General features: G+C 46.9%; 1 protein-coding gene and 1 pseudogene across 1 annotated transcript; one reads left to right on the top strand and one right to left on the bottom strand.

The window, feature by feature from the left end:
* Nucleotides 1-5,478: 5,478 nt before the first annotated feature.
* On the bottom strand, nucleotides 5,479-7,808 carry LOC125939807 (uncharacterized; annotated as a pseudogene).
* Nucleotides 7,809-32,008: 24,200 nt separating this feature from the next.
* Nucleotides 32,009-70,176, top strand: LOC119463515 (lipase member M-like). Its single transcript, XM_049655253.1, has 7 exons — nucleotides 32,009-32,127; nucleotides 34,088-34,238; nucleotides 36,467-36,559; nucleotides 43,552-43,704; nucleotides 57,628-57,699; nucleotides 69,073-69,141; nucleotides 70,162-70,176. Exons 1-7 carry the CDS (start codon nucleotides 32,051-32,053, stop codon nucleotides 70,174-70,176), a joined length of 630 nt encoding a protein of 209 aa, XP_049511210.1. The 5' UTR covers nucleotides 32,009-32,050.
* The last annotated feature ends 1,913 nt before the right edge of the window (nucleotides 70,177-72,089 follow it).

Here is a 72,089-nt window from a genome sequence, read left to right as displayed (position 1 = left end):
ATAGTTGTGCGCGTTGTTTATGTGACCGCACACAACCGCTGTCAAAACGCTGGCATTGGGAGCGATCGCACGGCTGGCACGGGGAGCGAACGCACGGCTCTCCGCCGTGCGTTCGCTCCCCGTAAAAGCGCCTCCCTCACCCTCGCGCACTTTCACTCGCACATAAGTCGCGTTTGCTCTCCACCGTGCGTTCGCTTCCCGTGAAAGCACGCGTCCCTCGCTCTCGCATGCTTTCACTCGCACATAACGCTTACGGCCAATGAGAGTTTTTTTTATTGCGATAGCAATTATATGGACACTCCAAAGCAGATTTCTGCCGTCGGCGTCGCCGTCGTCGTCGCCGTCGCCGTGAGGTTCCGTATGACGTCAATGGAGATGAAATCGGCGCCGCGCGCCGCCGAACGCTGTATGTGCGAGTGAAAGGGCGCGAGGGAAGCGCGCTTTCACGGGGAGTGAACGCACGGCGGAGAACAAACGCGCGTTCTGTGCCGTGCTCCCTTAAGGGCTGAAAAAGTAGGCGTCTCTTTCCTCCTTTACAATCACCATATATGTAGAGCAAACGCGCCTTCTTCCGACGCGCGAGAGGCCGTGGGGGGGGAGGGGGAGGGAAGGGAGGCGACGTTTAGCTGCGGCACCAAGTGCCTATATATATCAGAGGCTCCGGCAACAGTCACCAACGCCGCACGCATTTTGTGCGAACGCGGGCAAAACGCTGACGGCGTCGACAACAGTTCTGCGTGTTGCCGGTGCTGCTGCATGTCCAAGTTTATACAGCTGATAAAGCTACTATCATTACTCCGTATAGCTCTCTACAAATTTGCTATCGCAATTGATGCTTCGCCTTTCAGGTGAAACTGCGACTTTTTTTTTTCTATTGCCGGACACGACCATCGAAGAGTGAGCCCATAACAGCTTCGCTGTAAAAATAAATGTAACGTCAATGTAACGACACGTTCCAAATGTTCGAAGCGTAACTGCAACGCATTCTTTTCGCATTAAACGCACTTATAACGGGAACTCGTCTCAAAATTGAGAAGGAACGAGGAACGAACGTGTACAACGCTGGTATCACGGCGCGTGGACAGGAATTGCCGCATGCGTTCCCAGGGGGGTACCGTCAGCGGCCTACGTCCATATCCGAGCGCGTGGTCAGGAATGGAGACGGGTAGGGGAGAGGGAAAAGAGGCTTGCGACAGCGCTGCAGCAATGGAGACAGGTAGGGGAAGAGAGGTATAAGAGTGTGGCGACGGCGCCTGCGCTTCTGTAATTATAACGTCTCGCGTGCCGGAGAGATATTCACTAACTCCAGGGCTGCCGTCCTGGCCTTCGCCTTGGGGGTGGTCTCCAGGGAGGCTGCCACTATCCTCAGTTCGAGGGGTGCGGTAAGCTTTCACACAATTACCTGGATCCCGGCCCACATGGGCTTAGGGGTTCATCCGTCAGTTTCCAACGTCAACGAACTTGCCCGTAACCGTGCGCGAGAAATCACATGCCGCGGAGGTCCAGGCGGGTCCGCAGGCGGGTTCGCGGAGAGCTTCAAGGATCCACTTGGCACCTCTCACCAAGTTACGTCTCACTATCAGTTGTCAAGGCGGAGGTACCCCCCCCCCCCCCGCATTCCAAGCTCACTAGACCACAGTCGTCGGCTCTCCGGATGCTGCAGGCAGGTTCGTTCCCGTCACGTAGCACGTTTAGTCACTTTGCTGAAGGCATATTTCCAGGATGCCCTAGCTGCAGGGAGAATAAGTGCACACTCGCTCACATGCTCTGGCAGTGCCTGGCGTTACGTGGCGCCAAGTTAAGCACACAGCAGGACTGGGAGAGGGCCCTTAAAAGCGGCGAACTCTCAGTCCTGCTCTCGGCAGTCCAGGAGGCCTGCGAACGGGCGGAGGGCGACGGTCTTCCAGTACCGGCGTGGGCGCGGCCAGCAACCGCGGAGGACCCCCCTTCGGGGGGTGTCTGATCAGGGTTCTTCAGGACCAAATAAAGTTAATTTCACCTCACCTCATCGCGCGCCGGAGGTGCCGGCGCAGCTGCAGCAGCGGCTGTGGCAAGTGCATGGTAGGTGCGGTGACCGCAGCGGCGCTAATGTCGGCGTAGTGCGGTACCATATGAAAAAAAATGTATGATTTCATAAGGTATGCAGCCAATGTATGCATTCTATGTTTATTTGTCATTTGCAATAGCGACATTCAAAAGGCCGATACATGAAACCTCAGTCCGCACATTTGCAGCCGACCACATCGATGCGACAAAAAAAAAGTGGTGACAGACGCTGAGCGCGTTGGACTGTTGGAAGAAGAAACGCGGTTTAAATGGGCAGCACCACTGGCTGCACAAGACGCCATATGCATGGTAGCCATTTCATGCTTACATCTACTCTCGATTACGGAAGAGCCAGCAATTTCTTTCTTCTCACGCTTTCGCCACACCGTTCTTCTCCGCTTTTTTCTTAGAGTTCTCTTTGCTATCGGCGTCTTTCACGTCTGGCTAAGCTCCGCGTTCGCTTTCATCCTTCGCTGTGCTCGTTCTCTCGGTTACGACAGACAACGCCGACGCTCACCAAAGGAACGTATGCGTACTGTGCTCTAATTTGACGTCAATCCGAGAATTTTTATGTGTTTTTTACTCTGTGCGCCATCGGCCATTTGTGTTGCGATCGCACAGTGCGACGCCGAGGTAATTTCGCGTAATGGGGCATATAATGCTTTCGCATTATTAAGGCCAAAACTTATTCCTATTGTTCAGTCGACCTTGAACTTCCTTGAGCAAGAACAATGTCACCGACGCGAAATCGTACACGATGCTGAATTGGTGTATGAAATCTTACTACACCAACCCGGCATCGTGTCTTACCTATATGCAAATGGTCCCGCAACAATTTTGACGGTGTGCGGGTCACCGTCGTCATCGTGTTAATTAAGATAGAGTTAATTCGTGGACTCGAACCAACCACCTTCGGTGGGAGTCGAACCCTCGAGCTTATGAGGGAGTCGAACCCACGACCTTTGGCGTTAAGACGAAGTTAATTAAAGCACAGTTAATTATTATAGAGGTGAACACTCCAACCCACGTCCTTTATTGTTAATATGGCGAAGTTAATTAAGGCGCATGTAACTAGGGACCGTCAATTAAGGCACTCTAACCCACGACCTTTGGTTGGAAAAACGAGTAATAAGTAACAACGCATTCGAATAAGAATGCCAGGTAATTAAATGAATGTCTCTTGAGCGCACAGGCTTTCGCCTTCACCTTCTTTGGCGTATGGAACATGACTGTCAATTTTTAAAATGAAACAGTCATATTGCAAAAAATATCTGAGCATAAAGAATTTTAAAAATTCGAGGACGCCTAAGCAATTCTAAGAGTTAGGAATGCGAAGTCATTAATATCCAGTTGAACACCACTCAGAGGAGTTACGTCTCAAAATGGAAAGGGCATTCCTTAAGTGCTTCCGACGAGGCAGCCCCTTCATAAGCGGCAGCCCAGGCGGCGACGGGCATTGGCGCCGACTGTTGACGGGCCAAAAAAGAAGCTCCCCTCAAGGGGACAACGACCACCGGATTCTGTAAATGCGGTAACAACCATGAATGGAAAGTATTTAACGTGAAGGAAACGCTTCCCGGGTTCCTGGAAGCTGAGCGTCATGGACATCACACTAATTGATGCAAGGAACCAACGTCGAGCACTTCCATAGGAACTTCGTATAATTCAGGTTCCCAAATTTCCACGTGGCTGCCTCGCATTTGGTGGCGATCGCGCAACTTTGGAGGTGGCGTCCGGAGGAATGGTGAGATGGCATGAGTGGGGTTCCGCGAACGGTCTGACGTTTATGATTGACCGAGACCCAGTCATCAGATCCCCTGGTCTAGTCACCTAGGGATAGGATAGGATATGAATAAACTTTATTTGTCCAACGGTTATGGCTGTTGGTGCCAGGGGCTAGGCTGCCAGGGGTCCATCGCCGGAGAACAATCTTTCGAGATCCTCGGCAATGGCCCTGGCCCGCTGGGCGGCCACTCCTGGTCCTCGGGTGCCTCGCTGTGGAGGGCGGCTTGCCATCTCTCAGCGAGGCGCCCCGCTTCAGAGGGTCCTGCTGTTGTCTTCCCCCTTCCTCTTGGTCCTTCTTCCTCATGGCGTTACCATTCCCAAAGTATGTGCGCCATATCAGCCCGTTCGACAACTCCTTTAAAAGCGGACACCTTTGGTGAATTGAGTGGTGTCCTGACGTGTGCTGACACGTGTGTGCTCAGCAGAAGCGCACCCAGGATCTCTGCCAAGGGGGGGTTGAATTCTTGTGGTGGTGGTGGGAGGAGGGGAAGCAAGCACTTTGCAAATTATACAATTTCCTTGCTTTAGCCAGATGAATCCAACAGCAAATAAAATGCCTAATAATTATAACAATAAGGAGACCAAGGATGATGACGATGGGTATTTATTCAGCGTTTGACTCCAAGTATTTTAGGAGTGAATGAATAAATACGGGACAGCGATAGAGCGTTTTTGTTAATCAGCAAAGTTCGACCTCAAGCCACCTCCTGAAGTGTAATGACGATTTGAACCGAGCACTGAAGGTACACGTTAGACTGGTGGGGCTGGACGCGTGGGGGGGGGGGGGGGGGTTAACTCGGCCTCAGGGGGGAGGTTACAACACCCGAAACCTCCCCCCCCCCCCCCCGGTCGGTGCGCCATTGGTGCTCAGACCATAGCCGCCGCGATAACTCTTCCTGTCAAGACGCCGAGACAATAGGGAGGCGCCGTCGGCAGAGTTCCAAACTGTCGCTGCGCATTTCCCTGAGAGCGCCACCGACGTAGAGTGCCGCCGCGACTCCCATCTGCGCGGCGGCCGCGACGCCGGCTGTTTTGAATAACGTTCCACTGGGTGACCAGAGTCTTGTTTATAACGCTGTAGAGCACAATAGTAATGTCTGGAATGCAGTTTGTTAAAGTTCGAGCGCGCTTGCAGCAACTGTAGCGTCAATGCGGATTGCGCTTCACACATAGCAGGAAAAAAAAACGCGAGCTTGTTCATTGCTGTTGCAGCGCTTAGTACGCCATTGGTTACCGTAGTAAAGTGCAGAAAATACGTAAGTCGTCAAGCGTTCTTGCAGATATATCTTGCCAAGAACTGCTTGCGAGGCTGCTCTATTGAAGCTGGAATATTCTTATAGTGAGCCGTTCTTCGGGCCTCGGCGCACGTTAGTAGGATACTATTTTTTATTACTTTCAGACAAGTTTTCCCCAGTTGTTTTGCATCATATGAGCGCTGTAGCCGACGCGAATATTCATTCACACGCCTTTGCACCTTCTGTACCACGTCCGTGTGCCTTAGCGGCCAGGAAAAATAGAAACGAATATTTTAGGACCAAGAAAAAGCGCCGCATGCCTTGATTAAACAAGATGTGAGTAAATATTTCATTGCAAATGCTTTGTTGAACAATGCATACAGTTCAGATATACAAAATCCCGAGGGCTGTTTTATAATTGAAAATATTTTCTATTCAGTGGTTTCGAAGAAAAACCCTTGTAGACGGTGGCTGCACTATCATAGTTCACAAGCAGTGGTTTGATAAATTTAAAACACACAAACTCGACTAAGTCTTTGTGGTGCTGGCTGTCAGTTGTCCTGCACTGTAGAAGGCCTTACTTAATTACTGCCGGTAGCTGCCACAGAGTCTTGAATGTTGGATGTTCCCGCAAGGCAATATGCACGAACATTCTCAGCCCCTCGAGAACATATAATGCTTCATCAGACGGCTACAAAAGCCCACCTCTGTCCTGATGTCTTGCGAATTGCTGGAGAGGCTGGCCAGTGAGAGGCTTTGTCATCAGAGAGCAACAGTCCTGGCACTCCACGTGCTCTCTGACCACCAGGGCTATGTAGCCACCAACGTAGACAGTCGCAGACACTTGTAGGTTTGTATAGGTGGGCATTGCATTTCGCTTCAAGCGGTCCAGCTCTTTTACAGCAACAGCTGATAACACCGAACAGTGCATGGGTAGTGCGGCTACTGAAGCTGACAGCGCGTCGGCATGACCAGGCTCCTGCTTGTGCAAAACATTGCTGTTCGCTGAAAGAGTAGCATTTCCAGTCTTGAGGAGTTTTTCTAGCCCTGAAATGGCTGAACGTACATCCAACTGGTCATTGCAACCAAGTGATCTTCTCAATGTCCCAAACAATGACTTAATAGGGTCACTGCTGAACTTTCGTGTTAGCACAAAGCCGAAATCCTCTGATTTAAGCAATTAGCCTATGCATGCTACAGTGGAGTATGTGGTGAGGAGCAATCCTTCGCAAGTTTTTTTTTTGTTAGGAACCCACGGGGCGAAGCAGAATTTTTCTTGAGCTCCTCGATGTGCAATGGTAAAGTCACCCCCAACCATTCAACACGACTATCATCGGCATCATCATAGTGCCTAACATCAGGGCAGTTCTGGTTAATGTACTGCTGTCTGTTTCTGGTGCCGTGTAGAAGAAACCATCGCTAAATGTTCTTCATGAAGAAAACTGATGGCCCTGCAGCAGCGAAGTAAGGGTGGCAGCTGTGACCTGCTTGCTCCTTCAGGAACTCAAGTGCCGACGTCACATATGGAGCCAGCACTTCAACAGCTTGCTTCCCATTGACCTTTTCAATATTGCTAGGAAACACGTGTTTCCTGCTCAAATTTCTCACAGGCTTTACTATCCATACCTTCTGCATCTTGAAGAGCTTCTTTAAATAAAATGATGAAATTTCACCATTCTTCCAAAAATATCTTGTCAAAAACTGGGACCTTATGTTACTTCAATACGTGCAATAATCAAAGCTTAAAAACAGAAGCCTGTCGCTATCATTTGTATGTTCAATCCTGTATGTTAAAAAAACCACCACACAAGTCTCTCATTGCACTCACATTAACCTTGTGGTTGTCAGTGACCAAACGGACAACTTTGAAACCTGTTTCTTCAACCTTCTTCATAACATAGCGAACCAATTCTGACAGCTGGAGGCCATTCAATCTTTTGGTAAAAAAATAAGAAACTGTAATTCTGTATGCCGTGGAGAGTCCGCTGATCAAAAAAACAAAGCAAGAACTTTGCCAGCACGGGCTCACTTGGTCTCACATCATTTACTATTCCCATATCTACTTCGCCAACAAAGCAGTCTCGCTGCTTATTATACTGCAGCACTGGCTTAATCCTCATCTCATCAACTATAAGAGAGCAAACCCTGGACTGTGGTGCTTCGAGCTTGTCACTCTCTGCCTTCAGTCGCGCTTTTATCAAGTCATTGAAGCCGGCTTCTCCACAACTGCTCCCAACAAAATTTTGCAGTGTGTTTCTGCTGGGTAATTTAAGTAGATGTTCCTGTCTAGCATGCTCGTAAGCTTTGCTTGACAGATGTTGAAGCACTCTGCAATGTCTCACGACATCTTGTGTCCACGTTGGATTCTTCCGCTGAAAATGTGTCATTTGGTCCCAAAAGAAGACAGCCGCAGATCTTTTTGTTATGCTTGCTCTCTGATGAAGGTGATATCACCGAAATTGCAATCTTTCGTACCCTTTTTGAGTTACTTTTTATGGGAGTCCACTGTCTTTTGCCTTCTATTCGCCTCTTCAAGTCCCTTTCTTTTCGTCGCCATTTTGCCCTCTCTGTTGTAAGGAAACTAATACGAGCCACATAATTTTGTGTATCCTGGTTTGCAACTGTTGCACGGTGACAAAATGCTTCGAAGTGGGGAGTGTGAGGGATCTGCAATGCACATCCTTGTTCATCCTCAAGAGGTGGGCTGCCTTCATTTTCGCTTGGTAGCTCTTTTGCTGACATCCGCTTCTCGAGATTCAATAGTTGGAAATGTGCCCTTTCTACGTTTTTTGGGAGGTTCGTTCTGGCTGCCCTGACTGGGTACACACGACCTTTTCCTTATGCTTACCGAGTTTCTTTCCTTGAGTACTGGCGGCTGCAGATAAGCCGGGTACTCAGGAAATACTGTCGGTACAGAACCATTCTTGAGGCAACGCCACTTGCCCTCTGTGAAGTCAGCCTCTTTGAAATGGTGACTGCACACCCTTTTATAATTCGACGTAGTGTTCGGTATCCAGTAATCCCTCTGGATTGCCTTAATCCACTGGTCTCGGAGAGCTTCATCCGCAAGGATTTCATGAAAAGGATACGCCAGTTTCCTTGTTTTTTGAAGCTGACCGCAGCATGGCACGCAGCAGTAGGCCATTGAGTCCTGTAGGTAGAATATAGTCACAACCTTTCGCCAACACACGCCATAAAGTATTAATGCCTACTGATAAAGATTAGCACTCAACTTATATTCGATGAAGAAAAGCTTGTGCACGCGCTGCTACAGACTATTTTAACTAGAATCAACATTCAAAGACTAGTATTTACCCAACGTTAGCTAAGTAAACAGAACGACTGAAGTTGGGAGCACGTGTGACGCGATTCGCATTCAACAGCAAAAGCGATAAAGAAAGAAATGAAAGCCTTGTCAAGCGAAGTCCTGTCAATTTTGAGCGGGATCAATTTGAATCTCTTTGAATCTTTTTTTTTTCACTTAACTGCTTGCTGGAGGACGCTCTTAAAAAGCATCGTGCAATCACGGTCACTCAACGTTCAGCTCAGGTCGACGATCACAGCACCAAGCAGGCTTAAAATACATGGGCCGTGCTGCACGACAAAAACCGACAAAAGCAACGCACACGATGACGTGCGATCCCAGCGAAGGCAACGGAGAGACAGAAAAGCGTGCGAGCGGTAGGAGCCGGATGGATGGATGGATGGATGAGGCTGAACCCTTTAAATCGGGCGGTGGCACACGCCACCTAGCCGTGACTATTAACATATTTGGTACTTTGTGGAGGGTGAAATTTCACCCCTACCTTTATTTTAGCCACCAATCAAATAACCTCCGTTTGGCTATTTCTACCCGCTTATAGTCTATTTTGCCTCCACTGTCCCTAAACCCCAATGCTTTGAAAAAATCAGCCCCGTTGCTTTGCACTGTATATAGGGTTAAGCCCTTTAGAGAAAAGTATGAGATGTTCAGCCGTTTCCTCTTCCTCTCCACACGCACCGCACAATGTGTATATACCTTGGTACTTGACTCGGTACATCTTAGACCGCAATACTCCCGTCCTGGCTTGAAACAACAAAGAGCTTCCCCAAGAATTATCATAGATATTTTCTTTGGCAATTTCTTGCTTGAAAGTTCTGTATGTTCCCAGTGCTGGTTTCGTCTGCATCCCTGTTTGCCATTGACACCTCTCTGTTTCTTTAACGTTTTTCTTACCCGCTGTTTCTTGGTTTGCACTTCTCCTGAAGTCCAAATATTTGATTGACAATTTTCTGGTCAGCTTCCTCCATTTTGTATCAACATTCCTCAAAGCTCTCCTTGCCCACCGATTTTCTGCCACTTCTCTCAATCGCTCCTCAACTTCTAGCTTGCGGCTAGCTTCCCTGCTATCGAATGACATCCACCCCATGTCACCCTGTACCCCTTGAGTTGGTGTATTTCCGTGTGTTCCCAAAGCAAGCCTACCTCCCCATCGCTGCTTAACTTCCAACCTTGATCGAACCTCTGATCTCATGCACAGGACCGCATTGCCGAAATTTAAACTAGGGACCATCACCCCTTTTCACCTTCATCACACGGTCACACGGAGAGGGACCATCATCCCTCTCACCACTTCGTATCTATTGTAATTCCACAGTGACCTAACTTTCATCACAGCTGCATTCCTGCTACCTTTAGTCGTTACATATTTTTCATGTTCTCTTAGGTACTCAGCCCCATTGTTTATCCACACACCAAGATATTTGTACTTATCCAATACCTCCAGCGTAACCTCCTGTATCCTATGCTCGCTGCCCTGATTATCATTAAAAATAATGACTGCCGATTTTTCTTTACTAAACTTCAAACCTAAGCTATGTCAGTCTTTACCACAGATATCCTGTAACCCTTGCAAGTCTTCCTTGTTGTCAGCCATAAGTACAATGTCATCTGCGTACAGCAGTCCTGGCAATGACTGTTTAATCCTTTCTCCTTGCTTTAAAAACGGAAAGGTTGAAGCTCAGTCCGCTCCTCTCAAATTTTTTCTCTAATCCTTGCAAATACAGCATGAACAACAAAGGTGACAGAGGGCACCCCTGCCTCAGCCCCTGCTGTATCTCCATTGGCTCCGATACCTTGTTTTCCCATTTTATAAGCACCTCGTTATTTTTATAGATATCTTTTAAAAGATTACTTACTTCGCCTTCCAGATCTAGAGTGCCCAGTATGTCCCACAAATCCTTTTGGATTATGTGGTGAAAGACGACGACGATGGCAGCTATATATGCGACATGACGCGGCGAATAAGAGAGCACGAGGGTTGGTGGCGGATGAAAAAGAAGACACGAGCGATGTGGCTGAATTTCTAGCTGTAGTTCTAGCCCTACGCAAACTGAATTCATCAATATCGGCGGTAGTAATAATAACAGAATCTTTATCTTTATGTTCCTCGCTCACAGCAAATAGTATCACTAACCTTTTACGTACATTTCATTTTCTAGTGCCTTCCCACATAAGTTTCATTAGATTGCTTTGGGTGCCTGGACATAAATGATTAGTCAGTCATGAACGAAATGGCTGACAGTCTCGAGAGAGAGGCCCTCAGTGGCCCTGTATTACGATTACTTCCTACAATAGCTTACCTAACGACTACTAGATTCAGTAGATATTCAATTATTCAAGACTTCTTGAACCCAGCTGTAGGTAATTTCTCAGAATATCGACACCTCCTATTCCCGTGGCCCAAAAATTCCTTTCACACCAGAAAAACTGAAGTCATATTTACCCGATTACGTTGTCAAGTACCAACATTAAACTTCTATCGTCACAGGGCTGGTCTGGTGCCCTCCCCTCTGACCCCATTCTGTGGAGAAGATGAAACAATAGATCATTTTTTTCATATTCTGCCACCGTTTTTCTTCTTTAAGGAAAAATATTATAGAATCAAGATTTACACAGCTTGGTTTAAGTTTTTCTATTCTAAATATCCTTTCTTTAGGAGCCTCCTCTCTTGGAAAGTGCCACAGGGATATTTGCTCAGCCGTGGAAGAATTTATAAGTGCTTCAAATAGATTTTCTTGAATTCTTAAATATTTTATTTTTGCTCATTTTCTTCAGTTAGCTTTACTAATTTCCGTATTAAAAAAACATTGCCTAATTCCATCCAAACCTTGGCCAATCCCCCGTAGTGGGTATGCGCCATCAGATAAGGCATACCATACCATACCATACGGGCAGCTGCGGCCACGAGGGCCGATCGAACCAGGGCCGAGGAAGCTTCATGGAAGCAGTCCCGAGCGGGCTACCCGGGTGCATCGCTGGGTAGCCTCGTGGCGGGTCACAAGCCACCCAACCGAGGTCCTGCCCGTGTCCCGTGCCTGGCCGGTTCCTGAGATCTGGCAGTTCCTGTGTTCTCGGGAGTCTGGTGCGTTCGCACTACCGGCGTCAGAATCCTGAGCCACCAACCCAGCGGCTGTCGCCGCGTCACCGCCACTGCCTACCCAAGCCGCCTCCAACGCATTCGGCGTGTCAACGAAGGTTACGAACACACGTGAGCGACCACTGTGGTGCCGTATACCGCGAAGCCCAGACTTGGCGCGTTAGTGGGCTAGTGCCTGAAACTTTGTAGTCTGCCGCGTCGTAAGACTTGATACGATATCAGATCATCTTACTTGTGTCTGTGTAAAAGAATAGTGTGAATTACATGTCTGTCTGTGCAACCCGTCCCAATATCGCCTTCGAGTCTTTCCTCGCCGCACCGCACGTCAACAAACGTGACGGTCCACGTTATTCCTGTACATTATCTGGCGTACGCGAACAGGACTAAACTCTCCTAACACCTTTGAGAGTCTCACTTTGTTCGTGTGCGGTGGTTGAGGATAGATGCCGAAAAACTCATAGCTCTCGGTAAAGAGTTGGGACTCACAGGCAAGGCACTCCAGCAGTGGATGGATGAGGAGCGTAGCAGAGAAAGAGAACGCCGTTCACAAGAGCGTGAGGATGCCAAAGAGGACCATGCACGAGAGTTGGAGCGGCAAGCTGTAAAGCCCCAGTTGTTGGTACTACGGCTGCGCGTGCAAGAATTGCAACAGCCAAGTCAAGCAGTCACAGCCGACTCAAGTGATTGGGAAGCGAGTAATCAAGGCTTCCGAAGCACGCACAAGTTGATTCCAGCGTTCAATGAAGCTCGGGATGATCTTGACGCGTACATTCAGAGGTTCGAGCCAGTGGCCAGAGACCAAGTGTAGCCTAGCGACAAGTGGGCCCTATCTTTGAGTTTTTGTTTAACAGGGGAAGCACTCACTGTCGTCGGGCACATGTCCGCTGAAGACGTGACTGATTTTGCTAAGCTTAAGGCAACATTGCTCCAGAGGTTTCGATTCACGGAAGAGGGCTATCGAATCAAGTTTCGAGAGGCCAAGCCCGACAATGGCGAAACAGGTCGCCAATTTTCAGGCAGGTTGCTTGCGTATTTTGATCACTGGCAAGAGTTGGCCAAAACTGAAAAGACGTATGACGCCTTGAGAAACAAGGTTGTCTCCGAACAATTCTTGCGACGATGTGATCAGAAGCTTGCCATCTTTCTGAAGGAGCGAGGTTGCAAAGGTCTGGACAGTTTAGCAGAAACAGCGGATCACTATCTCGAAGCGCAAGGCCCGACATCTGGCTAGAGGTCGAGAAGAAAAGGTGTGTGTGAAGAGTGGAACGCAAACTAATGAGCCATCAAGCGGTCAAGCGAAGCCCCATTGCTTCATATGCAACAAGCGAGGACACAAACCGTCGGACTGCTGGTCTAGGACTAGTGGATCTAAAGCTGCGACGGTTGGAAAGGGACGAAATCTGGCCATGGATCGGAAGGCTTTACCAAAAACCCGAAGGACCGCAACGAGGCTTCGTGCTCTCTTTCCGAACGCGGCCAACCAACCGAAGAAGATGGGTGGCAAGAACAGAGCACACATGCTGTAAACACTGAAGACCGCAGTTCTGAAAAGATTGGTTCAGGTGTGCAAAGCGCCTTTGGGCCAAAACTAAGAACAGAAGGAATGCCGACAACAAAAGGGCGTCTAGAACGACAACCCGTAACTGTTTTGAGAGATACCGGTTGCGACACTGTCGTAGTAAAGCGCTCTCTTGTGCCAGCAAACAAGTTTACTGGGGAAACGCGCACTGTCTATTTATTAGATAGTTCCGCACATTACCTTCCCGAAGCTGAAGTCCAAGTTGACTGTCCGGTCTTTAAACGCACTGTGCGTGCCATATGCATGGAGCGTCCATTGTATGATGTTGTTCTGGGCAATGTTAACGGTGCTTGCCCCTCTCTCGAGTTAGCTGGAGGCACATATGCGAAGATGGAGCCTACCGCACTGTATTGTCAAGAAAGTACTGAAGGTGGGCCGCACCACAACGAGAAAACCTACCCAGTTCAAGATACTACTATGGTTGCTGCGTCACATTCCCTTTCAGCAAGGCTGCCGTTAGCCCTTGTAAACCCGCTAGACGTCACTCCTGATGCTTCGGCAAAGTTACAGAAGGAAGATAGAAGTCTCAGTGGTTGCTTCACGGGCGTAGGCAAGACCAAAACCACGCGATCGCCACTGTTACATTTATACTACTGAATGATATTCTCTTCCGGCGTTATAAATCTGCGACAAAAAGAGAAATCGAACAGCTTGTTCCGAGAGATCTTCGGGGTTCCGTCCTGAAAATAGCGCATGAAGGGATCCTCTCTGGTCATCAAGGGACAAAAAGAACGGCCGACAGAGTCTCAGAAGAATTCTACTGGCCTGGCGTCCAAGGAGATGTCACCCGGTTCGTGAAATCATGCGACATTTGTCAGAGGATCGTCCTAAAACACCTGGTAGGACGTACCCCTTGGAAACATGCCGATAATCAATACTCCTTTCCAGCGAGTCACTATTGATATTATCGGACCACTTTCCGCTACTTCCGCTAATGGTAACAGATTTGTTCTTGACATGGTGGACTTCACAACGCGTTACCCAGACGCAGTTGCTTTACCAAGCATTGACACAGAAAGAATTGCCGAGGCATTGCTTGCGATGTTTTGCCGCGTTGGAATCCCACGGGAAATAGTTAGCGACCGAGGTGCACAATTCACCTCACAACTCATGAAAGAGCTAAGCCGGCTGCTTTCCTTTAAATGGCTACCCACTACGCCATACCATCCAATGGCAAACGGCTTAGTGGAACGTTTTAACGGTACGTTGAAGCAGATGATTCGGCGAATGTTTCAAGAAATCCCCAAAAATTGGGATCGATACTTGGTGCCACTGCTTTTCGCTTACAGAGAAGTCCCACAGACAAGCTTGGGTTTCTAACCTTTTGATCTCCTTTATGGCCGTTACGTACGAGGACCGATGACTATCCTGAAGGAGCTTTGGTCAAGGAAACATTTGGACGAAGAGACCAAAACGACTTACGGCTACGTAGTAGAGCTGCAGGAACGACTCCAGAAGACATGTCAACTAGCCCACGAGGAGCTTCGAAAAGCGAAAACTACACAAAAACAATATTATGATCGCAAGGCAAAGGCGCGACATATCGCCGTGGGAGACAAAGTATTATTCTTGCTACCATCTGAGAACAACAAATTGATCCTAACGTGGAAGGGACCATTCACCGTCATTGAAAAGAGAAGCGACCTTGATTACGTCGTTACTTGGGCACGCGAAGGGGTCCATTTCATATAAACTTACTCAAAAAGTATGAGGAAAGATGTTCCTTACCATCGGCTGAACACCAAGCTGCTGTAGCGGTCAACACCCGTAAAGATGAAAGGAACGACCCGCCATTTATTGAACTGAACAGGAAAGAACCCCTTACCAAGACGTCAAAATTCCCACAGAATTACTTGATGAGCAAGCCGGTGAAGCAAAGGAAACGTTGTCTACGTTCCAAGACATATTCTCGGATGTACCTGGAAAAACCCATCTCGTAGAATGCCAGTTAAAAACGACAACGGACACGCCCGTGCACATCCGGCAATGCCCGGTACCTTTTGCAATTGAAAAGGCTGTAGAAGATGAAGTTCAGGAAATGCTAAAGCAAGGAATTATAGAACCATCGAACTCGGCATAGCAATCCCCGATAGTGGTCGTGAAGAAAAAGACGGCAGCATTGTGCATTGATTTTAGACAGCTAAATCATGTGGTCATCATGGATAACGAACCAATACCACGAGCAGACATGATGTTCGCCAAGCTGGGCAAGAGTCGGTACTTTTCAAAGTTTGACTTTAAAAATGGGTATTGGCAAGCCCCCATGCATCTCGACTGCAAGCACATGACAGCCTTCCAATCTTCGTCGGGTCTCTATCAGTTCCGCTTTATGCCTTTTGGTATTAAGACAGCTCCAGCTGTTTTCACAAGGCTCATGAGAAACGTAGTGGACGGTATCCCCAACATATACCACTACTTCGACGACGTCTTAATTGCCACCGAAACATGGGAACAACATGTTCACACCCTTCGGCGTTTCTTCCAGCAAGTCAAAAACGCCTGTCTAACTATCAAGCCTTCCAAAATTGAAGTTGGCTTTACCTCCGTGAAATTTTTAGGGCATATTGTAGGCCACGGTGCCCTACGCCCGCAGATCGAGACCCTTGAGAAAATTGAAACCGCTAAGAAGCCAACTACTAAAAAAGAAGTCCGGTCATCAATGCAATCAATGTGTGCATACCTTTGTGTAAAATTCTGTGCCACGACTGTGTCGTGTACTAAACAGCTTCACTGGTCGCCCAACTTCACAGAAAGGAATGGCTCATGAGTTTTTTTCAGCTCCTACTCCCGGACCTACTCATCCCTGTGATAGAGTACGTGGCACACGGAACAGCCGACAAAAAACTCGAGACAACAGAGAGGCGTTTATTAGCGTCCGCCTCAGCCCAGAACGTCCAAGATGGCAGGCTAGTTCTTTCGAACGCGCTCACGCGCTCCCTTGAATCCATCCGAACTTTGAGTTCATAGCGATGAGTGTTTCCGCGTTTCCCGGTCTGGAGAGTTCACCTGTCATCACCGCCCACATCTCGTCTGAGCCAATAAGTACACTTACTCCGTTTTCTCTTTCAATGGACGGGTGGATCAGTTCATCGGCGATATCGTGGCCGGTTTCTTTGAATGATGTGACGAACGAAGTAGTCATCGTGTTGGCTGATATGTCTCGGCAAATGTGGGGTATCTCGATGGCTCTCAATGTAACTTCAACGTCGGAATGCTGACTTCGGAGGTGAAGCTCGACGATGCGAAATCTTTTCGGTGTGCAACTGCTGACACTGGCGAAAGTGTTTATTGCTATGGTATCAAAGCCAAGACACCTCAACTTTAACCGCCTTGAAAGAGCTTCTGTTACGAACGTACGTTCACTTCCTCCGTCGAACACGCCTCTGATGTAACGGCATGAATAATCTGTCACTGCCCATGCTCGAAAAGTCTGTAGGAGCACGCACGTCAAAGTGTCACTTCTTTCGTTGCTCTTAGTGGTAGCTGCGCATACAGTCGTACTGCTGCCTTTCACGTCTTCATGGGCCTTTCGGTTTAGTTTATCTGGGTCGCAAATACTAGACGCATGGCGACCTCTGCAGCCGCAGCACACAATTCTCCGTCTGCAATCCCTTGCACGGTGGCCTTTAATGGTGCATCGAAAGCACAGCATGTCGGCGGCGAGAAGTTTCTTCTTCTCTGACAGCGATAAGTCTGTACGGCAAGACTCCGTCAAATGCTGCGTTGACTTGCAGAAAATGCAGCCCGTATCCGGAGGTGGTTTTGAAGCTTGGTTATGAAGCACTGATGACGTTGGGATCGCACTGTCAAACTGGCGGTTCTTATTGTCTCTAGGATGAGTCGCCTCGTCGTATACTTTTTTCTCCCCAAAGTCACTCTTTTCAAGGCTTTCCAGTTCAATGGAGACGAACTGCAGCAGTCGCTCTAGCTCCGTGGCTTGCTGAACGTTGTCATTGGCGGAACTTGCAGCTTGTGTAGCGCAAGATCTGTGATACGCTACGACAATGTCACGTGGCAGTGCCCTGAGCAGAATGTCGCATAGCATCGACGAGAAAGACGACTTGCTCACGCCAAGCGCCTCCAGTCCCCGCGTGTTAATGAGCACCTGGTCGTACAACTTGCGAAGTTTCGTTACTTCATTAGAAGAACGCACAGGAGTGAGCCTTCGAAGTCTTGAGAAATACTCCTGCTCCAATCGCTTCTTGTCCCCGAAACGTCTTTTTAGCATGTCCAAGGCGTCAACGTAACACGCTTCGGTGGTAGGCAGCCCCGCTATAGCTGTCGCCGCGTCTCCTTTCAAAAATAACCTCAGGTAGTTGAATTTGTCGGTAGCTGTAAGAGTTCCGTTCTGGTTGATGATCTGGTCGAATTGCTCCCAGAACGCGTTCCATTTGCTCAGATCACCGTCGAAAGCATTAATTACCAGCTTCGGCAACTTGACTCCTGGCCTTTCAGAATGCCCCGTGGCCACCGGCATGTCGCGAACCTCGACTGGCGATGACAATGAAGTGGTTTCGGACTGCTGGCGGCGTTTGCTCTGGAGCTCAGCTAAGATGCGGGTCGCGTTGTCCTCATACTCAATTACGGTTGCGTAATCCGCCTCGAATGCCTCTTCACTTATGTGGCTTTCTAATTCATCATTGATCTTCTTCAATTCATCGTTATTGGTCTTGAGCCGCTCGTAAATACAGTCGATCTGTCGTAATGTCGCGGCATTGTTTTCTAGCACTGCACTTGCCTCTTGAATGATCCTGGTGTTTTGGGCCCTCCTTGTGGCTCGCTTCAACTTGAGCTTATCCATGGCGGTCCGCTGATCCATGTACCTCCGTGGTTCGTGGCAGTGGTTCCAGTCGGTAGCCACCAGCGAAGTCCCGTGACGGTAGCTCCCGGCTGTTGCCTCCCGGGTTTTTCGGCACCAAATGTTAGAGTACGTGGCACACGGAACAGCCGACAAAAACTCGAGACGCCGAGAAGCGTTTATTAGCGTCCACCTCAGCCCAGAACGTCCAAGATGGCAGGCTAGTTCTTTCGAACGCGCTCACGCGCTCCCTGGCCCGATCCTCGTCCTCTTCTTTCTTCTAGGAAGAACGCGGGAAATTCAACACCTGTGCCTGGAGGATTCCTTGCCTAAACGCAACCCCGAGTCGCAACAGTGGTTCTTCAAGCTATAAAGTCCTGCGGGCAAGCGAGTGCATTGAGACGCTTGGCAAGTTTTGATTTGGCCTTACCGAAGCACAGTTAGAACGCAGGCGAGAGCTTGCGCGGATAACACAGGTTTCCGAGAGCCTGAACGATAGTGACGTGACGTCGCGGCCATGCCTTCACTACTCATGCAACACCTGCAGCGCTATTGCAGCAGCAGGATTTATATTTTGCCTGCTCTGCTTCGTCGAGACGCGCTCGTGCCGTGGCATCGCAGCCAATGGGAAATCCGTCGAGGCTCGGTCATGAAATGGCGTCGCAGCCAATAGCAATGGGTGCTTAGGTGCCATTTCGCGATTAAAGAAGACAGACGCGAGGCTTTTTCGCTAAATGGGCCTTTTGACGCTTTCGCATCAATCAGTTCCATGTTGAAGCATTGACAATTTGTAAATTCATCTTTCGTACAAATTCCGGTACACGTTAAAAGTGTCCATTGTCAAATGTTTATTATCCTTATGTTTATTTTTTTCCAGTAGGTGGAGTCGTGCAGCTTCTTATCTAAAAATGGTGAGACCGCTCAAGGTTCTTGATTGTAGACGCCGTACACGCCAAGTCAACAGTGTGGCTTGTTCTTCATTTTATTAGGCCTGCAATAGAAATGGACTTGCTGAGACACATGTAAAAAACTGACGGCAACGTATCTATATATATATTTTAAACATAGAAAGGACCAACTCGTGGACACGAAAAGCAGACTGGTCTAATAATTCTGGTCACTTGTTGCAGAGCTTTTGCCACAAGGACCGTCCGTGAAGATATTGACCACTTTTCAGCGGCTCACGCACGCTAAGCGCTATGCTTGGAGCAAGACGCGCCTGCATGTATCACAACATTCTCGATTAATGCAGCCCGTTCTATCTGTGACTTGTGCTATCGCCAAACTTGTAATCAGACTGTACGCACGACGTGAATAGTGTTGTACTTTCTGGATGGCATGTGAGCAACAGTGATAACGATGGAACCTTGGAGGAGTCATGTATAAATGCCGACGTGCTTGAACCGTTGATCATATTTAAAAATTAAACAAATGGGTTTCACGTGTCAAAATAGTGATAAGATTATGAGGCACGCCGTAGTGGGGGACTCCGGGTTAGTTTTGACCACCTGGCGTTCTTTAACGTGCACCTAAATACAAGTACATGGGTGCTTTCGCATTTCGAAAGCGGGATTCGATCGCGCAACCGGGGACACCAAAACCAGTACGCCACCACGGCGGGTGATCATATTTCGACAGTCGACGAGTGTGCTCGCCACTATTCTTGTGCTGAGTGTTACTTCTTTTGCTGGGCACAGTCCATAGGCGTAACGTTTTCATTTTTCCAGGGGGGGGGGGGCTGGGGCCTGACTAGCTTTCCGAACCCCATCCATGTATGCATACATCATCATCATCATCATCATCATCATCATCATCATCATCATCATCATCATCATCATCAGCAGCAGCAGCAGCAGCAGCAGCAGCAGCAGCAGCAGCAGCAGCAGCAGCAGCAGCAAGCAGCAGCAGCAGCAGCAGCAGCAGCAGCAGCGCAGCAGCAGCAGCAGCAGCAGCAGCAGCAGCAGCAGCAGCAGCAGCGCAGCAGCAGCAGCAGCAGCAGCAGCAGCAGCAGCAGCAGCAGCAGCAGCAGCAGCAGCAGCAGCAGCAGCAGCAGCAGCAGCAGCAGCAGCAGCAGCAGCAAGCAGCAGCAGCAGCAGCAGCAGCAGCAGCAGCAGCAGCAGCAGCAGCAGCAGCAGCAGCAGCAGCAGCAGCAGCAGCAGCAGCAGCAGCACAGCAGCAGCAGCAGCAGCAGCAGCAGCAAGCAGCAGCAGCAGCAGCAGCAGCAGCAGCAGCAGCAGCAGCAGCAGCAGCAGCCCAGCAGCAGCAGCAGCAGCAGCAGCAGCAGCAGCAGCAGCAGCAGCAGCAGCAGCAGCAGCAGCAGCAGCAGCAGCAGCAGCAGCAGCAGCAGCAGCAGCAGCAGCAGCAGCAGCAGCAGCAGCAGCAGCAGCAGCAGCAGCAGCAGCAGCGCAGCAGCAGCAGCAGCAGCAGCAGCAGCAGCAGCAGCAGCAGCAGCAGCAGCAGCAGGCAGGCAGCAGCAGCAGCAGCATCAGCAGCAGCAGCAGCAGCAGCAGCAGCAGCAGCAGCAGCAGCAGCAGCAGCAGCAGCAGCAGCAAGCAGCAGCAGCAGCAGCAGCAGCAGCGCAGCAGCAGCAGCAGCAGCAGCAGCAGCAGCAGCAGCAGCAGCAGCAGCAGCAGCAGCAGCAGCAGCAGCAGCAGCAGCAGCAGCAGCAGCAGCAGCAGCAGCAGCAGCAGCAGCAGCAGCAGCAGCAGCAGCAGCAGCAGCAGCCGCCGCCGCCGCCGCCGCCGCCGCCGCCGCCGCCGCCGCCGCCTGTATTTATGTCCACTGCAGGATCAAAGCCTCTCCCTGCTATCTCTAATCACCCCTGTGTTGCGCTGATTCCAATTTGCGCCTGCAAGTTGGAATCGGAGTAGGAGATAATTCAGTTTTACAGCCTCAGTCCCCTCACACCACCAAGGGACTGGCTTCTCTTTGTTAAGCCATGCTACAAGCGGATTCAGTTATACGCTTTAGGGATATGCATGTGTTTTGTGCATATTAAGTCGCACAAGTACACATCTATAAAGAAAGCAATATAACACCTTGTAAATGTTTGAATTCAAAAAATACAATCAAAGAATATTTTTCTGACGAAAGAGCAGTTATTGAGAAGACATAATTTATATAAAAATTAAACGAACGATATATAATTATTTCTGAACACAACTTTTGATTAGAATTATTAGCAAAAGTATAATGTGTTTCCATAACACAATAGTTTCATTACTTCTCAAACCATGCCTTATGCCACTGGTTTCGTTTATTTTCCGGAAGCAGAATAAAGGATTATAGAGTAAAAATTATAAGGTGCCCAAATAAATAAATAAATAAGACAGCGATATCTGAAAAGCGGGAAAGGACTCGGTAGCAAATATAGGAACAGCGTGGATTGTGTTATACAGCGGCAAACTTATTTATTTATTTATTTATTTATTTGTTTATTTTAGATACCCTCAATCGCCGAGGTTTTGCAGAGGGGAGTGGGTAACATATAAATAAACGAACAGAATGTAACATGCAGCATTATGCAGTGTTAGCGACAAATTGTAAAAGTGAAATGAAATATAACAGAATGGTACCAAAACAAATATAACTGAACTGAACAGAACAGAAATTAACACATCATGATTATACAATACCAGTGGCAAAACTTGAACGTAACAAAAATTTGGGAAAGGGAGAAAAGAAAACGTGAGAAAAAAACTGTGAAAAAGCAAAAGTAATTGCAGGTATCGCGACACATGTAAAAAAAAGAAACAAAGAAAGGAGTGGGGAGGAGAGATACATGATATGATTAAGCAGTCCTATCACATTGCAGGTGCGCAGATAAAGAATGGGAATGCAGCATATGACAAATAAAAATTAATATGGGAAATGCACGGCACAGACTGGGGACTTTTACAAATAGCGCAACCAGGCGTCTTTTCTTACCCAAATTACCTCACTCTACTTGCGCTGTTATGTACCCCATTTTCGTCCCTTTGTATAACTTTTTGCGTTGTTTTCTAAGTCAGGTGGTTTGCTTTGACTTGTAAGTTGGTGCCTTTCTCTCTCCTATTAAAGACATCGCCGTTGTCGGATGCAATGATTTCACTATCATTGAAGAAGTGTCCGTTCGGGCACTTGATCTGGAAATGAAGTCTTCGGCATCTTATTCAAGTTAATTTCGCGGGAGAGTTCTTTGTGGGCGTGCAAAATTGCCAGATGGTTCAAACGGGCTTGTCCAGTCGTCGACCGCAAGTACATTTTCAGTCGCCGAAGGCAAGAAGAGGACCTCTCGGATGTGGTCGACGAGACCGATATGGCCAACGCAATTTTTTTAGCTTGGCCATTTGCGGCAAAAGGTTTCGCCGGTGTTCGCCCTTGCCCCCAGTAAACATGAGCACGACGTCCTATAATGTGTGCAGTGATGCCGACCATTGCTAGCTGAAAATGTCAATCAGCATATCTTTGTGCAAAATCAGGCGTCCTGGTTCAAGGTCGTCACGGTAGAGCTATGTTATATATGCTTCGTCTTCCTTTCCTATGGCAAGCTGCTCAATGTGGGACTTATGCTGCCACATATAAGGTTGAACGAAGACAGCCTGTGCCAAGTACTTATAAGAACATCTTCACAGAACATCACTCGCTGATGGAAACACGTGAGCTGAGAAGCCTTCTTGATAGCGTCGTGGAGTCTTCTTTCGCTAGCAGCTAGAACACATGGGTCCTCAACTCCTACTTTTCCTGCCTCTGCCATACATACGTGGGGCACGCGCTTTATTTTGGAGTTAATCGGCGCCAAGTTTAAGCTTGGGCCATCCGAGATGGCTAGTCCTTTCGCGTGCGCTGTCTCCCCGCGCGCCTAGTGTTATGTTTCCGCCGGTGCTTATGTGGTGGAAAATACGCTTCCTTTTCAGCGTCAGGCTGGTTCTGGCGAAGTACCGATAAGCGAGGTGACCCCTGTTGGTTTTGTCGTTGGTGCTCATGCTGTGTTTGTAGCCGGTGCACATTGCAACGTCCGCAGTCGCGGTAGAAGCGAGCTAGACGCCTGTTTTCTATTTCTCCTTTTCTTGCAGAGAGCAATTGCATCGACACTCCAGGCAAATTTTCGATGTCGTCGTCGCCATGATATTCCGTATAAAGTCCAAAAGTCATATCAGTAAGCTGTTGGTTTTGCTAGTGGGAAAATGTGCAATAATTTACCTGCTAACATGAAATCCTCACGTACATTATCGTCATACCAACGTTCACCGAGAGTTTATATTATTACCTTGTAAACTGCATCTCTTCTTTGATGTATTTCTTATGTTGCTTATTATATACATTTTTATGTTGTGATGTGTTGCCATAGGTTTTTTTGCTTTAACACTGTAGAACTGTGTAATCCCTTCTTTGTTCATATCCGCAATTGACGCCTTTTTATTTATATCCTATTATGTAACTAAGGACAAGAGGTTCCGCTGCAGTTTCTAACTGTGGGACTGTGATGAGGTTCTTTCAATAAATTAAATTACTCGCTACTGAGGCACAGCCTCAGCGCATGAAATGACGAAGCCGTTTGTTACCACAACAAGCCATTCATTAAAGAAAATACCGCAAAAAGAGAAAACGAAAGTCAGAAAACTAATCACAAAAACAAAAGACGATTAGGTCTAGAAAGAAAGGATCAAAGTTAGAAGGGGCCTACAGTTTCATGGTTCGCACTGGAGCTGTGAGATGAACTAGAAGCGGCGACAGAGGTGGAGCAGGAAGTGGAGTAGCGTAGGCGAAACTAGACGCCGTCGATGAAAATCCTGGTCACCCCCAGGCGAACACCAGGGATCCAATAATGCAGGAGGAAGTTGCGCCAGTTCCACTGTGACGTTAGGAACATGGATAGATAGCCTTGGTACGGTAGAGGTCTTGTCACCGGACACCAAGTCCAAGGGCTTCACCTCTGCGACCGGCACAAGGGCTTCATTTCTCCCATGTCGGTCGGCAGCTTATCATGAGGCAGCCATGATCGACACTGCTGCAAATACAGGCATAGTGGAGACGGGTAACGGCTAGACGCCCTTGCGACGTTCGGCAGCCGAAGCTCGGGCACGGCACTGGAGACGCTGGGCCGCCTGGGTCGGACGCCCTTCCGACGTTCGCCAACGGCAGGCTGCAGGAAGAAGTTGGTTGTCGTGTCGATCCCAGGTGGGAGCCTGGAGGGCCCTTGCGCCAGGAGCTCGACTGGCCACTACCCCGCACCCTGGTCATCATCTTTCGCCTCTTCTTCCGCGTCTGCCACGATGGCTGTCGCTTGCTTGCTTCCTTAGTTGTTGTTCACTTCTGGCGCTTAGCCACTACGATCACGGCACTCGCGCACTTCACATATCACATAAGCCCCCTTTCAAGAAGTTTTTAAACAAAAACTGCCGCTAAGTCCGCGATAGGCTATCACCACGCACATCATTCGAATAATCATATCCAAGTCTATAAGTCACCATGTCTGAAGTCAAAAGTCCCACAAAGGCTACAAGTCAATCATTACCTCCTCTAAGTGACTCTTACCCACATCGACCGAACTAGATATCTATCTTCTTTGTTAGAGTACACTGGCCAATCAGCGATCATATCGCTCCAGGAAGTCATGTCTCTATATCTGCGTAAAATTAGACCTCTAGTGTTGACTGTTGAAAGCTTGACCCAGACGTCTTTACACAAAGCTAGAGTCGTGACTCTGCACGGAATCGAACAAGTCATTATCGGCGTACTAGAGTCCCGAACTTTGTCATTTGTTGTTGAAGGGTCGTCCTTGTCAATGGTCGAACCACACGCGAGCACACGAGAATACAAGAGAACTTCTGCGTCCTTAAAGCCGTCATTTGATTTGGTTGGCAGGCATAAGCCCTCCCAGGTATGTAGAGTGTTACGAGGAGTTGCTTTTGTGGGATTAGAGGAATGCAATAAAGATACCTCAGTGCTTATTATGGAAATTAAACGTGGTTCCCCAGAAGCCTTGAAATCGTCATGTCTAGTTTCACAAGGGTACAAATCCTCCAACGTACTATGCTTAACTACGAGGAGAAAATCAGATCTCAAAGTCCTAATATTAGTTTCCTCAACGAGGCTGATGCACGGCAGCTGGGAAATATGCACGAGCCGGTCATCGTCTGAGCTGGGCTCGTTCAACACTGGTTGACATGCGGATGCAATATGCTCATTGCTGTGTGATCAAACGTCTTCTTTGGAAAATGCAGACTCCCTGCCTATGATGTCACCATTACAAGTTGTCTTTACATGAGACACTTTCCGATTGCAAAGGTTTGACGCTATGCTAGATAAAGCTTTTTGGTCGTCATCGTACTCCTGTACAGCAATGCCCGAAAATGAAGCTCGTACCTTCTGAGCAAGTATCAACAAGTGCTTGATCTATGCATTTGATGCGAAAGCATACCTTGCGAAGTTGCTCTTCTAGACAGGGTTTTTTCAACTGCTTGTTCCGCCAATCGCTTGTCGCGCTCCTTTTCCGCTTTCTCGCATATTATAGACCATCGGTCTTGAACCCACTTGTCCAAGTCTGCCCCATGGAACCCTAACCGCTGTGCCGGCGGTGACTAAGTCCGTCAAACTCATTACCGGCTGTTTCTTTTCAAATTGTGAGGCAACGTACGACTTCGTCCTGTCGCGGACGCCAATTGTGATGAGGTTCTTTCAATGAATTACTCGCTACTGAGGCACAGCCTCAGCGCATGAAATGACGAAGCCGTTCGTTACCACAACAAGCCATTCACTAAAGAAAAGACAGCAAAAAGAGAAAACAAAACTCGGCAAACTAATCACAAAAACAAATGAGGAATAAGTATAGAAAGAAAGCGTAAAAGTCAAAAGGGGGCCTACAGTTTCATGGTTCGCAGTGGAGCTGTGGGATGGGCTAGAAGCGGCGAGACAGGCGGAGCTCGAAGTGGAGTAGCGGTGACGAAACTAGAAGCCGTCGAAGAAAATCCTGGTCGCCCCGAGGCGAACACCAGGGATCCAGTAATGCAGGAGGAAGTTGTACAAGTTTCACTGTGACGTTGGGAACCTGGATGGGTCACCTTAGTAAGGTAGAGGTCTTGTCACCGGACACCAAGTCCAAGGGCTTCACCTCTGCGACCGGTACAAGCGCTTCATTTCTTCTAATGTCGGTCGGCACCTTATCATCAGGCAGCCATGATCGGCACTGCTGTGAAGGCAGGCGTGGTGGAGACGGGTAACGGTTAGACGCCCTTGCGGCGTTCGCCACAATCGCCAGCCGCAGCTCGGGCACGGCGCTGGAGACGCTGGGCCGCCTGGGTCGGACGCCCTTCCGACGTTCGCCAACGGCAGGCTGCAGGAAGAAGTTGGTTGTCGTGTCGATCCCAGGTGGGAGCCTGGAGGGCCCTTGCGCCAGGAGCTCGACTGGCCACTACCCCCGCACCCTGGTCATCATCTTTCGCCTCTTCTTCCGCGTCTGCCACGATGGCTGTCGCTTGCTTGCTTCCTTACTTGTTGTTCAATTCTGGCGCTTACCCACTACGATCACGGCACTCGCGCACTTCACATATCACAAGGTAGACAAAGCTGAAGCTTCCCGCATGCGCGCACAGCTGAAACACAGATTCTTCGCCGGAATATACATGCTGGCTCAACAAGCATGCAGCTTGTGACGTCCAGGCTCGCGAGCGTGCCAGTGTTGCTCGACTGTTATGCCGCTCGAGTGTAATATAAAAAATTGAATTGCAAATTACGTGCGGGATGAAATGCGTTAAACTTTTCCGACCATGTTCTTGAACGCACAAGGATTACACAAGGAACGCACAAGGATTGTGATGGAACACTTACAGTAAAGCAATACTAGAACAAGTTTCTATCCGATTAGATAACTAGTCATTTTTGCGGCGCTTTGCCTAGCGCCAGCAAATTTCTTTCAAACACAATGTTAACGCATATGGTGTATGCCTAGGGTTTTGCGGGTTGTCCTTCAAAAACAATGACGCAACTTCTGACCGTAACATGATAGCTGCGTAATGTCATGAAATATATAGGACAAAACAAGGTGAATCAATACGGCAGCGTTACCAATAACTGAAGCTACTGTACTCAACGAGATGCAAATTGTACGCGTGGAAGGTAAGAGTGATCAAAAGCGCATGGCAGAAAACAGTCTTAGATTAGTAGAGACGCACTCAGCGAGTGTGAAAAAGCAAGCTCGAGATCACCGTTTCGACCACGGCCGCGGCTGCTGTATTTCAAAGGAAGCAAAATACAAGAACGCTCGTGCACTAAGATTTAGGTGCAGGTTAAAGAACCCCAGGTGGTAAACATATTTCGAAGTCCCTCACTACGCCTAATATCCAGATCGTGGTTTCGGCACGTAAAGCCATAATATTATCTTAACTTGCGAAAAGAAAAAGCAAGGCAAATTGTGCGACCTTTAAATACTGATAAATGACAGTTATTGCAGCCATATAGCGTAAAATATAAGCTCATGCTTCCAGCTTGTGAAAAATTTCAGTCTGCAGTATAGCATAGCATTTCCTGCTTGGATAAGTATAGTGTCTGAATGTTCCGTGAAAAACATGCTTACGTTCTCTTGTGGAACGACCCATATGTGAGCATAGCAATGTGAGAAAGAGAACCACTGTGACACATCTCGCCAAAAGGACGTGAATATTTATTGCCAATATATATAGCTCTCACTTGAGTAAAGCAGAGAAAGAAAGCCTCGAAACCGAGATTCAGTTCAAGGCAGCTCGCCAATACGTTCACCTATTTGAAGCCACAGAAGGCCAAATTTGAGAGCATTGACAAAGCAAAGCTCGAGATATGTGCTTCTCATAAACATAAAAACAGGTCAGTACAAGCTTACTGCCACGCGATAGTATTTCGATATTTCATCCCCCTCATTACATATGGCTCGTACGACAAGTTTCTCTCGTTACATCTGGCTCGTACGACGGCTCAGTACACATGCTGAGCCACAACAAGACAAAACTCTCCAAGAACGTTTTCCTAACATTTGGATGCTCAGTGCAGGCGAGATTGTTAGAAAGAACGCATATTCAGCAGGCTTCTCATCACCTTGTATAAATGACTAAAGCGGCAAACGTCAACCGCATCAGAAAACTTCCTGAACGCGTTTTCACACGAACACACAAATTTAAGTAACATGGCTTAGATTAACAAGACTCTTATCGACGTTTTCCTTCGCTCTGGGTTGCGGGAAAATCTAGGACATAGGTGTATGATTTTCGTTGAGCTTGTGCACGAAGGTGCGCAGCAAATGCCATGAACGGGTATTTTCCTTGATACAACTGCCACGCACATTTCATCTCACGTCGGAGGCGCGAAAAGTCAACTTAGCGAACACTTGCAGCACCTGTAAAATTAGAAACACCAGGCAACACGACCGCACCGCCCTAACTAATGCACGCACATGTAAGGCAGCTTTAACAGTTCCGACACATGGTGGCGGAGGTGCGGCGCAGGCCTTGTCAAAGGGTTTCACCACCCTAAACGGCGAGAGGCGGAGCTGGCATCTAAGCACCCCATTTTGAACCGGCCCGTTGCAATCTAAGTAGTCAGCGCATGTGAAGATAGTTAGGGCGAGGTATCCGATTGGCTACCCAGGGGGCTTTATCGACAACTTTTCCAACATTATGCTGAACAAATGTTGTTCGTAATAGTTGAAATGTTTGTTATTTGTTTTAAAAGAAGTAACAGAAAGAGAATGCACAACAACAATTTATCATTACACTCGAGCACATACGGCACACATCAAGCGTCGCCTGCTTGTGTTACAAGGTGCTCCGTGTTGACGCGAGCTGTGCGGTCAGTGTTGGTTGCCAGCTTTCTTTTAGCGAGCACCATGGTTCCCCCTTGTGCCGCTGTGGGCTGCAAACGTTAACGATTGGCGCCATGTAAAGTTGCGACATCGCGCTCCCCCGCAAGGCAACGTGCGAGCGGAGTGGCTGCAGCACATCGGGCTGCCGGTATCCGACCAGCACCAGGGTGTACGCGTTTGCTGCCCTCACTTCACGCCGGAGGATCACTATCGCCATGGGGGGGGAGCTGGGGCCCTACCAGCTTTCCGGAGCCCACCCTTATATATATATATATATATATATATATAATAACAGCTGCACTTGAAGCAATGTCGCGTGACCTCGAAAAATTGTTCACTGTATTGACGGCCTTCGCAAAGTATTTACACGACTTCATAGTAAACGACAGTTCAATTTCACAGCCTGAGTGCCCTCGCACCACCAAGGGACGCCGGTGTCTTGGTGGTATAATCTTCCTTCGTGTAACTGTCTTATACTTCGCTATCACTAATACTGCGCCACATGTCGGGCAAACTGCAACCTCTCCTTTTTTTTCACTCCCAGTCCGAGTATAACCGCTGCTTCGCATGACTGAACTGCTATTGATTCTGATTTCGATTGAATACGGCTTGGCCTCATTTCGATTACTGAGTCAAATATATGTATGTATGAGTTCTGCAAAATATCACGATCTGCAGGACTCAATAAAGTTTATTCCATCCATCCATCCATGACATCTGCATGCAAGTGGCTGTGTTTCCATAGCTAATAAATGTTGTAAATTATCAGAAGAGTTTTTTTTAAATTTTTTTCAGGTTTTTTCACGGTATCAAAAGCATGCAAAGGTATCTGAAGCGAGGTTTACATACATTAACATGATGATTCGCTAGCCATAGGCTATTCATACCATTAGAAGTAATTGTTAGTTGACTGCCCCCTTCTCTATAAATAAGTTGTGTCCTGTGTATATATGTTAGTATATTCTGTCTGTGCACGGTGTTCACAGTAGAAATTTTAAATAAAATTTGAAGTGAAAAAAATACAGATTAGGTAGTTGCCGCTGGTGCTTGTAATGTGTTTTTTCTGCTACCGTCAGGATTTTCAGAAATAAAGCGAAAGTATCAATTAAAAGTCCCGCATGTCTGCGCCAGAAATGAAGTGAGCTTTTACCCACAAAAGAATGCTGAGTGATAAGGCAGAGGAACCTCAAATGAAATCGCAAATGATGTGGTTAACATCTACAACTCTGGTACTGACAATTTAGGCGGGAGCGGGGGGGGGGGTGGCTTTGGCAACGGCAGGGGGGGGGGGGTGGCGAGCACCCCCCCCCCCTCCTGTAGTCAGCGACTATGACTACCACAATCGGGTTGCAGCGTTGTCCATTAAACCGGTAAATGCAGGCTGACTAGGGAGTTCTGCTAGTTGGTCGGACGCGCAAACGTCAGTGGCCTGCAGGGTGCAGCTACCTGGTGGGACAGAGCTGACCGAGTTAAACACAGAGTAACGAAGTGTATTCGACTTTGCTGCTCGTGTGTAAATGTTCGTCAGAGCGTAATCGTGAGCAGGTTGTCTTTTTAAATGTTCAAAGTTTTTACACTTTGTTACAGCAATTTTAGCTCTGTGTTTCGCTGGTTAAGCTCTGTGCCACGAAGTGGCTGGCACTGTGCTGACCGCACACAATTGCGCTACAGCCCCTTCATCACAGCAGTAGTAGCCTCCGCGCATGCGTCAACAAGACCACGTCACCTGCGTTTACCTGAATACCGGACACGCTCTGCGCTGCGACAGAACACTCGCAGCGCAGGCTGCTTGGATAGCTCTCGCTGGGAATCCACGGCCAGGCGGCTAGTGGAGAGGTTGGAGAGGCTCCGCTTGCTGGCTCGACGGCACCGGAAGCAGACTACACAACGTCACATCATGACGCAGAGCCAGTTAAGGCAGAGCGCAGCCAACATATCTCGCCAAACGAGTTGAGGACAAAAAGCGTGGCTAGGGTGCAATTTAAATTGTAATTGTGCGTTTTTCTCTAAACATGATACGCTTCACTTAAATTTAGGCGCGAATGCTTTACTGTAGCGGTACCCTACGCGTCTAGAAAATTTGGCCAAGCAGTTCCAGTGAACTCAAGTATATTTACTCTAAGTCATAATTTGCTCGTACTCTTTATACGAACTAATTAGCGCAGACAGTCTCCTATTTCATATATCATTTCTGAATATCTCCTGATTTACTTCAAACAATCTTGGTTACTACTTATTTTAATAAGACGGCATTCTCTGTCTAACACACAGGTAAGTTTTTATGATATAATACTATTATTTTTCTCCCTAAAATGAAATCTACTAATTGGGCTAGGCACATCCCAGTATTAGCTGCTCATTTTCTGTAGTCTTCTTTGTTCAGTTCTTGAACATTCGTGTGTAGAATTTTCTATATTGTGTTCTAGTATCATTATTGTGTCGCCGTTATCGTTTTGTATATTTCTTGTGTTATAAATCTTATGCTGTGCGATTCATTATTGGGTGTTGTGTTCTTTTCTTTCCTTGGATTTCTTTTTTACTCTGCTGCTTAATAATGTCGTTTTATCCGCCACTTGACTGGAGGTCCTTTTTCAGCATTGTGCTCTCGGACCTCCTTGTGTACCTTCATTTATGCATTACAAATAGTAACTCCATAAAACATGATTCTAATTCTGATTGTCATTGCTTGCTTTCCTCATAATATGAAACGTACTGTAACTAGGAGGTGTACAAAAAAGGCAATTAGGTTTCTAATCAACAAGTACAAATTAACTCTATCGCCACTGCCTGATAAAGGAGCCTCGTAAAGCTGACTTACATCTGCAGGAAACAGAGTGCAACTTTCTGCACTAAACTTGCGGTTCCATTGCCTGAATGGCGACAATAATATTGATACATTTATGTTTATTTGTTTAAGAACACTAGCCAAACACCGTCTAAACACACTCAGACACTGGGTGAATATTCAGCTCAATCAAACTGCTTTAAGTTTTCATATTTTTATCTTGTATCAAGACATTGGGTCAGTTAGACAAAGTAGACACTAACACTGCTTCCTCAAATTGTTTCACTTTCCTACAAGGAAAAAAAAATGCTTGCATCACACTTAAAACTACTTTGTTACTTTATACGCAGTATTATTTTAAGTTGTTAGTTTCGTTACCCGACATTTTATATTGCGTGTCTATAGCTAATGACTATGTAAAATACCTACCGTACGTATGGCATTCCTATTTTTTTAGCTCTTGTTTACAAATTACATTCATGACTTGTAACGGTCGCTGTTATGAGCTGGAACTTTCAAACTATTGTGGAACATGTTTGTGGTTACATATTGCAGGCTTTCTTCTGGCTGAGCGCGGCTACGACCTATGGGCAATGAACACTAGAGAAATTGCGTTCCGCTCTCGCCACAAGACTCTGAGCCAAAACGATGACCGATACTGGCAGTGGAGGCAAGGCATTCCACATTGATATTTTGATTCTTAACGTCAAAGTTTCGCATATTCTAAAATAAAAAATCATTGAGAAAGAAATTCATCAAACTTCATGTCTTTTACTTTCCAGGACGGAAACGTTTACCGAAATCAATGCAGAATATTCATTGCCATATTATTTCTACGTAAAGATTGTGAGCATGCTAGCTTTATAGTTTCTAGACTGGCTGCACAAATGAAGTGCAATAATATCACACACTTGTGAAGCGTTTGCAAATGAAGAAGCACGTAAAGCATTTCTGCTAAACGCGCTCATTTTAATAAGTCTGTATCTTGAGAAACATCTAATCAATTGAGTCCTTGTTCGTTGATGACGCTGAATATTCTTTTTTAAACTAAAAACCTAGAAATCGCAGTTCTCAGTGTCTCCACTACAATTGAACATAAAGATTAATCAACTCAAGTGAACAAGGACATTCAGCATCCGCACCAAGTAAACATAACGGAATTGAATGTTTCTTTGTATGCGCCGATAAATCCTTATGTGAAAATGTGAGCTTTGGGCTGATGCTGCCCATGTTTTCCGGCTCCCTAAGTGAATAGAAGCTCGTGAAAGACATGAAACACGATTAGGCATTTTTGCTCCTGGTAAATGCGAAACATTTATGCAGAAAGTAAACATTTTGCCCACACACTGCGTTTTCAACCTAGCACTTTTGATGAACCAGCTTTGTCACCGTACAAATTAATAACGCAATACAACCTAGTCTATCATTGCTATAGATATGTTTCGAAAGTGGAATTTAAATTCTCAACACGAAATATGTTTACTAGTACGAAAAATGTAATTGCAAGTTATATTTGTGAATTGTGCTCTAATTACAATAAAAATGCTCTATTTGTGTTCGTAGAACCATGTCATCTGTTAATTACATGGTAACGCATGCCAAGAAAGGCACAATTTTCAAATTAAGTCGCTATTCATGTAAATAATATCCATTCGGCTCCATTCAGAAAATGGTTGTATGTCTCGAATATGTGTTTCTGAGGAAATTATCCTTAGCGAACTAAATTTAAAAATTTAGAAACTGCAACTTCACGGATCATCAAGTATTACATGTTAAGCAAACTATATATCCCACCATCTGTTTACATTTACCCGACCACAGCCGTCCATATTAACCTTAGTAGATACCTTTGCGAATGTCGAAGTGGAATATAAAGTTTAAATGATATTGATGCGACAGCATCAAGTGGCACGTTGATCGAAAAAAACCGGCGTCTGTAGCAGAGAAGCAGCACCTAAATTCTCATTGGCTCCTACGTCATGACACGAGCGCGCTTCGACAGAGAAGGTACGGTGACGCGTCGCCGCGGGGTGAGGCGGGATGTCGTTGGCGAGGCAGTCGTGGGAAATAGGTATTTCAACTTCATTTGCTTTCCTATTTTCTGTGCTAAGGTATACTAAGGGTATGTTAAGGTATACTAAGCTGTACAAGTTATACGACTCTTTGCAGGTATCAATTCAGCTTGACACAGAATGCCTTGAACCTTGTCATGCATAACGCTCGCATGTGCTCGAAAGCTCGACTTAGGCCATTTAACGAGTGGGCCCGATTCCATCCCGGGCCCGTGACTTCAAGCCCGGACCCAGCCCAAGCCCGCCAAAAAATGTTTCGGATGGCCCGGGCTTTCGGGATGGCCTGGGCCCATGCAGGGCTCTACTGGAAGGGCCGTTGAGCATCGGACCGCTGAGCATGGGCATTAATGCTTTCGCATGCACAACTCGCAAAAGTGCTTAGATGTCCTCAAATATTTTTCTTACATGAAAGAATCAACTCCAGGTAACCACATGAACTCTAGTTGATTGTCACAAACACACTCCGATGGGGTTTAGACAATTAGTCAACGTGAGTGAAGTGCATTTCATCATGGACATTGAAAATCCTCGCCTTCTTTCATATAACCCGGGGTTCAGCTTCGACGAAATCGGCCGCTACGATGTTGCCGCCGTCATTGACCTTGTACTGAACGTCACTGGTGCCAGCCAAGTGACCCTCTTGGCATTCTCCCAAGGTGTAGCTGCGAGCCTGGTTCTCCTTTCTACGAAGCCGGAGTACAACGAGAAGGTGCGTCGATCGGAACAGCTCTGTCGTGGCGCCGTTGAAGCGTAGTGTTAGAAGAACCATACTAGGTGCAGTAGTGGTGATATCCTTGAAAGTTATGTAAATGATAGAGTTTCTGCACGTAGTAGTATCTGCATGTCTAATAGTAGAAGTAGGAAGTTCACGACGCCTAAACTCCTACTTGTAGGTTTCACCCAAGCCTAGAGACATCCTTTGTAAGTACAGCGAATATATGATTTTATTAAGCTGAACTCCGAATAAATGAACTCTGGGGAAAAGGAAGCGTTAGCAAAATAATAACTTTCCTCACCAACCATTACACTCCGTGCAAGAAACTGCAGCTCTCTGACCACTATGCTGTAAGGTAGCACTAAGGTAGTCAAAGAGACTCCGCCCGGCAAACCGCCATAGAGAGTTAAATCACCTGATATGACAATGTTATGAACATCTTGGCTAAACCAGAGCTCGCTCTGTTTTTTGTGTTTGTCAGTCATTTTTTTGGTCTCAAACAATCCGAGTTGCATGAAGAGACGGTGTCCTGTCGACATACGTACACAGACACAACTTACAAATATGTTGCTGCACTTAAACACAAACAAGGATTCCTCAAGCTTTTGAAGAACCTGCCTGATTTTCCTGTCCTACGCCTAGGTAACATATCAGAAAAACATACCAAGGTTTATTCGTTCATGGAGTTCGACACGAAGGAAACCTTCTGTGATAGGATTGGCATACTTCCTTTCGTGCAAGCATTGTACTGAGTATTGCAGTAAGACAGGAGTATTGGAAAGAATGTAGCCATTCGAGATTATTTTACTTCCTCTAGAAAGGCAAAATAGGAATATTCTAGTAGCTGGCAATGTACCCGCTGCTGTAGCTTACTTGATATGGCATTGCGGTACTCTGCAAAGTTGGAGGGTTCGATTCCCATCCTCGGTGGCCGCATTCTGACGAAGGTGTAATGCAAAAAACGATCGTGAATCAACGATATACACATCTCGCAGTGCGTTCCCTGATAAAGCATTCCTGTGCTTTTGAAAGTGCAATCTGGGCATATTAATTAGAAGCAAGAATTTCTGCTACGCATATGAAATTATTTTAACAGATGTTTTCTATTGTGTTGCATACTTGGTTTCAATTCAAGTTAATACTTGACTGCAAAAACATTTGAAGCATTTTATCACATGGCCAAGTACGTCGTACACTACATTACAGTACTGTTTTTATAAATATTGACTTCAAAAAAACATCTTACACGAGATTCAGAATCACGCATGTTGTCTAGAAGAGCGTTAGATGACGGCGTGAAAAGCTGGCCTTGTAAAATTTACCATCGGTAATACCAATGAGTGAAGAGAAAGAGACGCAGCCATACAAGGAGCAAGCTACTTTTTCTAAATGTGACAGCGGAAAGGGCGTGGGCTTGCATTTCTTGTGACTGCCTATGAATTACCAGAAAACTGATGCAATCCACAAAACAAACAACCTGATTTAGCTCTGTATAGCTTAATTCAGATTAATAGATCATTTCAGTGATTTGTACTTTTGGCTACGAGAACTTCAACAAACAATTTGAAACATCAGGACTTTCTGATGCTGTGCAGTAATGTAAGAGATTAACAGGAATTATTATGATCGAGGTCACGGTAGATACTCTAAAATTTGTCGGGTATCTTAGCTTGTTTGTCCAGTTTCCTACCCTGGCAATTTCAGGTTTTCTACCTTCGGCCCAACCACAGAGTAAGATATTATTGGATCCACAGCTAGGGCGAAAAACAAAACATCTTTTTTATAGATGAACGTGTGTTTTGCGAATGCAGACATGTAGGAAAACTTCACGATTACACGTGATTGGGAGCCTCACACTGGACTCAGCCGTCAGTTCCTGTCGTCATTTCATACTGCACGTATTAAATTAGGGTTTAAAGAATAGTTTATTAAGCAATCCTCACGATTATTGATCAAAAATTTCTTAAATAGGTCTGTAATAGTGCCATAGAAATTATGTGTGCAACCACTTCCAGGCATATCGTTCACCCTACTCTTACGGCGGCATTGTAGAGCAGAATATGTTGCATGACTTAAAGCTTATCCCAATACCAAGCCGAATTCACCAGCAAGCTTTCTACTTTCCATACTTCAATTTCAATACCATGAACCCCTTGCCCCGAGCGCCTAATATTTGCTTTGTGAAATTTGTAAAAGTCTGTATCCTACTCTTTTTTTTTCAGGTCGAACTTTTCGTAGCCTACGCTCCAGTGGCGAATATCACTCACACAGGGTTTCCGATTCGTGAGCTGATAGCGATCTCGGGGCCCCTATTCGTAAGTACCAGCGTGATTCAGTAGTTTCTCTCTGTCTCCTTTTGTCTATTTGCACTAAGGCCGAAGTAAAAAAAAGAAAACTTTCAGTGTAAATTCATTCCTCTAAATTTACATGTAACACCCACTACTGTTATAAAAACGGTCAAAAATACGAGCAAATAAGCACGTATTACCGGCGACATGTCGGCTAGGTGCTTCGTCGAACGTTTACTACACAAGCGTTAGAAACATGGCTAAATGCCTTCTTACGACATCGAGAACAGTCCGTGTGACGCCATGAAATATATTTGCTTCCCGTTTCTCTTGTCCTGCTGCCTGCAATCCATGACATAGACTAAAAACTGCGAAATGACACGTTAAAATATTTCCACATGAAAAAAGTGCACGCATACCTGTCATATACGTATGTTCTTTTTTGTGCCACTCTGACTTAAGAATTCTTAAAAGTTGTTAGTATGAAGCTATTACAATCGCCGACAAAGCACTACAATTATCCAAGTAATTAAAGGACTGATCGTAGTGTAACAGTCAAATGAAGCCAGCAGGCAATGAATGAAAGAAGCGTATAAACGTCCTTTCATTTGAAATGTACGTGCAAAAATCAAAAGATAAATCGAACTTGAATAAAATACAACTTGCCTATTGCAATAATCGAACCCAGAACCTACGCACAGCGTGCACAACACGATAACAGCAAAGATTTCTTCTTCCAGCACTGGCTGGCTCACAGATACTAAAAGCTCAAACAGCATGAACTGAAAAGAAAGACAAGGTTCTAAAGACGTATGCAAGAGAAGTGAATATTTGAGTCTTTACAGACAGTTCTCACCAGTTGTACTTTTTTTTTGTTTCAGCGCATATTTTCCCAGTGTGTCACCTGCTGACACATGTATTTCTATACTCAAAGCTGTTTCTAGCACATCTTCTTCGCTCTATTATGCATACCGTGCCGTTAGGCAGATGGGTGTTCCACAAAATTCAATTGGGAGAGAAAAAAATCTCGATATGTTTACATAAAGACTTGTGATAACGGCACTCTATACAGGTTATGAACAAACAAATTTCTAATAATAACAGCCTTCGCACCATGCTTTTCCTGTTCCTGTCTATTAAACGAGAAATAATATATATTCCGACCTTTTTCATCACCCCGTTTAGTGATTATGAGCTTGACATCATTTCTGGATAATATTTTGAACTTCTGGGGCCTCACTTTGTGTGTGTGTGTCTTTTTTTTTTTTTTGAAGCGACAGTCCGAACACGTGATTCAAGGCTGGCGCCTGTCATTCTGTTACACAAGTGGCTGCACAGAATCCCTTATATATGAAGCATTGCGTCCATGCCTGTAATACCATGTACAAAAGCAACGTTACGCACGAACATCTGAAACCGGATTTTGAGCGCCTGCAGAGTTACCGCGTACGCTAGCTTTCGGGTATTTGCGAAAACAATTGCCCAGCACGTGCCGCAATTGCAGCCTGTTTATCCTACATAGAAAGCGATGACAATGGCCCAGCAGCTGCCTCCTCGTGATGCGAGCGTGCTGCTCATGAGTTGTCGTGACTTTACGCAGGGAGCTAATTTAGTTGCAGGTTTCTGCTTAGCGTCACTAGTTTTTTTAGGCCCCTTTCGCTTGCGTAATTCTCAGGCATTAGTTCAGTTTTTGACAGAGAATAATCCACGTGATTGTACAGCTTTTAGTGTCATGACGAGTTATTAAATTTCGTAAATGAGTATACTAAAGACCAAGTGCTAGAGTCGGTTTTTATAGACAGATGCGGCGTTCTCACGGGTACTTTTCTAGAAATTCTTTCAACGTATTTAAAGTCGACTCCGGTTCAGCGGAGAGATGGTGTGCTTCTGCAGAAATCAGGAATTTGTATTGGTTCAAAGGTTGCGCCTTTTTTCTCGGTGATTTTTACCTGAGCAAGTTTGACAGCTGCTTAGAGAAGGTCTTGGGCGATTGTGTTATTAAGGTATTTCGTTACGCTGTTGATTACCTGATTTTCTGCAATAGGAATGAATTTGATTAGCTGCTACCTCAGTCAGTGAGCAATTTAAACTTAATGAAGCAGGATTAAAGTTTACAAAGGAATTGCCTCAGAGACGCGTAATACAGTTTCGCGACATTTTATTTGTCTTCGAACAAATTCACGGTTGTTGGCAGTACTCCACTGGATCTTCGAAGACATTGTTAAACTTTCAATCCAAGCATTCCAAAGTAGTAAAAAACGGAATTGCCATGTCGCGCCTTAAGTCTTCTCTCACCAGACCATGCATGCATAAATGAGCGCCAGTTTTGATGCACAGGTCCATGGCCTATTAGAAGCACGTTATCCTAGCCTGGCAGTGGCCACTGTAGCTGAACGTCTAAAGAAGTCGATTTCGCGGCGGACGGACGTGATTACAGAAAGCAGTAATAGCAAGAAAAGAGTCATGGCTATTCCTTACATTCATTATCGTAAAGGCTTAAGAAATTTCAAGTATATATGGTGTTAAAGTTGTTTTTAGTGCTTCCAATAAGCTAGGTAAGATATGCGCTGCCGTGCAGAGAAAAAAGGAGCAGGTGAAAGGCAAAAAAAAAAGATACAGATATGTGCTGAGTGAAGCACACCAAGAACAACAATTTCACTGAATGTCGTATGGGTGTGGTATATGAAGTTTCCTTTGGCTGTGCCCATTTCTACGTAGGGCAAACAGGGTGGTGCATCAATCAGAGGCTAATGAAACATTAAAGGTCGTTAACCGGTGCATCGCCTTCCAATGTTTCCGTAAATTGCCAAGACTGCCAAGATTGTAACTGCACGCCCACGTTAGATGAATGCGCGATATTGTACAGGTATAAGAATGAAGATACGCGTCTAGTGGTCGAAGCTTGGCATATAAATAATTGCGGAAGTGCGTGCGTGAGTCAGCCTTCGATTAGCTTACATAAGGAAGAGATCAAATGCCTTAACAGTTATCTTTCACGTATACCGGCACGTGCACTCGATTGACTCGTGGTTTTGTAGCGTTAGCTACACTGGCCTAGCCAAGCCCGTTTCGCGCGGCACATCAAGAGCCGTGCTGCGCATGCGCAAGGATCAGTGATGTCACACGGCTTGCGCACCGGAGGCACCGGAGCCGGCACCTCTCGCGCACTCCGCCGCCGCCGGTCTGCGCATTCCAGAGGAGTGACGTCGTAGCCGTGGTAGACGCACTGGCGCCGGTGCGCGCTCGCTGTGCAGTCGCCGTCTGACACTGCGCTGGAGCCGCTGCGCTTCTCACTGCCGTTTGCCAGTGTGGTATAGCCATGGAGAAGGAGAGCGCAAATGCTGCTCAACAGCGCAGAAGAACGGAGAAGCTTGACTCATCGAATCCCGAAGTAGTTGCCTGGCAATTAGCGGTTGAGCGTAGGAGACAACCAGGAAAGCTAAGAATAATCAGCTGAACCTTTGCTAACGCTACGTATATCCTGGCATAGCCGAGCTAAGCCACTGCAACTTTTTTTACTATTCAAGAGAATGCGCAGATGAGTTTTGTGTCTTCTTTCTTTTTTTTCGCCTCAGTGCTTCCTTGAGTTGATAGTCGGAGTTCGTGTTGTTCACTTCTCTCCTCTTGTGTCCGTGTCTGAACGCCTTATCTTTTTGATTATGATTCGCACAGGTGTCGTGAAGTCACCGCTCCGACTTCCGCATCGCTCTTAGCCGCGCCGCGCTGCGCCTAGCTCTGACGTCACTATGCGTCGCCTAGAAACCACCTGGCATGTCTGCGCCCGGCCGCGCCACGCTGCACCGCCGCTTCCCGTACATCGCCAAGCTTCCACAGCCGTGTAGGCGGTGAAAAAAAAATGTCGCAGTTTCGCCCGAAAGGCGAAGCATCGATTGCGATAGCAAATTAGTAGAGAGCTATTCAGAGTAGGGATAGTGGTTTTATCGGCTGCATAAACTTGGGCACATTCGCTTACTAACTGAATTAACAATCGTGGTGTCAACGCGCAAAAGCAAACATGAATAGATCACACTGAATGACCGCAGACAACTATTGTCAAAACGCTGGGAGCAAGCGCAGCCGCTGCAGCGGGCGACGGCTCCCGCGGTCTATCGCTTCAACGGAAACTGAGCGGCGAATGCACAACGCATACAAAGGTCAGAGCCATGTGGAGATAAGAGACGGTGTGGGCGACCGCCACCGCCTGGAAAAGTGCAGAGGAGTTGTGCAGAGAAGTTGTTGGCAGAGTAGATGCTGCCCCCCCTCCCTCCCGCGCTGCCTTCCCGCTTTCTTGCTTTCGCGTGGGAGATTGAGTGGCCAGTTCCCCTTGCGCCCCGTTGCAAGATAAGCATTTGGTGAAGCAGTACAGCGTCGCCCCGCCTCCCTCCCTCCCATACCCCCACGGCCTTTCGCGCGACGGTTGCGCTTGCTGCTCACTCAAAAAGAACTAATACTTTAAATGTTTGAAACTCAGAGCTGGGTCCTTGGCGTCTTTCTAGACTTCACAAAAGCATTCGATCATATTAATCACAACATACTCATTCAAAAATTGCAGCACTATGGCATTCGAGGGAAAACTCTGTCACTTATTTCTTCGTACCTACAGCATCGGTCGCAGTTCGTCACGATTAATGATCACCCTTCTTCAGCAAAGCCAGTTAATTTAGGTGTTCCACAGGGAAGTATTTTGGGTCCTTTTCTCTTTGTTCTTTACATTAACGATATTGTTAACATTGATCATACGGCCAAGTATATATTATACGCTGAGTTCTCGCCTATTTTTGCCGGCTCGGATGTCACGTGCCTGTCTTCTCGCGCAAACGAAACACTTCGTCGCATTCACTTATGGGCTGCAAATAATGAATTAAAGCTAAACATTAGTAAAACTAAGGCCGTTTTGTTTCACCCATGAAACAAATTCTGCGAACTCCCCCGACTATTGCTAAACAATTTCGAAATAGAAGTTGTAGAAAGTTCTAAAACGTTCGGCGTAATTTTTTTAAACAATTTGTCCTGGGATGCTCACATTAATTACCTGTCAAAAAAGCTGTCCAAAGTAATTGGTCTTATGCGTCGACATTGCGCTACGTTCTCTCTTTCGGTTAATAAGATTCTGTACAATGCTCTATTTTCTTCCACGTTAAACTACGGTGCACTAGTTTGGGGAACAACAACAAAAGAAAATTTAAAGAAACTTCTTTCACTTCAAAAGCGTGCAATACGCCTAGTTTTTAAAGCTCCTTACCTAAGTCACACAGAGGAAATGTTCAAAAAGTTTAAGATTGTTAACGTACAATGTATGTACAATTTCAGACTACTTCGGTAGCATAAGCTGGAAACAAATAAGAAAAATTACCTTCTTAAATCACTGGCGAGGTTGACAAAAAATTCAGCTATATACCACACACGCTATCCCGAAAAATTGAAAGTTTGCAAATGCCGCACGACCTATGGTAAGCAAATGCGAAGGTACACTTTCCCTAACTTGTTAAATGAGTTGGTCAAAAATGGCACAGATGTAGAAATGATCTCTTTTAATGAGCTTCGAAGCTTATACGTATAACTCTCTAATGTTTTACCTTTTTGTTGAAACACTAATTGTGTTTCTCGATTTCCTCCATTCCTCATTCAGGAAATTTCTTGCAATGTTTTTGTATATATTTATGGAATTTCTTTATGCACATATTTGCCCACTGTTTGCATTCTTGTACAGTTTTCTGAAGTTTTTTGCGTTTTCTGCATATTGATTTTCTTGTGTACATGTATGGGACTTATACCACGGTATGCCATGCTCTGGTGCACTGACCCAGTCAAGCCTTTTCAGGCTTTTTGTCCGTGCTCCAAACATCTTAGAGATGTTGAATAAACCTGAATTGAATTTCCGCCGTGCGTTCGCTCTCCGTGATAGCGCGCGTCCGCCGCGCGCTTTCACTCGCGCATACGGGGCGCGGCGACGATGTTATCGCGCTTGGACTTTATACGGAACCTCACGGCGACAGCGACGACGACGGCAGAAATCCGGTTGCAGTGCCCATATAATAATAGCCATGACGTCACTGCGCGCAGCATCGTTCGCGGCTTTCGTATAAAGCTCCATGACTCCACGACGGCGGCACATGGCCTAGTGTGTCTGCGCCGAGCACATGGTTTGTACCACCTAAAATATTTCCATAATATAGCATTATACAGCAAAACGTCGTTAAAATCTTAGCATAACATAGCAATACCTAGAAAAACTCGTAAAAATCTTGGAATAACATAGTAATACATAGCAAAAACTTAGCAAAACTTCGTAAACCTTAGTCTGCCCCTAGCTACGCTATTTCTTCAGCCTTGCACCACTAGTGCAAGCTGCCCTAATTGTTTTACATTTTTGTAGCGCTAGCTACACTGGCCTAGCCAAGCCCGTTTCGCGCGGCACATCAAGAGCCGTGCTGCGCATGCGCAAGGGTCAGTGATGTCACACGGCATGCGCACCGGAGCCACCGGAGCCGGCACCTCTCGCGCACTCCGCCGCCGCCGCGCGCGGATCACCGGCGCCGGTCTGCGCATTCCAGAGGAGTGACGTCGTAGCCGTTGTAGACGCACTGGCGCCGGCGCGCGCTCGCTGTGCAGTCGCCGTCTGACACTGCGCTGGAGCCGCCACGCTTCTGACTGGCGTTTGCCAGTGTGGTATAGCCATGGAGAAGGAGAGCGCAAATGCTGCTCAACAGCGCAGAAGAACGGAGAAGCTTGACTCATAAGAATAATCTTAAGAATAAGCTAAGAATAATCAGCTGAACCTTTCCTAACGCTACGTATATCCTGGCATAGCCGAGCTAAGCCACTGCAACTTTTTTCTCTTGCGCTGCAAACGTGTATACTTTTAAAGCAATCATAGTGTGTATGTTTTGCGGTTCTTTCGGATGACTCATTGGGCGCAATAATTTTTGTCAATCATGCGTTCGTTGGTTGGTAGGAGTAGAATGAACAATCTGCCATCCGTGATATCTAACCTGATGAAACCGCGTCTTTCTACACAGCTTCTTCTAGATCCTTTCGGTGACAGCGGTTATTTGTACCTCCCCAAAGTTCCGAGAGAGCTCATGCAGCTCGTGTGTAACATCTTCCAAGGGCAGCCGTGCAGCCTATTCCTATCAATTACGCTATTCACCAGTCCCGAGGAGCTGAACAAGGTACTGCTGCTGCGTTCTGCAGTTTATTTTTTTATTTTTTTGATGATGTTGATTACAGGGAGTTGAAGGCAGGACTAGATGCAGTATGGTTTTGCGAATATACGCGAAAGAGCCTCGAGCGGCCAGTCACGCGGCAGTTTTGCGCGTATTCGCGGACTCCTCTCAACACTAGGAAAAACATATTTATGTAGCACGTTTGAGCAACAGAGAACTGTATCGGCAGTTTTTCATGTTGCTCTACAATTTTCACATTGACACTTTCCATCGAACTATAATATTTTAGAAGTTTATCAATTGTTTAGGACTAACTATGTAATCATGCCGAATGCAAAAAAAATAATCTGAGCGTATCCAAGCGACGGCAAACAAGATAACCATGGTTAGGTCCAGCTACGTGGCATTTGCATATATTTAAATATTGGCACATGAGAGCTCGGACAACTTGTACAACATCTGGAACTCAGCGAACTGAGTTTAAATTTAACACGCCTGTTAAGTTGCGAAAGCTAGTTTTCAAGGCTCTAGGCCAGTCTGTGCTCAGACATGGTATTTCAGTTTTTTGTTCCTGCTCACAAACGAAAGTAGATCGAGTGGATAAGCTATTGCATAGAATAGCTGCGAGCATACTGTATAGTACTGCTTATGATTGTTCAGACAATGACGCAAGAAGTAATATTGCAGGTGTTGAGTTCTTTTCGGATCTGTTTGTACAAGTGATACTACTTCGTATTATTTTCTCGAATAGTCACAAAATAACACAGAGTAAGCCTAAAGCGCAAAGAAAAACATAGCTTTATCAGTTACCGCGTGTATATACCAACTACGGTAAAAAGTGTCCAGAATATTACGTTCCTTTTTATTTTAACCAGTTCCCGAAAGAAATAGTTCAACAGCATCCCCAAACAGAAGCCAAACAACAAATTAAAGCATGGTTTCTTCATCGTCAAAATATTTGACATGTATTCTGTGCGTTTTTTAACAGTTCCTATCATTCTTTTCACTATTGCCTTGTAAAAAAAAATGTGTTCTTTTTATATATGTATTTCTGTCATTTTTTGCCATTTTGCCGAATCAATAGCTTGTATTTTTTATATCAAATTAGTTTTTTTCTCACGCTACTAACACAGTAAAATATTTATGTATAGTGTTCCTTCGATGATGTTGCCATATGTATAATATGTGTTGTACTTCTGTCTTGTAAGCAGCGAGCTAGCTACCTCATGTCTGCCGTGACCCGCCCACAAGCGACTTGCACTTATGCGGGCACGAAATGTGTAATAAGTTGTGAGCTGCTGAAATAAAGTTGTATGTATATATATGTAGGTATGTATGACAAAATAGGTAGAGACACTCCGACGATATGCCGTGTGGGTTTTATACTTTATATCATATTCAGAAGTGTTTGTCGTGAAATAGGCAACACAATTCTGGTTTCGACCAATGGCTATTTTGGCTCACACGATACACAGGGTTGGACAATAGCTGCATATTTTTTTAGCGCGATAGCGTAAAGGGCACCGTCTCGCAGAAAATCCGGAGTGGGCGTGGATGTCGGCGTCCGTGGCGGAAAAAATCATACCGAACCACCCCGACCGCGCAGGCCCTCCACGTGGTGCAACGTGTTAGTGAACAAAAGTTGAATTTTCACAGTGAAATCCATCAGGAAAAGAGTAACGTATGACTTAACCACAGCCTACAGACATGGTGCCGTCGGATTGTAATTTGATTGTAGGAGCAAAAGTAACTCTGTTACAAGGAAACTCAAACACAAACCCCTTTTCCAGCATTTATACCTGACCTACAGCTGCGCGCTCTGGTAGTTTACTTGCGAAAATGATATCCAGATGGCGCTCGCATCCTCGGCAGGTCAAATTGGAACGTCAGCTGCCTAATGCGTTTTGTACACGTGTCCGCGTAGGGGCAACAGCAAACAAATAATAAAATAATAAAAAAAGGTGCTATGGCCTTCACATTTTAATATAAGCCGACTTATATTGTCCCTAGAAAAACGTCTTCCCAGCAATACAATTCTGTTTAAAAGTGAAGCCGACTTTAAGGGGATCGGTGTAAGCTTGGTCTTTGTAAGCTGACTTTCCCATGTTCTGTGTTGCAGTGAAGCCTACTGAAAGAAAAATGCGATGCAAACGTGTCCCGATGACGCTATCGCGTTCCACTCTTAAAGGCGAAGCTTAAGCGTCCTCCAATTTTCTTTAGAGACAGCTCCTAGGCGCCCGTTCCTGCGATAAGCGTCGGCGTAACCGCGCGTACGCGCTCGTGCCACTGCTCGCACGTTGGTCGTCGTCTTCTTCCACAGCTGGCTCCGATGCCGCTCATCGTGCCAGCGTTCTCATGCTGCTCCTCCCTCTGCGAAAGCGCCGGCGGCATTGGCCCACTGGCAGTCGGTGTGATGATTTCGGTCTGAAATTATTAGCCTCAATATAGTGCCAAATCAAAAACAAGTAAAGAGATGCGCTGAAATTTTGCATTATAAAGTGTCGTAATCGTCGGACATTTTTTTAGATCTGCACGCTGCGTATGTATTCAAAATGTAATAGCTAAACACGTGCAATAACTCCTAATATACAGTGTCATGTAATTTAAGTGCCGACGTGATTTGCAATACAGCCTTCTGAGACCGACACATTTATGTGTAACAATTTGTCATTTTTATAACCAACGATTGGGTTGGTTATAAAAACAAGTTCACCGGCACATGAATTTTGTGTGCACAGATTTTGAAAGCTCTTATTAAATTCTCGCGTTGTAAACTAGTTCTGAAGTCCCTTAAGACAGGATTTGTTAGCTATGTGACCAAATAATCTTAATCGTACTTGGTACATTCCGAAAGAGTTTTAAGAGAGGGAGAGAAATAAACTTTATTGCTAGACCAGGCTTCTGAGACCAAAGGTGGGTGGCCTCCTCCGTCTAGGTAGCCATGGCTCGCTTCCGCCGCCGGAGCCCTGTTCACCAACCGTAGCTGGTTTTCAGGGTCTTGTGTCACCAGCAGAGCCTCCCACTGGTCTTCCGAATCTTCCTCTGAATCCGCGTCTTCCTGCATGTTATCATCGCCTGGTGGTGATGATGACGGTGGTACTTCTCGGTTATTCCTGCACACTGCAGCGCCATATGGCGCAAGGTGTTGGGCGTGTCTGGCGGGCAGAACTTGCAGTCTCGCCTGTAGGTGCCCGGATACATGGCGTGCTGCAGTGTTCCATGCGCGTAGGTTCCAGCCTATAGTCTTTTCCAGGTCACCACTTGTTCCCTACTCATCGTCTTATGCGCGGGCGGGTAGCGACGCCTCTGCTTCCTGTAGTGCGCCAAGATATCCGAGTACTTCTTGGATATCCGTTAATTATCCTCGTCACAGTCGTTGGTCCGAGTTCTCTGCGAGTCGGAGATGGCTTGACGTGCATGATCTCGAGCCGCGGCGTGCGCCACCTGGTTCCCCGCGAGACTCGTATCCTGATGTCCAGAGGATGTGTGCTGCTTCTGTCTCGGTGTTGTTGAACACCTGAAGTGCTACCTTTCCGATCCTTCCGTTCACATACCTTCTGCATGCTTCTTGCGCGTCCATCACCACGGTAACCAGGGTCTTCTTGCACATTGCGATGGCCAGGGTTATGCCCAGCTCTTCCGCTGTGCTCGCGTCCTTGGCACATATAGATGTAACTGTAAGTTCTTCGCCCTTCCCGTCGACCACGATGATTGCAAATCGGTCGTTTGTTCTGTACGCAGCTGCGTCCGTGTATCTCACATTTTCTTTTTTGCTGTTGGTGCGTTCGAGTATTTGCTTGAGCACTTGTATTCTCACCTATCTCCTTTCCTTGTCGTACTCGGGATGCGTGTTTCTGGGAATGGTACTTGTGTGTTGCTTGTCTCTATCCTCGTGTGGGATACGCTGAGGTAGGTGCCTTTCGTCCTCGACATGGTAGCCCAGATCTTGGAGCAGGCCTCTTCCCGTCTTTGTCAGCTTTAGCCTCTCCAGTTGGTTGACGTTGTGCGCTTCCACGAGCTCTTCCCACGTGTTGTGGACTCCCATTTTAGTAGTTTCGCTGTGGACGTGGAGGGGGACAGGCCCAAGGCAATTTTGTAGGATTTTCTGATGAGGGCGTTGACTTTCTCTCGTTGACTGTTCTTCATGTCAACGTATGGGGTACCGTACGTGACGATGCTCGTGAGCAGCGCTTGTATCATTCTCGTGCAGTCTTCTTCCTTGAGTCCGTGACTTTTGCTCGTCACTCTTTTGATAAGGTGGGTTACTTGTTGCACTGTTCTCTGAATTTTTCCCACTCTGCTCCCCCGGCCCCACTTTTAAATCAGGATTCCGAGGATGCGGAGCGTCGTAACCTGCGGAATCATGATGCCTTCCACCTTTACTTCCGGGTCTGGTATCTGCTGCGGTTGTCGGCCTCTTGTGCGCTGTCTTAGCACCAAGAGCTCCGACTTTCCTGGTGCGCACGTCAGTCCACATACTTCCAGGTACTTTTCCGTTGTGTCAACCGCTTCTTGCAGAGCGTCTTGCTGTTTACTTGTCGACCCTCCCGTAGTTCAGATTGTGAGGTCGTCAGCATATATTGCGTGACCAATCCCTTCTATTTGCTTCAGTTGTTTGGGCAGCGAGCTCATCGCCAGATTCAATAGCATCGGTGAAATGACGGAGCCTTGTGGCGTTCCCTTTCGCGGTAGGTCAAATTTCTCAAAGTTGAAGTTGCCTATCTCCACTGTGGCTGTCCGTTCTTTCAGAAAAGCTTTGATGTAATTATATAATTTTCCCCGCAGTTATCTACGTTGAGGTTTTGCAGTATGGCCTCGTGTGACACGTTGTCGAAAGCGCCTTTCACGTCAAGTGCGAGCATTGATCTTTTGCTGTGCGTGTCCACTTTGTCGATGACTTTTCCTTGATCCGCAGCAACACGTCTTCCGTGGACAGGTGAGCTCTAAATCTGAACATGGTGTTTGGGACGAGTCCGTTGTCTTCTAGATGACTCATAATCAGAACTGGTTTTGGCACGTAAAACCCCAGAAAGAAAGAAAGAAGTCGATTATGTGGTTGTGCACGATGTGCTCGTAGAGTTTTCCAGCACACGAAGTGAGGGATATAGGTCGAAGGTTCTGCACGCTGATGGGCGGTATCATTGGGTTTAGGAATTATGGTTACCTCGGCATGTTTCCATTCCGGTGGTACTTTACCGTGTCCCCAGCACTCGTTGATGTATTTTAAGAGTGCATCTACAGAGGGTCCGTCTAGGTTCCGAAGTGTCTAGTTGTTTATTCTGTCGTACCCCGACGCCGTGTTGCGGGTGAGCTTGCTCAAGGCCCTCTCGATTTCTGCTTTTGTGAAGGGCCGATCCAGTTCTATATTTGGGTTGCCTCAATACTCGTCAATGTGCAAATCTACGGTTATATTGCACTCCGTACCGAGGAACTTCTCTTTCACTTCTTTGATAATGTCTTTCTCTTTCCCCGGGTGGTTGAGTATGATTCTCTGCACTTTCTGTTTTGGGGCATTCTTGTTCTCCTTCTTTGATAGGAGAGTCCTGCGTACCGCCCCAGTGCGCTAGCTGCTTAAGGTCCCTTGAAGCTTGTAACCTGCTTCGCGCCAGTTCTTTTATCCAAGTTGTTCAGAGCTTTGAGATTCGAATTTTGAGTTTGCGCTTGCACTTGTTACGCTGCAAGCGTTTCGAAAAGTCCCCTGCGCGCTTTCCACAGGTAGAGTAAGTAGGGGTCCACCACGGGGGTGTCTTGCGACAGTTCGATTGTCCTCGTATGCTTCGATCTCGGCTCTTTCCACGACTCCCCTGATCCATATTTCTGTGCAGTGTTGCCAGGTCCGATGAGGCGGCGTAGCCAAAAGCTAGAGAAGTTGTAGCCCAAATGTAGCCAAACACAAAAAAGTACAAAAAAGTGCAAAAGAATTCGTAGCCAAATATAGCCATTTTTATTTTCAGTTTTATTTGTGTATATACATTTTCACATTCGACTACGGCAATCCTTTTTTGCATAACCCGTCGTAACAAAATGTCCGTGCCGCCGTGACGGTCGCCCCTCGTAATCAACAACAGCGACATTATGCTTGCGCAGAACACTTTTTGGTTGGCCCCGGAAGCTCTTAAGTTCCAGCGAATCGCTGCAGAGGGCGAAATCACAGTGCTTTTATTTTATGACAGATAGTACTACGTTATTATTTTTAGTTTTTAACAGTAATATTAACTACGAACTCTGCCTTTTAGCTGTCGTGAATGCAAAATAATGCTTAGCATCACCGATCTCTCACGTCATCTCTGCCTACGGCGTAGAAGTACAGCTGTCCAGCGATCTGCGACCGCGACGTGCTCACGGCTTCTTTTTTTATAAGCTAAAACAAGTCTTTCGAGCTATGATATCTCGTGTTATTTGTCTCTTCGTCCTATCTTGTTTTCTCGTTTTTTTTTAATTAGCTTGACCCGGGTTAGCTGGTACAGGCTCTATATACTGTCCATTTACATCAACCAGTCCGCCATCTTACGTCTCTAGCAGGGCAAGAACTTGCGTTAAAATAAAGTGACATACAACAGATGCCACTCACGGTCTGAATCGGTGTAAGCGAAGCATTAAAAGATTACTGCGCAAAACAGAACACCAGTGTAAGAAGCGCGCAGTCCCGAACGTAACTCGCTCAAAATGGTAAAAACCACGACGGCGCACAAAAAGCAAAGGTAAACAACGAATTTATAAAGGTGTTTATGTTGTGAAAACTGGTTACTGTGAAAAAGCAAACCATGTTGATGTGCTAATAAAGTTTTAGAATAGGGACCCCCAAAGCTTAGGGCACCAAAAAGTTTTGTGCGTATTAGCGTTCGGACATGCAGGAGCGAAGAGTTTTAGAACAGGCGCTTTGCGTTTGCGGATAGCGTGCTGCGCTTGCAGCGTCACTACGGCGTCAAAGAAAAGCTGTCAGAAATATTAAAATAAAATATACCATTTTATGATAACAATGGTAATTTAGATTTCCATGTTTTCGCGTTTAATTACAATTTAGAACTTTATTCTATTAGCAGCGAGCACCTTGTTGAGCTTAGTTTTGATTAACCGACTTTACGTACCTTCACCCAGCCAAGTCAATACGTGTTATGCCTACGAGCCATGAAATCGACAATTGAATTCGGAATCAGCGGCGTCTAATGAATCAATCTTCATTACACATGTTAGTTCAGAGAAAGCAATAACCGCAATCACTTATCCTAGCTTACGAACTTGACGTCTTACCACGAATCGAACCCAGTTTGGTGCTATAGGTTAGAGCCGTCGCTTCGATGGGCGCCGTCATGTTTGTTGACGTAAAGCATTTGGTGCAGCTTTTGGGGCTCCCGCTAAATCAATGAAATAGCGTGCTCGACGCAAAACCCAAACACAGCTAGCGTCTTGCGCATGCGAAGTGGCTTCGACGCTATTTCTTTGGGGCCCCAAAACGTTTGAGACCCCTATTCTAAAACTCTCTAATATTTGCTGGGGTTTTACGGGCCAAAAATACGATATTATTGGGAGGCATGACGCAGTAGGGGACTCTGGATTCATTTTGGCGATCTCGGGTTCTTTAACGTACACCTAAATCTAAGTACACGGGTGTTCCTGCATTTCGCCTTGATCGAAATGCGGCCGCCGTGGTCGGGAATCAAACCCGCTTCGTCGACCAAGCAGCGCGACACCTCACCTGCTAAGCTAACACGGTGGGTGAAGTTCATGTGACGTGGGGCACTGATGTAATCGTGGCAAACATGTTTCGACATTAGCAGAATGAGTATCTGCATCCGTGACATTACGGGCAAACCATCCAGAAGTAAACGCACCAGAACCCACCTTTGGCTCTAGGTTTTTCTCCCATTCTTTTTCATACGTTCTCGCATACTTGGCCCACTTCCCCTTGTCTGGATTCTCCTCTCTGAGGAGGATCCGATCTTACGTCCAACCTATCCAAATGAATCTCGAATGTAAGCACGAACAAAAATTCATCTAGCAGGAGAAGGAAAATGGTAGTAAAGCTTCGCGCGAGAAACGTGGAGTAGGTCGAAAGCTGTGCCCGACGCGATACTTCACCCAGAAGGCATGGTCATCACACTGGAGCATGTCATCCACCCGTGCTTCCCTTCTTTCAAGTCGGCGCCATGAGCGCCCGACAGCCCCGACTCTATGTTATGGCTCGCCCTTCCTGAGCATAGCCATGTTAGTACAGTGTACTGTGAAAAACCCACTACTGCCAGGTTCATCCCCATGCCTGGTGATAGGGTGCATAACGGTCAAGCGGGGTGTAATTAAGTTTAAGTGCATCAAAGATCAAAGCCACCGGCTCAGACAACGGCGCAGACAGGGAAGGGAAGGGGAGTGGCGTCGGGGGGTCATTTCGCGCACGCACACACGCACAGCCACGCGGCCGGCTCAGCCAGCTAAAACATAACCTTCGAGATTTGCTTTTACCCGATCAGAGTCACCTCTGGAGCGTACTGGAGCGTGGATTAGGGCGCCACTTATAGCCCAAAGAAAGCCACGTCGCAGATTTTCAGTAGCCCAAATATAGCCACATAGCCTACTTGTCCAAGTCGACGGCAAAATTTTTTTCCTGTAGCCCAATTTGGCTATATATAGCCAAACCTGGCAACACTGTTTCTGTGTCATCTATCGTCGCATTAATGGCGTTCTCGTCATTGCGAAAGGCCTGCCACTCCGTGATCTTGGCTTTTCCGATCTTCATCGCCGCTTTCTGGTGCGGGATGGTCGTTTGGACTATATAGTGGTCGTTACCCAGATTCTCGTCCATGCAGCTCCACTCATACTGTTTGAGTCCGTGTGCGAACGTGAGATCGGGGCTGGTGTTCCTATATACACTGTTGCCTATGCGCGTGGGTGTCTGCGGGTCGTTGAGCAGCGGGAGGAGGTGTTGTTAGGCTACGTTGTGCACATCTCCTTTTTTGTAAGAGGCCGCCTAACCCCAGGCCACATGGGGAGCATTAATATCACCAACGACGCCTCAACCACTATAGTAGTGGTTAGCGTAAAGTGTTTAGTGTGTTCGATTACGGCGATAATGAAAATATTGCTCATACTGGCTCACCTTACTTTAAGAGCAAACTACGTTTACAAATACATGCTATACTACGGCAATGTTTCAGTTTAGTGAATTTTCAATATTTATTATAAAGCAAATCATATGGTTTGCTCGCGCCGCGCATATGTATCTCAAGAAGTTGCGCGCGCGGTAGCGTCTATACACTGAAGTGTCGTAAGCAGTGTTCGCATTTAGCATCACAGACGGCGTGTTTGTCTGGCGACTTGCTCCAGTGTATGCTTATATGAAAAGCTGTCTTTAACGCAAGAAGTGAACAGCGCGTGTTGCGGCACCTGTAGCCGCGGAGTTTGTGTTCCGGGTCGCTACACTGTGTGTGGTCAGCCAGCGCTGCTTTTGTTATCAGCGGATGCTAAAGAAGACCACTGCTTCTGTTCACGTGTGTGCCGCGTTGTGATGGAAGTGAGACACATACGTATATACTATAGGTTAGCGAGATCCCAGAAGCATCCCAGATCTCAGAGCCGTGAATGAACAATCGTTCAACCGTGCTTCTCGCTATCTGCTGTTTGTCGCGACGTTGTACGGGGTGATGCGCAGCTTCGCATTTTATTGCGATGTTCTCAGGCTATTTTTGGCGCAGGTTGTTCGTTAATGCGCTCACTCGACTGCAGCTTCAGCCGCTGACGCTTTGGTGCAACCATTCCTTTCATTTGTATGCATGCGTATCTGTTTGCAAAACCTAGGCCCCCTACGCCAGCCCGCAAGACAATCTGGCTCGTGAATAAACATGTGGGCGCGTGCAAATGCAGGACGCAGAATGCATGCGGCGTTCTGTAGGAGAGCAACGGCTGCATGACGAGAGCAAGCGTTGCCGTTCGTCCTTCCATTGCTCTCTTTCAAACCGGAGATTAAACACTTAGTCCTTCGATTTTGGACATGGCAGCCATCTTGTTCCAGTTGGTCCCTCTGGGGACTAAATGTTAGTCATGAGGACTAAAAGTTGCAGTTACTCTCATTTTCTCCATTTTTGGCTTAGAGTGTACCGTGGTTTGCATAACCTGCGTTACCTTGGACATTATGATTTCCGTCATGACGGCCACGTTGGCGTTGATGAGGTCTTCAAGTGTTTTGAGGTCGTTCTGGGTTTTCACCGCTTGGTAAGACAGTGTTGCTGGCCCTGGTCGTGTCGGTGACGATGGTGGTGGTGGTGATGAAGGCCGCGGTTGTGGTTTTTGCGATTGCTGGGTCTGTTCTCTCCGTAGTTCTATTTCTCGCATGAGGTATTCGAGCTGTTTTTCTGTGCTGGCTTCCTTCTCTTGTGTCTTCTTTTCCTGTTCTAGCTCTCGCTTCAATTCATCGTCCTGTCTTCGGAGAATCATTATGGTGTCTTCGTACGTCGAGTGTTTTGTGGTTTGAACACCGTTATTCTCCCTCGATGTATGATTGCACCCTGTGATGACTTTGGCCCAGCTTACCTTGCGCTGGGTGTTGTGCTCCACACCCGTTGCCGTTATCTGGGGGACGCACTGTTCTCTTTTCCTCGGTCTCGATTCCAACTTGGATCTGGATCTTTTTGTCCGTTCGGTCTCATTGGGTGACTGTGGCGATGGTGACATGGTCATCGTGTGCTCGTTGTCGTTGGTAGTTACTACGCTGGCCTGGTACCAGAAGCTCCTCTGTCTCGATCTTGACCGCTCCCTGACTCAACGGTTGCGGGGCCGGTTTCAGCTTCCTTCGACAGTCTCCACTCGCCGTTTCATGGGGCATTCCGCAGAGCTTACATTTCGGCTCGCATTGGTGGTTGCTTGAGTCAGCTTTGTGTTCTGCGCAGTTGTCACATAGTTCGTCGTTTGGATTAGGGCAGACGTCTTTTCTGTGTCCTATTTCCCCGCAGAATCTGCAGTACTGGATTGACTTTCTGTAGGGTCTGCAGCGGGTGCGCGTACATCCAAATTTAACGTAGAACGGCACGTGCGGGCCCTCGAAGGTGATCACTGCCGACGTCGATCTTCCCAGCATTCTAGCATACAGGATTTAGCGCTTGTTGGTCGTTGCTAGTAGATTTGGTTTAGTTCGGTTTGTTGCCTATAGAAATAGCTAGTAGATCTACTAGCTGCTCGTCGGTAGTGGCTTCCTCTTCTTCGGTATTTGGCAGAATTAAGTTTTGTTGCCACTGTGTCTGTATGATCACTTTGGCGTATAGAGATCCTGGGGTGTGACTCCGCATGCTTAGGCTAATTCTCTTGCTATCACTCCGTCTTTCATGTTTTATACTTTCACACCGGCTTTAGGTCAGTAAACGATCTTATAATGGTTTTCTGGTAGCGGCGGAGGCGTTGGCCAGCGAGGACGTGGCTAGCTTGCGTTGTTGTGGCCCCATGGCTTTTGAGGAGTTCGTTGCGGTTTTCCATCATTCGTGTTCTGCCACTTGCTGTGGCCGTATGAGAACTCCTTCCGCGTCTTCGATGTTGCGATGGATTCTTTCTTCTGATGTCGCGCTAGTAGCATCACCCGCGGTCCGGTCTTGCATAGTGTTTTTCCGCTGTTGCTGTGGAACTCCGTGTCGTTCATCTCTGCTTCATTATTTGCTATTCCTGCTTCCTGCTATGGAGCTCGTTCGGGGAACTTCCATAGCGCTAGGTTGCGACTACGTTTGAAGAGAGAAAAACATAAAAAAATCCGTTGTCGGGCGGCCCGGCGTGCACGTGAATCTCGAGGCACGAGGCGCGTGGCCTCGGGCAGCGGGGCTTCGCAATCGTTAGTAGGCTTAGCTGGGCGCGGCCGTCGCCTTGCAAGTTTCAGGATTAGTACTTGCCTGAAGAATAAACTCACGTAGTGCGCGTGGTTTGTCTGAATGGCGTTCCTTGAGCTGAGTGGCATGATGCGGACAGTGAGGCGTTGCGAGGGGGCGATCCGCAGGAATTGCAAGCTGAATCAGGAGCACATGTAGAGTAAGTCCGCTCGGTTTTCCCCCTTCTTGAAATTCCGAAAGAGTTTTGAGAGATGAAAAATAACCGGCCGTGGTTGCTTAGCGGTTATGGTGTTGGGCTGCTAAGCACGGGCTCGATTCGCAGCCACGGTGGCCGCATTTCGATGGGGGCGAAATGCTAGAACACCTGTGTACTTAGATTTAGGTGCACGTTAAAGAACCCCAGGTGGTCCACATTAATCCGTAGTCCCACACTACGGCGTGCCTCATATTCAGATGGTGCTTTTAGCACGTATAGCCTCACAATTTTATTTTAAGAAATGCAAAGAAGTCCCAACGGACGCGACAAACGTACAGGTGCAAAACAACGTGATGGTTGAGCAGTACTGTTGTTCCAACTGTACCGACTAGAAATACTATACTACGCGTTGTTGAATGACATCTAAAAAAATAAGCTCTTTCGTGATAGATATTTTTTATCTTTACAGTGTGCTCTGTAGCAAACGGTTTCACAGAAAAATTGACCGCCTTATCAAACATAGCGATCAATTTCCAAATATTTTTTTTTCCAGAGAGATGCAATCTAGGTCCAGTAATGAAATCAGAAATCTTGTGTTACGTATACTGCTAAAATTTAGATGCTTAGATGTGGCGTTCGTGAAATCAGCTTTGCACAACAAGAGAACCTTCAGTTTTCGAGAAGATAACGAAGGTCATATATATCCGTTAAGTTATATTCTGTATAACGTTAAATAAGCACGTGCCGGTAGGCGTCTTCAAAAACTTGTTAGTCTTATAGCAAGCAGGGCAATATTGTACGCTCTTAATAATCCATAAATTACCTTGTTTAGTGTATGACATATTCCATCTTTTATAAAATGCAGAGATACATCACGTTATATAATGTAGAAGCTTAAATCGAAATTACTTTTAAAAATTTTAACACCATATTTATTGTTTTACAACGAACCTTATGTAAAATGCATTTAACATCTCGTCTTATCTGTGGTATAGCCTAGGCCACGCAAGCAAACATGCAAACATTGGTTCTTTATTACTTTAAAAACTTTTTGGACAGTACAGAAAAGAGGATCTTTCTGAAGCATTGCGTTAGGAAAATGTGATGTTCATAGCTTTGCACTGTATTAGGGCTAACATTTCAGCGCTTGTGCTTTCGACCCTTTGTTGTAATTTTTAACCCGTATCTCAAGCGCTTTCTTCAACCCTATATTTTAGGTGATGTGTACAAGGCTTAGAACACAAATACATCCAAGACATGTCGGCGCGCTAATTATAATAGATGAGTACGCCGACGGAGAATCTGATAAGCATAAGTGGAGCAACCAACGGGTCTGCTGCCGGTATGACAACAAAGACATGAGCGGAAAAACAAACTCAGTGCCCGATACCAAAACCAATACAAGAATGGCCGAAACCGTAGCTTAGATTTCATTAATAATCAATAGACTTTTTACCCGAACAACAGAACAACATCGGTTGTGCTCAGGTATTGTCATGCTTAAACAATCATAGGAAAATTCTGTTTTCATGAATTCCACTTATGTATACGTATTTCCTGTGCTGTTAATATCTACAGGTACACAGGTGTCAGTCATGGAGACGTATATTGCAGCCCTATAGACCGGCACGTATATTTCGGCAGGAGGGAGTCCTTTTTCTTATAAAGCAACATCATTTACATGCTGTACGTTAAATTGGATGACTATTGCGCCTGCTATGTTGTAGCACGTATTTTCTTGATGTTCATTTTTTGTCTCATTTGTAGTGCGCGTCTAGGTTGTGAAATCTGTTAGGCAACGGGATTCCATTCATTATTCCAATGGGATTCCAATCTGTCTGGCTCACGAGCCAGACAGATTTTTGTTTGCATGGAATGTAATATCAATGAAAGAGAAGTTGAAGTTCGTTCTTACTATGGTTCCCTTTGTTTCAGACAAGAATGCCTGTCACGCTGTCACATTATGCTATAGGGACTTCGTATCAAAATCTACGACACTACGTAAAGGTAAGAAAAAAAGGAACACCGATGACGCACATACCTGACGATCCTGCTTCCCCATATGTTCCTTCGCATGGAAGCAGGATCATTTCAACAATGACATTCAATGTGAAGATCAGCTGCGTACCCGTAACAACCTAAAACCATCTGTTCAATAACGACACGATGCGTGTAATTCCTCGATGACATTTCATAGTTTTCAGCTGCGTCATTACTGATGCTGCTGAGTGATCGAATTTCTTGCAAAGAAGGGTTATAAACAGTAGCATAATCATCAGTAAGAAAGCGTGTGAAGCTTAAATAAAGACAACTGAGAATGTAATAAAGGGGCTGCATGGCTTCACCACAGCAAAAGGAAGGGAAGAAGCCCAGACACGACACACTAAACAATTGAAGAAATCAAGTTGATAGGGTGAACTTTTTCCCAATTCGTAACTATTTATGCAGAAGGCCTTTTATAGAGCGCAGCTGTTGGGCGCCTATTTCTGGGTTAATATTCAGAGTTCCTCAGCGTAACCGTGCGAATGCGTCGTGCCACTGCTCGCGCCTTCGTCGTCTTCCACAGCTGACTCCGATGCCGCTCATGTCACGTTCCCATGCGCTGACGGAACTGGCCCCGGCCAGTCAATGCGGTGACTTCGGTCTCAAATGCTTTACAACAATATATCGCGAAATGACATGTGTGCAGCTGTGCTCGAATTTCGCGTAAGGCAGCATTGGAATCGTCAAACATCTTTTTTTTTTACAGCGTAAGCTGTTATGGGCTCATTCCAATAGCCGCTACTGGTCGCGATGATGCCGCCGCCGCCGCCACGTAGCCGCTATCGCGGGAAATGCGAAAAAAGTACCCGCTCTCCGCCGGGATCGAACCCAGGCCCGCCGCGTGGAAGTCGGTGCGATTCAGACGAGGCGCGCAATCAACGCTATCCCGATGTTAGATGTGCGCCACGTATTCTGGGTACCTCTTCGGTACACGTTATGCTGTCTCCTCGCAAGGTACGAACCGCTGCTGAAGAAACGAATTGTAGAGCTACGTGCACGGTTACAACCAGGCATCATCGTGCTCAGCAGACTGCTGTGCAGAGAGCATTGCTAGCCGGAGCTCGCCGTCGACGCTGGGTGGACATTTCAGATCGTTCTCGTCAAAATCGAGGCGAAGACCTTGTGCGTGGCGCCGAAATTGGAGCTACTCTTACGTCGCACAACCAGCTTCCGCTGTGACTATGCTGCGTGTGCCACGCAGGCCTGTGACTTTTTTTTGTAGTAAAGTATGTTTTATGTAATATTTTACTTTGTATTTACTGCGTGTGTATTTTTGAAGTTTTATATTTCACTTAAATGAATCAATTAAATTGTAGTATGTAGATATATCTTTTCATGATTTCATTTGGTACATTACTTTTCAGGTTTATTCGGCGGTACAACTGGAGTCTCTGTTTTTAACGTATTGCACTACTGACAGTACAATCAACAAGATATGCATAGTGTTCTGAATTTCATTAGGTGTATTTCGTGTGAAAAGTGTTTTTTAATATAATGAACAACCTCCCTCTCTTTAACGTTTCCCTGTATCGGGCTGTGGGGTCCCTCAAGTTATGTCCTTGCAGCTTTAGCCCAGAAGCGCGGCCATGATATCTTCTGATGAATTAAGAGCATTGAATGGCGTTGAAAGAACAACTCTGCATCATCGAGAAATAATCCAATACTTAGAGCTTTAAGGTGTACCAATGTTGTAATACATACATTCCGGCCGTTTCGATCTCTTTTTTCACTTTGACAATTAAATTGCCTTTCCGCTATATCATGAACAATTTGCTGTGATATAGATCCGATCTTTCGATTCCTGTATAAGTAATTAACCTTTGCAACAAATTGCTGAAACGGCGTAAAACATACGCAAAGACAAACCTAAAAATGTCACAGGCCTGCGCGGCACACGCAGCACAGTGACAGCGTAAGCTGGTGGAGCGCCTCAAGAGTAGCTTCAATTTGGGCACCACGCACAACAGGGTCTTCGCGGCAGACTGTTCGCCTCGTTTTGACGAGAACGATCTGAACTGTCCGCCTGGCGTCGACGGCGAGCTGCGGCTTGTAATGCTCTCTGCACAGCAGTCTGCTGAACCCGATCAAGCCTTGCAACTGCAACTTACATGTCGGGCGCGCCGCGTTTGCAGGCATCTTAACTAGATGGCGTCACCACACTGGCGGAGGCTCGGCAGCTCGGGAGCAGGTTGATTGCGTGCCGCGTCTGAATCGCATATCGTCGTCTGCGCCTGCGCGCGCTGCGTTTGCAGGTATCTTACCTAGATGGCGCTACCATACTGGCGGAGGCTCGAGTCGTCTCCCTAAGGGTATTTTCCGCGCCCCGATAGCAAGCGCTTGCGTGGCTCAGTGGTAGAGAATGCGGCTCCTACGCAGCGGGCGCGCGTTCGATGCCGGCGGGAATCGGGTACTTTGTTCGCGCTTCCGGCGATAACGGTTACGCGGCGGGAGCCGCCGGCGGTGGCATCATCGCGACCCGAAACGGCTATTGGAATGAGCCCATAACAGCTTACGCTGTAAAAATCAGAGCCCCGGTAACTCTAACTACATATTTGCTGCAGACTTAGTCGTACAGACTAGGAGTTCCCTGTGAAATTTAGAAAAAAAGGTGACATAGTAGAGAGTTTTAGAATAGGGGCTTCAAAAATTTGGGGCCCCGAAGAGCTCTGCGGGTGTTAGTGTTGGGGCATGCAGAAGTGAAAAGATTTAGAATAGGGCTTTGCGTTTGCGGATAGCGCCGCCGCGGTGTCAAAGAAAAACTATTATAAATAATAAAATAAACTATACTATTTTATGTTAAGACGAGTAATTTTGACTTTCGTGTTCTTGCATTTGATTACAATTTAGAGGTAATTCCGTGAGCAGCAAGCGATTTGTTGCGCTCAATTTTGAGTAACCATCCTTACGTGTCTTCACCAGCCAAGCTAATCCACATTAGGCATACGAACCATGCAATCGACAAACGACTTCGGAATCAGCGGCGTCTAATGAATCAATCTTCATTACGCATGCAGCGATAGCCGCTGTTACTTCTCCTAGCTTACGAACTTCATGCGCTACCACGAATCAAGCCCAGTTTAGTGCTTGGTTAGAGCCGACGCATCGGTGGGTGTCGCCACGTTTGTTGAGGCAAAGCTTTTGGGGCTCCCGAAATCAGTGAAGTAGCGTGCCCGACGCAAAACCCAAACGCAGTTTGCGTCTCGCGCATGCGCGGTGACTTCGACGCTATTTCTCTGGGGCGCCTATTCTAAAACTTTCTATTGCCGCATGAATAGTTTAGACATATGAACTGCACCTTTGCAGTCGGCTGCTTCAGCCGTGTACCATGTCTCGGACATTAATTGGAAACCATTGTTGAATATTTGCTGCTGCTGCTGCTGCTGCTGCTGCTGCTGCTGCTGCTGCTGCTGCTGCTGCTGCTGCTGCTGCTGCTGCTGCTGCTGCTGCCGCCGCTGCCGCTGCTGCCGCTGCTGCCGCTGCTGCTGCTGCTGCCGCTGCTGCTGCTGCTGCCGCTGCTGCTGCCGCCGCCGCCGCCGCCGCCGCTGCTGCTGCTGCTGCACCAACGGAGCACCAACTGCAGCAGCAGCAGAAGCAGCAGCGGCAGCAACTTTTTTCACTTTCTGGGAAACAGGCGACCCTAATGGCGAATTATATTGGGAGAACAGGAGCAGGGCGCCGCGCAGTGCGGAGTCGGGTGACAGCGCAGTGAGAGCAGGGACACTCGACCCGCCACTGGAATACGGCGTACATTCGGAGAGCAGGTGGGAGGGGGACGTGTGAGGAGAAATGTACCACGTGACTAAAGCAATCGCCGTCCCACTATTCTCAGCAGGAGAGCGGCAAAACACGCGTGATCGTCTTGTAATCTGTCGGGCGTAACGCTGTCACCGTTTGCGGCCACGTACTACATACTTTTGTGCAGCGCCGACGCATCCACAAGGTTTCCGCCTGCGAAGATCATCTGAAACTGCAACTTGAATCTGAAGTTGAGCTCCAGCAGCTTTCGCTGCTGTCACCGTCGAGCGTCTCAAGCGCTTCAGCAAGGCGAAGACGCTTTGCTGCCGTTGTCCCCCGCTCATCGAACGAGAATCAAGGCGGACTAGAATTGCCAGGATCTGTCGCTAAATCGCTGCAAAGCTCGCTCGTGTCACCGACGTCAAAAACAGCGGTGCCAAAACACCAGCTACGCTTGGCTGCTGCCATTGCCGCCGCGCGCGCCGGCTGAAGCAAAATATAAACAAATAAGGAGGATATGACGGTTTAAGCCGCGTGACTTTCTCCGTACTCCGCTTTTCAGGCGAGAGCAGTCCGGACTGCTCCCGGCTGCTCTCGGCGCAACGAAACTGCTCTTGTTCTACCACTGGATGACGGCTCTCCCACTCCTGTTCGACCACTGAAACAAGTCGCCTCTGGAGCGAGCACTTTCAGCGTGCTTTTGAGTGCTCCTGTTCTCCCAATGGAATTCGCCATAAGTCTAATTGTAGAGCCCGGGTCTTCCACCGCCGACCGAGCAGATATGGATGTAGATCCTTGGGATATACTAGCACGTACTCCCTCCGGGGGATTGGCCAAAAACCGGGTAGGACCAAATAAAATGTCCAATATTGTGCACACGAAAAGCTCAAGCGCCCGCGCGAGAATCGGCCGATCGTCATCTGCCTCTTCGCTGGCGTCCGTCAAAGCAGGCGCCGGCACATGGCGCGTGGACTGGCGCGCGTTTTCTTCTTTCTAATTCTGAAGCACCTGTTGCAACGTGTGTCATTATTCTCTCCCCTAGGAAGAGCATCGACTTGATGCTTAAAGAAGCACACACACTACAGGGTGAACGTAGAAGTACAGGCGCTTAAGACACATGCACACAAAAACGCTTGCTGACACGTAGTCATAGAACGCACGGTCGGATAATCGAGTCATTAAATGATTGTGTACGAGAAAAATTAATAAAACAAATATTGGAGGACGTTTAAGGCTTGAAGAGTGGAACGCCATAGCGTTATTAGGACCCGTTCGCATCGCATTTTTCTTTATGAGTAGGCCTCACTGCAACCCACAACGTGGAAAAGCCAGCTTACAAAGATTAATCTTACACCGGTCCCCTTTGCCCTTCCGGCCCTGGTGGTGTCAATAGACGCCATTGCAGGAAACGTCCCACACAGTTCAATAAATAATATAAATAGAAAAATTAGGCTTTCGACGCGAATCCAGCACAGGCTTCAGGAAATTACCAGATATTTAGGTGGAATGGAGCAAGCCAACAATTGTTCTGCGGAAAAATCGAACTCAGAAAATAAATAGTAGCAGCAACACCCTTCGTTTCACTTTGGGACGTCGTCAGCGCCAAACAACTTAAGCATCTGCCCTCATAATTTTATTTTACAATACAAATAAGTTGAATAGCAGCTCAAGCACAAAACATGAGCAAAGTGATTTTCGCGACTCATTTAATAGCTAATTTTGCCGTGTGCGAATTTTATGCCACCAGGGCTCAGTGGTTGTAAAATTGAGATTGGGAGTAGTCAATTTGTTTTGTTGCTTTTCATCATATTTACTCGCTTGGACTGTTATTTCGCTGAAAAAGTGATAAAAGTCCACATGACATTCAGGTTCACGTATATTATTCTTCAATAAAAACGAAGAAGTCCCATTGAACTCGTTTGCCCAACCTGTTCGCTAGACGAGAAAGAAACTGAAGATCACTTCGAGAAGCTTGGCCTGCGAGAAATAATACTGTAAATTCCGCTTAGGAATATTGGCCTAGATTTATCGGAGCCTGTGATCCCATCTTTGGAGCCTCTATTATAGTGTTTACCCACAGAAATGCTTGCTTTGCACTCTAAAATTATCTGATTGGATCTAATCGATTACCATTGGAAGACTGATCGTCCCCCTCCCCAAGACATAATGTTCTTTAATTCAATAATTTAATTTTTATTTATTTGTTTTTCTACCCTTCTTTTCCCTCTCAGAAAATCTTATTTTCTAAGCACCAGCGTTCAAATTGTTAATTCCCTTGTTTTTACACACCAAATATTCCCGCCCGATTCATGACGAATTCCCCAGTGTGGGTATGCCCCACCACCACGCAGGACAACAACAACAAGAATATCAAAAACTTAGCGCGAACTGCGACATACAGCAGGTTGTCTCAGCACCTGTGATAAGCTTATTTTTATTTGGTAGGGTTATATTTCGTTGTTTGAACATTGCAAGAGCCAGCATAAGGTTTGACGGTAACAACTTTGTCGGTCCCTGCAATATAATTTATAAGGTTATATAATTTATAAGTATGTTAAGTCGGCATGGCCGGAGTTTCTGCTGGCGTTGAGACGCACGGAGCACCCAGTGCAATATGTGCGCGGGTATATGAGCCTGGAATCAGTCTCGAAGATCAGTCATCTATTTCTTAATATCCGTTTCACGATTTCGGACTTAGTTCAGCATTCTCACCGAAATGATATGCTGAGCGTTAACGATTAGTAGTTACGAAACACAAGAGGATCCTAACATTGTGGGTACCGTTCTGTTGCTGAATACGTTGTGCTGTTTACTTTGACAAGAATTCAAATCGTTATGTGTAGATTGAATGCGCGACTACCTAATGCAATGTTTGTTTCTCCACACCGAATCTGTAAACTTTATTCTCTTGCAATTTTTACAGAGAGAGGGAAGTATTCTTTGATGCGCGCTGAAGTTATTCTTTCGACATGTAGGGCCGTGGCCGCAACCTGTCGGCCCGGGTACAGGCCTGCACAACGGGCAGGACGGCGGGAGGCGGACTCAGCCACCAGGGGGCAGACGCAACTGCCGATAATGGCAGGGGCACGAGCCGGGACAGACCTGAACAGCAGGCAGACAAAGCTACCGATGACGGTTCGGATATGAGCCGGGACTGGGGCGCGGATGACGGAATGCTAACTAAGGTTGCGGAAGATGCCGCGGGCATAAGGACAGCAGGAGGCAGGCACAGCTGCCGATGACGGCCCGGGCATGAGCCGGGACCGTAGCACAAGGTAGCCGGGTGCAAAGTACAGATGACGGGCTGCCACAGCTCCTGAGCCTCCATAGCTGGCTACACCAATCGTTCGTCGTCAAACCCACGCGCACGTACCGCCACCGACGTCACCCACCGAGCACCCGTGCACATGGCTCTTCTTCTTTGTCCACAAGAGGAGCATTTTGAAAAGCGCGCGAGAATAGTTCTACTGCACGGAGGCAGACTAAGAGCGCCTTCATTGCACGCAGAGCAGCACCAGCGCTGCTCCAATGTTCACGATTCTGGAGCAGCTCTTTAGGACTAAAGCATACTCTAGGACTGCGTTCGTGGCCGGAAAGCATAACATCATCCTCTCCCACCACCCCGTTTCTATCTATGTCTACTGCAAGACGAAGGCATCTCCCAGAAATCTCCAATAAGTTACCTTGCGCTAGGGTATTCCAAGTTGCGCCTGCAAATTGGCGAAATTTATCGCCCGACCTAATTTGTACCTTCCTCGGCTTCGCTTCCTTTCCCTACGCGCCCAGTTTTTAACTTTTATTGCCCACTGGTTATGTTCCCTACGCATTACATGGCCTGACCAGCTTCATTTTTTCTCGTAATGTCAACTAGAATACCGCCTACTCCTGTTTCCTCTCAGATTCACAGCGCTCTCTTCGTGTCTTTTTCTCGTTCCATCACTCCTTGCGCGGTCCTTAACTTATCCTCAAGCTACTTGGTTAGCCTCCATGTTTCTGCCCCACATCTTAGTGCCAGTGGAAGGCAATGGTTGTGCACTTTACTTTTCAACAACAGCAGCAAGCTCCAGGTCCTGATTTGGAAATACCTGCAGCATGCGCTCCAACCCGTTTTTACTGTATAGTAAATTCGGTAAAATACTGTTTAGTTGGCTGTGATTCTAGCGACTACGGTGTACTATGTGGTCGCTACACATGCTGCGCACTGAATGAGCGCGGATACCTTCTTGCCGCGTTCCCCCATTTCCCCGACTTTGCGGCTTGTACGGCCGTTTCTTCTGCTGAAATGCCACGATGGGTTCAAAGGACAAGTGCGATTCGTGCTCGGAGCAGTTATTCGGTCGACAATAATTTCTTCGTTGCTGCGGGCCTTGTGGCCACCGGTTCCACTGTAACTGCTTAAATATGGTTGATGAAGAATAGGAGCTATACATGTCCACAGGATCGAGCACTTACAAGTGCTCCCAGAGTACTAGACGCAACGGAGGCTGCTGCCGGCTTTTCCTATTGGTCCGCTTGCCGTACTTAGCTTGCGGTGGCTTGTCGAAAATCGCGGCGGCGTGTAACGGAAGGATAAGAATGTCGCTAAAACGGATCCTCATCAAGGAAGTGTTCGCAGGGCGATGTCGTATGCATGCCGAAAGTGCTCGATAAAGTTTTATTGGCCACGCAAAAAGGTTTATCATGCGCAAATAAATACATGCTCACTGGCAGGTGCGAGCAGCGAGGGCCTGAGCGATTAGCAGGCAGCCATCTTCTATTCCTTACGGAACGGGGCAGTCTGTGGCTATTTCGAAAATTTTTCAGTTTTGTTCGGCATAATAATGCATTTTTTTTCTCGTACACGTCACTTTGACGTGGTGAATTTTCGCGGTTTTGAGAGGTCGCGTGACAGACAGGCGAAGTGGGCGTAGCCAGAAAACATTGGATCAGTAGCAGAGGGCTAATGGTGAAAAGCTGTCGAATCAGGAATGATTATTTTTCTGTTGTGCGGTATAATCATGCCTAATCAGTGCGTACACGCTATATCAGATGGGGAGCGATCGCGGTTTTGGTGACGTCGCATGACAGACAAGCTACGTTGGGAGTGGCCCGAAAATGTTTTCACCAATCGTGGAGGCTGATTGGAAAAATTTGAATCAAAACGAATCATTTTACGTTGTATTCTTCTTTTGTCTGCAACGAGTTAGAGGTTAGTTATGTTGTATGGAACTGTATTAATTTGACCAATGTGGCTATAATTTAATGTGTTCAGCGACGTTTCATTCGTATCCCGTATGATCGATTTCTGGGACACCATGCATTTTATGCCTATGAGGGTATACTGCGCAAGTTTAATATTACACCCCTAGAAATAAGTCGAGATATCATGATTACTTATTCTTGTATAACCTAATTCACAACCACTTTTCCAGTCCGCGGTTACTGCCAGCTGTAAAATTCTGCGTGCGTCGGCCAAAATTCCGTAATCCCAGCAGTTGCTACGTGAACTCCTCTTGCACCTGTAATGCTATAACACGTCATGTGACTCAGCAAAATACCTCATGTTATGATCTTGATATTTTCAGCTCTTTGATTTGCTCATTATCTGACTTCTGTAATTGATGGAATTAATTTTTTGTTGCATTTTACCACTGTTCTTTGAGGTTTTCTGTTTTGTTTGTTGATTTTATTTTCTGTTTGTGTAACACAAGTGCACCAATACTAAGGCGTAGATATGTTCTTGGGCACTTTCATAAATAAATGAAATGAAATGAAACGAAATAAAACGCCGAGCTTCTGCAGGCGCAGATAGGATGGCTTACATGTGCGCACACATTGCACGCAATACACAGTGGCAATAGCATCACGTGCAGTTTGTGTAAAAAGTAATTGGTGTAGGCGACGTTTAAACGAAGGCGGCGTATGCGGTCACGCCTTTAAAAGTCGATTGGCATGTTAGTTACAATTAGGGTCTATACTTTGCATGGGTCAGTACTGTTTCCGCGCACCGCACTAGAGTTCCTGTTGGGAGTGCCATGCAACGGCACTCATGAGGGCTGATCCGTCTGTTTTAGTGAACGGCATGGTCATCAGTTGCGATTAGTCGTAATGCGCTCCTGCAGCAGCAGGTCGCCTTCAACGTTGCCCGCTACACCACAGTGGACGGGACACCAGTGGAGCCTCACCGCGTGAACCGTTTCTGTCTCGAAAAAGCCGACCTCTTTTCCCTGTTTTTTTTTTTTTTTTTTTGTTCTGGTGCTATACGCACTGATCTTCTCACAAACTGTACGGGAATGCAAACACTAAATAAGGTGGACGCACGTTGTGAGACGTCTACGGAGAGTTGCCACTATGACACAGGCGATGTATGATGGCTGGCGAGGGAAGAATGGCCATGGCAGGTTTATGCACAGAGATGTACGACGGCACATTATGAACGCACCCATTCTCTTGTATTGGCAAGAAATGGGCACGTACCGACAAGCCCACATTGAATGACGAAATCAAAGAAAATCAAGCAAATGAAACAATCCGTTTAACGTAACGCGCTATTGAAATAACAGGTTAGTCTACAACGACCGACGCCACCAGCAACAGCAGTCGCGCACAATCTGTGACGGTAGGCAAAGAAATCTCTGCTGTAATAAAGAAAAGTCGCAGTATCGCCCGAAAGGCGAAGCATCGATTGCGATAGAAAATTAGTGGAGAGCCATATGAAGTAACGATAGTTTTATTGTTGTAAACATAAGCATACTAACTAAACTAACAAACATGGTGTCACGCGCCAACAAGCAAACATGAACACATCCCACTCGATGACCACGAAAACTCGTCAAAACGCTGGAGTGAGTAAGCGCAGCTGTGAGCGATTAGACCTTCGTGCTACCGCACGCATCAACTTAGACGCGAAAACACAGCGCAGGGCCGACTCTGTCCCTGCCGCAGATGACTTTCAAGATACAGCGGCCCGGGCGGGCCCGCGCAGCGTAGAACGCGCCCCACCTTCGTTATCCGTGCGGCCCCGGCGGGCGCGCGCGGCCGCTCGGGCCGCTCGGAGTAGGATGCCCCCCTCCCAATACTCCCCCCGGAGTATTGCGCGCAACGGCAGGCGGTGCGCTTCCTCCTCGCTTCCTGCCCTTGCGTGCGCGAGATTGTGCCGCGATCGCCGGCTAACCCTCGCACGCTTTCACTCGCACATACAGCATACGGCGCGCGGCGACGATTTTATCTCCATTCGACTTTATACGGAACTTCACGGCGACGACGATGGTGAGGGAAGAAATGCACTAGGAGTGTCCATATGACTGTTATCGCAAGAATAACTAAAGCACCACATACCTTAGTTTCTGAGAAGCGAGAACACGTCATCTTTACAAATTACCTTTTTCCAGGCACCATTCGTTGGAATTGTCTAGACTGCGTAATATACCTAGTAAGTCGGTTTGCTTGTATTTCTAACATGTTTATATTTACTTTTTATTGCTGTGTCTCTCTATTTTTATCCTTACCCTGCTTAGCCTCAATGCTGTAGTATGTAACATATAAATTTAAAAAAATTATTTGATGCCACCCACCTGTACAGAAAGGACTAAATGAACGTACGCGTCTTCTTATTCATTGCAGAACTACAGACAAAAGAACTTTCTCATGTATGATTATGGCAAATTGAAGAACAAAGAGCGCTATGGACAGGTAAGGCAATATGAATATTGTTTTGAACTATTTGGTTGCTCATAACTGAGAGCACTAAATCACTAGGACAGGAATACAGAATATGAAGACGTGCGACAATGACCACTGAAATAAGAAGGGTATAAGATTGGGCTTGTTTGTAAAACACGGCTTTAAATTTTGATCAACAGCGCAAGAACACGAGGGGGAGAGGAGCCAAGAAAATGTTAATAACGACGATGGAAATTCAGCGCTCTGTTCTCTATTCGGTCCCCACTGGCGCTCTGATGCTGTGAATCAAAACTTCATAGAAAATGAAGTTTCTTAACGAAACACATAAACTTTAACACGATAGCGTTTAGGGCCCCGTGTGGCATAAAATCCGACGTCGGCGTGTGGCGCTCGCGGCTCAGAAAAACATCCCAAACCACACCCCGTGCACGCAGGCTCCCCACGTGGCGTAGAAACGTTAGTGAACTAATTGAATTTGTCAAAGTAAAATCCGTCAGAAAACATTATTGTTATCAGAAAACTCAAACACAAACCTCCTTTCCAGCATTTACACCCTACCAACAGCGGCGCGCCCGGGTAGGTTACTTGCAAAAACACCACCCAAATGGCGCTGGCCTCCTCGGCAGCGGCGCGCAAAGGCGAAGGTGGAGAAAAAATTCAGAGCCCTTCCCCTATGGAGAAAATGGGGGTAAACGAAACTTGCGGCAATACGACACTGCCGCAGGCGTTCCGCGTCGGTTTCCCGAAACTGAGGGTCGGCTGCTCTTCGCTGACGTTCGGCCTCAACATCGCGCTCCCGCACCTCGGGGTCCGCGGCTCTTTGCTGACGTTTCGCCAGGGCTTCGGAAACTCTCACGCTATAATCGGAAGACAAGCTTCGCTTACCCTCATTTTATCGAAAGGGAAAGGCTGGTTATTTTGCCTCTTTGGGTCCCACTTGTGACAAGGGTAGCTGAAGGGCGCATTACAGGTTCCCGAGGCCACAGGCATTTGTGTCATTGAGCTTGGACCCTTTCTGCACATCACCAGAATTGGCTCACATGACTGGGGTATGTGCCATTGAGCTTGGACCCTTTGCGGACTATCACCAGGATCCGCCCACTTTTCAGCGTGACACCAGGCCGCCACCACCACCGCCGAAATTTGTGAGCCTATAAAGCTTCGCTTAAACAGAAAGCTGCTGCTGTCGGGAAGCCTGACAAGCATTCAAGGAACTTTGAATGCTATCGCCTTCCACTCTTAAAGGCGAAGCTGACCGCCCTTTAATTTTTTTCAAACGTAGCCTACCATCAAACAATCGAAAATGTCATGCAAGAAAAAAAAAACAGAATAATTCAATAATATGCAGCATATCTGATCACCGTCACACGGTGCTATAAATGATTCGATGAACGTGAGCTACGGCAGTAATCTAAAAGCAATTTCTTCTGAAGCAGAAACAATAAAGGGATGCTGATACGCCTTTCACTTCGCCTAAAGTGATAGCCTTCGAGGAGCGCAGGCTCCATCTTTTCCTATAATCATGTGTCCCTGTCCTCGCCGCATTGCGGTACTTGTCGCATTCCGAATGGTGGGCAGTATTTTAATTTGCGTAGCATTCTTTTAGAGCTAACTGCAATGTCTTGTGTCTGATCGTTTAGTGAGCCGACCCCGATGATAGTGTAGTCAAACAAAACGGTAGAGCTGCATGGTGGCATACCGTTCGGTACCACACGTTGGCAAGTGGGCCATTTTCGTATTCTTCCCTTGTGACGGATCGTTTTCAGACGCTCTCTTTGAGACGCTGCGTCACTGGCGGTAGACTCACACGCTTTCGTTGGAGGCGTCGAACCTCTCGTCGAAGACGCAGGAACTGTCGTATGAGACGGTGCGCCTCTGGTCTCACACACTGCGACCAGAGGCAGCGCAGACGCTGCATGAGGCTGCGAACTGGTCGTTGAGGAAGTGGCGCTCACAGTTCCGGTTGGCTCGCGCGTACGGCGAAGGCACGGTGGCATGGGGAGTGCGCCCCATAACACATAGGGCCATTTAATGCCACAAATAACCACCTCCAAAAGCATGCTGAACGCATCCATGTACAAGTGTGCCTGTACTATTACGTTAGTGTCCCATCTTTGTTATTATGCGTCTCGTACATACCGTAACCGGAATATAAATCGACCTCCAAACTTGAATTCTAAAGCAATTTTAAAAACGCTGGTATTTCAGACGTTGGCCAACTTTTAGCCGCAGTTGAAAAAAAAAACGTTGGACCTATATTCCAATTTTACAGGGTATATCTATATACATATATATATATATATATATATATATACTGTTGCGGGTGAGATGGGTTTATTTACAAGGTGATCGAGGGGGCGTAGAGACGAGATCGCAGGCAGTCAGGCATTGCTCTACACCGCGTGCACTTCTTCCATCTCCTCTTCTTCGGCTCCGGCGTGCAGCGTAACATGTTCCTCCGGCACAGACGAAGCTCGCCAAGCGAGTTAAGGATCTACTTGGTTGGTAGCTCTCGATTCGGGAACCCTATGATGGTAGGGCTTCAGGTGGGCCACATGAACCACTTGTGTCTTCCGCGACCGGCGATTATTGGAGGTCAGTTTTGCTATGACGTAGTTGGCGTCACTTAATCGGTTGAGTATCACGAATGGACCGCTGTACGTTGCGATAAATTTGCGATACAAGCCTTTCTTCCGTACAGGTGTCCACAGTAAAACGTGATCGCCCGAAGCGAAAGTGACAGGTATATGCCGGGCGTCATAGCGTGCCATGGTTGAAACTTGCGAGGAGATGGTTCTTAGGCGAGCAAGCCGACGCGCTTCTTCGGCACGACACAATATCCGTCCAATGAATGTGTCTTCGTTGAGTGTGAACGACAAAATTGTATTCAAGAAAGTTTGGGGACTGCGAGCGTACAACAGATAGAAAGGCGCATACCCGGTTACTTCATGCTTGGC

Source organism: Dermacentor silvarum, chromosome 9, assembly GCF_013339745.2.
Source record: "Dermacentor silvarum isolate Dsil-2018 chromosome 9, BIME_Dsil_1.4, whole genome shotgun sequence".
Taxonomy (NCBI): Eukaryota; Metazoa; Arthropoda; class Arachnida; order Ixodida; family Ixodidae; genus Dermacentor; species Dermacentor silvarum.
Note: the sequence above shows the minus strand (reverse complement) of the source record. Positions and strands in the feature narration are given on the sequence as shown.

What these genes read in the sequence shown, in the direction of transcription:
- LOC119463515 (XM_049655253.1), top strand. Translation starts at nt 32,051, where the DNA reads ATGAACACTAGAGAAATTGCGTTCCGCTCTCGCCACAAGACTCTGAGC. An exon ending in AGCCGGAGTACAACGAGAAG is followed by an intron (nt 34,239 to 36,466) that starts GTGCGTCGATCG and finishes TTTTTTTTTCAG; the next exon opens with GTCGAACTTTTCGTAGCCTA. An exon ending in GTCCCGAGGAGCTGAACAAG is followed by an intron (nt 43,705 to 57,627) that starts GTACTGCTGCTG and finishes CCTTTGTTTCAG; the next exon opens with ACAAGAATGCCTGTCACGCT.